General features: G+C 37.6%; 3 protein-coding genes and 1 pseudogene across 3 annotated transcripts; 1 reads left to right on the top strand and 3 right to left on the bottom strand.

The window, feature by feature from the left end:
- Positions 1-24,203: 24,203 nt before the first annotated feature.
- LOC110542806 (olfactory receptor 5T7) lies at positions 24,204-25,141 on the bottom strand. The gene has a single exon (XM_021629307.2). The coding sequence runs from the start codon at positions 25,131-25,133 to the stop codon at positions 24,204-24,206; it is 930 nt and encodes a 309-aa protein (XP_021484982.2). The 5' UTR covers positions 25,134-25,141.
- Positions 25,142-31,698: 6,557 nt separating this feature from the next.
- LOC110542805 (olfactory receptor 8K3) lies at positions 31,699-32,658 on the bottom strand. The gene has a single exon (XM_021629306.1). The coding sequence runs from the start codon at positions 32,656-32,658 to the stop codon at positions 31,699-31,701; it is 960 nt and encodes a 319-aa protein (XP_021484981.1).
- A 19,537-nt stretch (positions 32,659-52,195) lies between these two features.
- LOC110544435 (guanine nucleotide-binding protein G(I)/G(S)/G(O) subunit gamma-5-like) lies at positions 52,196-52,396 on the top strand (annotated as a pseudogene).
- A 13,312-nt stretch (positions 52,397-65,708) lies between these two features.
- On the bottom strand, positions 65,709-66,744 carry LOC110544800 (olfactory receptor 8H1-like). The gene has a single exon (XM_021630635.2). The coding sequence runs from the start codon at positions 66,731-66,733 to the stop codon at positions 65,786-65,788; it is 948 nt and encodes a 315-aa protein (XP_021486310.1). The 5' UTR covers positions 66,734-66,744; the 3' UTR covers positions 65,709-65,785.
- Between the last annotated feature and the right edge of the window lie 5,345 nt (positions 66,745-72,089).

Genomic DNA, 72,089 nt, shown 5'->3' with positions numbered 1-72,089 from the left:
AATTTTAATTCTATTTTTAAATTACTTACATTTGTATAAATTTAGTAGAACTATTACATTGTGGTCAGCTTCCTTGCAACTGATAGATGTACTAGAATATAACAAACTTGATTTAATACATTGTTGAGGTTACCTGGAAGAATGTGTGCATATTGGAGGGAAAGGGGCCATTTGAATTGGTTTTATGCAATTAGGTCTAATGAAATTTCCCTGGATAAGGTAATAAGATACAGTACAAACTATAGGTTGAAATGTTTTATAAAAAGTTTTATGAAATTCTGTGGTGTATAGGCCTAGTACTAAAAATTACAGTACCACGGAGAAGAAATGAAATATATCAATTATATATTTATATGTGTGTTCTGACATGAAAATTCTTTTCAAATAATTTATAGTGTATTATAAAAAAAAGCAAGTGTACAACCAAATACAAACAGCTCAATTATTTTAGTAACAGAGAAACTGGACGGTATGTCACAGTGAAAAAAATATTAAGCTGAGACAGTTGCTTAGAAAAACTTTTTGTGAACAGAAATTGTCAAAAAAAATAAGTGAAAAAAATACAAATTACAAGTGGATTCACTGAGGCACAAAAAAATCATTATTTCTGAGTTTGCTATTTTTTGTTGAAAAATATTTAATGGGACTAGACAAAAAAAACTGCATGATAATATACTGAAACAAATGCAGTACCGAAGGAGGCTGATGGTTGTGATCTTAGACTGCAGAACAAGTCTCATGCTAGCCTTGCTGAGAACCCAGTGTGTACTGCTATTTTTACAACCAAAAAGCATGACTATGATTGGAGCATTTTTCTCAACGTTTTCTTTGTCTTAATCTATTGTCAATGTGAATAAAACTGCCAGACTTAAACTATTTCACTGTTGTGCTAAAACAAATACAATTTAGATTGTACATAATTTTACAGTGTAACTCAGCTATCTTTTTAAGAATTGTATTAGGTATAAGACTGCTTGCAGTCTTTTTTCAGAGCAAATCCTAACAGGTACTTGTGAATTAAAAAAGAAAATCGCAGAAATGTTAACGGGGGGGAGGGAGGTTGTTGCTTAATGGGAGAAAAGCAAAACAGGACCAAAGTTTATGTGCCTTCTTCAGTAGTCTTAATTGATCTTTTCTTCCTATTTGAGACTAAGGTAGCATTGGTTATATAGTGTAAGAGATTGTTGTCCCACAGACTAGACATATAAGCAAATAGTTATAACTGAATAAACAAAATCTCAGTTGCACTTTGCCTTCAGCACATAATGCAGAGCATTATACCTGTTCAAGAGAAGAACTGCTCTCAGGCTTTATGGTAGTCACCTTAGCTTTTGCAGCCTGAGGCACATGTTCCAGAGACCAGAGACTTTGGTGATGATAGCAGTCAGGACTGAAAGCTGCTTATGGCAAACTTCACCTAACACTGTCAACAGAATTATGTTGTTATGTTCTTTGTAGTAGTTGTAAGAACAGGTATTTTAAGTAGTTTTTTTTTTTTATTTTGCTGTCATTAAGACTATCATACTCTAGTCTGTTTTATGTGTTTTGTTTTATTTTTTCCTTACCACTCATTGTTACCCAGATCTTTAAAAACACATCCCATCTCCAGGAAGTACTAATTACAAAGATTGCTGACCACACCAAGTTTTACATTGAAATTTCACCTCATTGCTCTGACCAAAGACTGCATGTTCTATGAAGCGTTTTCCCAGAGCTCTTTTCTGAAAGATCCCATGCAGAGCGGCCTTGACTTTTTCTTTCCTATTGGTGAGTAGACTGCTTAGAGAAAAACGGGAGTTTTAACGTGAACAGAGTGAGACAACAAAGGTCGATGGTCGTTTTCAGTACTGTATTTGAGGGGGGGAATAGCACAGCTAGAGTCTCTAACATTGTCTAGTGTTTTACGTGGTCTGTTCATAAAATTCCCTTTTTCTGTTTTTAAGAATGTTCATCTAACTGAAGAAAATGCTGTAAATATTTGTAACAACATTTTTTTAAACCAGGCCAAAAAGAAAAAAAAAAGGTTTTCGGGAACAAGTTAACATATAAAGTGGTTTTATATAAAACAGCAATTGTCTTGTATATTTTGATAAGCAGCAGTACCAGATTTCATTTGTAATACAGTTTGTGGTATTGGAAGAAAAGGATTCTGTGATTGTCTAAGTGAATTATGTTATAAATGCAAAGAGGAGAAAATATTAAAAACCATATTTTCTAACTGTGTAGTGCATGTAATTCAAGCCTCTGTACACTACAATATTAACCCCGTCTCCCTTCGGGTTATATATTTGATAACTGTTACTTGGAATCTCAGTCTCTTTTCCTAACAAGTATAGCACTGTAGCATGCTTTTTAATAAATGCAATGGCATCTGTACTCTCTTAAAAAAAATACAAATTACAGTAAAACTTTAGTGACCAAAATCTAAATGTGTGTTACATGCAAATAAATGAGATCATACAACCTTTATGTACACACACATATATGATATTCATATATTATATACGCACATATATGTGTATATATGCAGATAAATATATAATATGAACATCATCACTGATGAAGTAAGCTTACCTCATGAAATGTTGTTGCCGAGATTGCGGTGAACTAACACACATTCCTCTTCTCTTTCAAATAAATCTCTAATTCTAATACTTTATAATTATGATAAAATAGATCATGGTATAGCAGTAAATATCTTTAATACATGTGATTCAAAAACAGTTTAAATTTTACAAGTTTGTTGAGGGGAAAGCTCCAATAATGAAATACTACAAATTAAAGTGTACACAAGTACATATAAATAATCTTATATGGTAAATAATAAAAAGGTGTCTCTTCTCTTCATTTTTTTATGCCTAGAAACATGCCGCCTCTTAAAACCTTACTGACATTAAAGAATTGGCTATTATTTATTACTATACTTTGCAAAATTCCCTTTGATTTCACAGCTTAGTCAGGTTGACCGTCACCATAAATGTGATGCTTTAAAGTCAATTGAGATAAAAAAGTTTTTAATATCTCTTTATGAACAGAAATTTCTCTTCATCTTTTAAAAAACGATAATGAATATCTTTCACCTTTTCCTTGACATAACAAAAATAGTCCAAGTCATTTAACCACCTATATATATGGGAGAAAGTCAAATGAAAAAAAAAGTTTCAGTTCTTCTTATAAAGTATTAACTTCCATTTACTCAAATTCATTTTCCACTTACTTTTGAAACCTATAGATAAAATTATAGTTTTGCAAAATATACTTTTTAAGCACTAATGTAGCTTAGTATATCAGACATGTATGTGACTATTTAACCTCTAAACATTGGAGAAAGTATTGAACAGTAAATATGAAGAAAGAATCTGTACTCCTCGGGCACCATAGCACAGTGGGAACCACAGAGAATGAAACAGAAATGAGCTCTTACATTTGATCGCACAGAGACCACACTTGTAGATAAAAGCAATGCAAAGTATCTCATTAATCATTCCACCTTTCTTTAAGTGAATGAAACTTTTCTCTCTAATCTCCCATGCATTTTCTTAAAACTGTATTTTTAAGAGCAATTTATAGTTTCTTTTTTTTTTTTTTATTTAACTTCAGATATTCTCCCTGTGGGGTTGCAAGCAATTTGAAGACTATCCCTAAAGCAATTGAATATTTAATGAATTGCCTGGAGGTTGTGCACTAATTGACTTGTATTTGACTTTAAATTTAATAATAATAATTCATAGGTTTTGTTTTTAAAGTTTTGGAATTGGATGGCCAAGACTGCTCATTGGCTAAATTAACTTGCCGGACACGACTGAAGATGTAAGATGACTACCAAGAACCCATTGAAAGAGATAACTTACTTACACTATGAAAAGAAAAAATCATCTTCTCTCTCTGCAGATCTGATCCCTCCCCCCTTGTTTCCTTCCCCACACTCTCTCTACTTCCTCTTCCACTGTCTATTCTATTTCCCCTTCTGAGTGAGATTCAAGGAGGGCCCCCCTTGGGCCATCCTTGTTACTTAGCTTTTTTGGGTAGGTGATTAGTAGTATAGTTATCCTGTAATATATGACTAATACTCACTTATAAGTGAGTATGTACTTTGTGTGTCTATTTGAGTCTCAAATACCTTCCTCAGAATGATCCATTCTAGTTCCATCTATATGCCTGCAAATTTCATGACTTCCTTGATTTTAATAACTGAATAGTATTCCATTTTGTAACTGTACCAGATTTTCTTTATCCATTTTTCCACTGAGGGACATCTAGCTTCTGAATCAGTTTTTGGCTATTACGAATAGAACTTCTATGAACATAGTTGAGCAAACATCCTTGCAATATGCATAAAAAAAAATCTATACCAATTTAAAATGAAGCTTCTTGTTTTCTTTTTTATAATTAAATTTATTTATTTTTATTAATTACAGTTTATTCCCTTTGTATACCCCCATAAGGCCCTCCCTCCTCCCCTCCCGGTCCCACCCTCCCTCCCCCTTCTTCACGCATGCCCCTCCCCAAGTCCACTGATAGGGGAGGTCCTCCTCTCCTTCCTCCTGATCTTAGTCTTTAAGATCTCATCAGGAATGGCTGCATTGTCATCTTCTGTGGCCTGGTAAGGCTGCTCTCCCCTCAGGGGGATCCAAGAACAGGCCAATCAGATTATGTCAGAGGCAGTCCCTCTTGTTTTCTTATCCTAAATGGAGATAGGATGAGAAACACAATTCATGAAGCCCAAGAAGTTCTATAACCGCCTTATACCACACGGAAATTTCAAGATGATGAGTCACATCACATGGCATGTTGTAGAAAATATGGTCCACATAGTTGCTATTTAAAAGAACATCTGTGTTTCTAGAGATGTTTTAAATACATATGCATGCATATACACACACACACATTCTTTATAACCATATTATTTAATACCATTAGAAATAAACATGTGGTGGCCAGACATACATTTAAAACAGAGGACCTCTGAAAATCTCTGCCCTGCAGACTATCAATGTAGATACTGAGACTTATGGGCAACCTTTGGGAGGAGTACAGGGAATCTTAGGAAAGAAGTGGGAAACAGTAAGATCTGGAGAGGACAGGAACTCCATAAGGAGAGCAACAGAACAAAAAAAAAATCTGAGCACAGGGGTCTTTCCTGAGACTGATACTCCAACCAAGGACTATGCATGGAGATAACCTAAGACCCCTGCACAGATGTAACCCATGGCAGTTCAGTATCCAAATGGGTTCCATTGTAATAGGAACAGGGACTGTCTCTGACATGAACTGATTGGCCTGCTCTTTAATTAGCTCCCCCTGAGAGGGAAGCAGCATTACCAGGCCACAGAAGAAGACAATGCAGTCACTCCTGATGAGACCAAATTGACTAGGATCAGAAGGAAGGAAAAGAAGTCCAAGTCCTCCCCTATCAGTGGACTTGGGGAGGGGCATGCAGGCAGAGGGTGGAGGAAGGGAGGTATTGGGATGGGAGGAGGGAGGGAACCACGGGGGGGATACAAAGTGAGTAAAGTGTAATTAATAAAGAAAAATAAAAAACAGACAGATGAAACTTTCCATACTTCCTCTAACTGTAATTTCAAACACTTTTTTATCTGTTGAATCCAGGCAGGAATTGGAGCTTGCTAGCAGTGTGGCCAGGGGCAACACACACTCCAGCCACCCTTTGGCTTAGCCAGAGCGTCCAGGGGCAGCAGGGGCGGTGGCACCTGACCTCATCTCTGCTGCTGCCGCTGTGCTCACATGGCTCCCTCCTGCCAGCCTGTCTAGGCACCTACAGCAGCTGTTGCCACTACCAATCCGACACTAGAGGCCCCCCTTGTGGAGCTGCCCCACTAGGGACCTGCACAGTGTGCTTGAGCCGAGTGGGCAGCTCTGCTGGCCAAAAAATAAACTCAAGTTTTACCCATGGTTAAATCAATTCAAGAAGACCCACCATAGAACAAAGACAAGGACATTCACGAAAAGACTGGGACATTCCTAGGAAAATCCTGGTGGACCAGAGAGTTGTAGCAATACCCTTTGCTGGAGACAGAACCACTTTGAGAGTTTCCAGGCTCCCCCAACCAAAACCAATGAGAACTCAAGTTCTCCCGAAGAGGTGGTAAGAATGTCTTCCACACCTTGGGCGGAGGATTTACAGCACATCACCTGAGCCCAAGGGACAGGTCCAACTCCTTTTGCAAAAGGAAACCAAAACCAAGAAAGTAGACACCAGAAGCTAGAACATAGACACAAAGAAACAAAAAACATAAAACAATGTCTTTGACGGAGTGCCTCTCCTAACTCATTTACAGATCTGCACGGAAGACAAAGATTCCCCTTACACACTTTACTACTTGAGTAGGGGATTCTGCCTTTTTCCAGCCAATGCTCCGTACGTTAGTGTCTAGAAGATGCTGAAAGAACGACACCAGAAGACCAGCAGACTAGGACCACCGCATTCACAACATGGCAGCTGCCCCTGGAAGAGCTGAAGGTAGCTTTTAAAGCCAGAGACTGGAATTCCTACTGTGGCTACATAACTGAGATCGGGACTGGCCGGTACCCACTGAGGCTACATGATTCTGATCCTACTTAAGGGCTTCTCAAACCAGTAGCTAAGCAACCCTATCTCCATAGGCCAAATGTTTGGCCTGTTTCTGTCTGGTTGCCCTTTTTTCAGTGTTTTTTTTTTTTTTTTTTTTCCTGCAACTTTTAGGCCCGTTCCGTCTAGCAAGCAAATAAATATTTAACCAGGCCCTTTTAATACTGGTCTTTCACTTGCTTGGTTAGAGTTATACCAAGATACTTTATATCATTTTTGGCTATTGTAAACGGTGTTCTTAATCTAATTTCTTTCTCAGTCCATTTGTCATTTGTATGCAGGAAGGCTACTCACTTTTTTTTAAATTAACTTTGTACTCAGCCAACATTGGTGAAGATTTTTACTAGCTGTAGAAGTTCTTAGGTAGAGCTTTTGGGGTCACCTAAGTATACTATCATATTATCTGCAAATAGTGTTACTATAACTTCTTCCTTTCCATTTTTTACCTCCTTTATTAGTCTTATTGCTCCAGCTAGAACTTCAAATACTATGTTGAAGAGATATGGAAAGAGTGGGCAGTCTTGTCTTGTCCCTGATTTTAATGGAACTGCTTTGAGTTTCTCTACACTTAATTTGATACTTGCTATTGACTTGCCATATATAGCCTTTAGTATGTTTAGACATAGGCCTTGTATCCCTGATCTCTGCAAGACTTTTATCATGAAAAGGTGTTAATTTTTTACCAAAGTATTTTTTTCTGCATCTAATGAGATGATCATGTGATCTTTTTAAAATTTATTTGTGTGGTGGATTACATTGATGAATTTTCATATGTTGAATCATCCCTTCATTTCTGGGATAAAGCCTAGAGATCACGGTGAGCAATGTATTTGATGGGTTCTAAGATCTTGTTTGTATTTTATTGATTATTTTTGCATCAATGTTCATGAGGGAGATTGGCATGAAATTTTCTTTCTTTTTTGGGTCTTTGTGTGGTTTAGGTATCAGGGTAACTGTGGCTTCATAGAATGACTTTGGCAACTTTCTTTCTGTTTCTTTGTTGTGAAATAGTTTGATGAGTTTTGGTATTAGCCCTTCTTTAAAGTCTAGTAGAATTCTGCACAAAAACCATGTGGCCCCTGCTTTTTTTTCTTCTGTTGCTTTTGCTGCATTAACTTCATTTATTTCCTGTGTTTTCTTGAGTGTAGTATACTTCCTTTGGTTAGAGTTTTCCTTCCAATAATTTTTGTAAGGATGGGTTTGTGTATAATATTATTTAAATTTGGTTTTATCTTGGAATATCTTGTTTTCTCTATCTATGGTAATTAAAAGTTTTGCTGGGTAGAGTAGTCTGGGCTGACATCTGTGTTCTTTTAGCATCTGCATACCATCTGTCCAGGCCATTCTGGCTTTCATAGTCTCTGTTTTTTAGTCAGGTGTCATTCGGTTATGTCTGTCTTTATTTGTTAGTTGGCCTTTTTCCTTTGCATCTTTTAATATTTTTTCTTTGCTCTGTACATGCAGTATTTTGATTATTATGTGGTGTGGGAATTTTGTTTTCTGGTCCAATCTATTTGGGTTCTATAGGACTCTTGTATGTTTATACATATCTCTTTCTCTAGGTTGAGGCTTGGAACTGGAAATCTTCTTTTTCTTCTATTCCTATTATTCTTAGGTTTTATCTTTTGATAGTTCCCTTGATTTCTTAGATGTTTTGTGTCAGGAATATTTTAAATTTTTGACAGATGTATCAGTCTCTTTGATTGTATCTTCTACACCTGAGATTTTTTTCTGTCTCCTATAGTCTGTTGGTGATGCTTACCTTTGCATTTCATGTTTCCTTACGTAAGTTTTTCATCTATTATTTTCTCATTTTGTGCATTCTTTGTTGTTTCTATTACTGTTTTCAGGTATTGAACTGTTATTCATCTCCTTTCGCCTGCTTGTTTGTATATTCTAGCATTTCTTTAAGTGATTTATTCACTTCTTGTTTAAAGGTCTTTATCTGTTTGATTGTATTTTCAGAGATTTGTTCATTTTGTCTTTAAATGCCTCAATCATCTTCAAAAGAATAGACTTAAGGTCATTTTCTTGTGTTTCAGTTGTGTTAGGGTACCCAAGGCTGTTTTCAGAGGGATAACTGTGTTCTGCAAGTATCATATTGCTCTGGTTTTTGTTGATTGTGTTTTTACACTGGCTTTTAGTCATCTGTCTCTGATGTTGGCTTGTTGTTCCTGGCTCCCTTCTGGATTTCTGGAGTATGTGGAAGAGCACTGGGCAGGAGGTTGGATATTTCTGGAGCAGCCCTCCTTGGAATGGTGGGTGTGGCTGTGGACTGGCTGTGTGATCTTAGGAAATAGTGCATAGTTCTCAGGTGCACTATTTATCCACAGGTTGGAGTGGGGGGTATCTGGCCTTTATGATCCAGAGGGCATATAGGTCTCCTCAGGAACCCAGGAGCCCTCCACTTGCTGTGGGAACTGCTTGAGTCAACAGCCTCACTCACTTGTTTTGCAACATGGTCTCTAAGCTCAAGCTGTCTAGACCCCATGCAGGCTAGATGCCATTTTGTAGTGAGATCCTCTACATTCCTGAGGTCTGACTGGTCTCAGGAGAGAAGGGTAGAGCTGTTAACTGGAGGCTGGGACTGTGCCCTAAGTCTTGGGAGTTGGGTAGCTAGAGGCTGGAGCCATGTGCCCCTGGAAGCAGGGAGCTTTCCTTGGGAAGATGGAAATGCTGGGTGGGTAGAGGCTGGAATAGGGAACCAGGGAGCTTTCCCCAAATGATGTGATTATCCTGGTGGCTAAAGGCTGAAAGCACTTGTTTCCAGTACCTGTGTGCGCTTCCCTCACCTGAGAAACACAGACACTGGCATTTTGTGCTTCAAAGCACAGCCTCTCACTTGCTTTGTAGTCACCAAGGTCCTGTGGCTGAGAAACCATGGGCACTCAGCGCCGCCATCTTGAATTCTCAAAGTAAGAGTTTTCAAAGAAAGCTCACACCTATTATGCCTTTAGTAACCTGTATTGGCAAATGAATATTTTTCAAAAAGTTAGGGAATAGGGTTTGAAAAGATGGATCAAAAGTGGTTTGGATAGACTAGGATCAGAGGGAAGGAGAGGAGGACCTCCCTTATCAGTGGCCTGGGAGAGGGATTTGGGTGGGGAAGAGGGAGAGTGAGACTGGGAGGGGAGGAGGAAGGGAATAAAATGTAATTAATAAAATTTTTTTTAAAAAGTGGTTTGGATGTCATCCACCCAAAGAGCATCGGACCCGTCCGATACCTTTTTCTCAGAGGCGGGACCTGGGGCATCTACCCGCATGCAATCAGACATGCTCTTCTCTGGGTCCAAAGCGGCTGACCCTGAGTGCAGTGCTTAGCCTCGCATCCTGAGCGTATCATTTTAGCTTTTTATGGTATCCAACCATGTTTGGGGAGAATGTCTTGCTTCAATGGCTGTAAAGGCCTGAATGATCATGGCTGCATCACACTGTTGTGAGACTCTAATCTTGCATATATACCACAGGCAAACCAAGGAGACCAACACCAGAGGGCCTGCTAATACTCCCATGCCCGCCCATTCCTTCAGATGATTCATGGCTGCAGCAATCCATGTTGAATGAACATCTGTACAAAGTCCCAATTTATTTCTAATATCAGAGATCAGACCTCTACTCTTGCCTGATGCGTCTAAAACAAAAAGGGGGAACTGTAGAGAGCTGCAGAATGCTATGCCTTAAAGATGGAACTGGTTTCCACCTTCCACCTTCCCGATGGTGAGTGCTCTCTGTCAGGAACAACTCCACATTTGGCTAAGGCCGAGGATCTGGCTTGCTTCCATGTATGTGGACCTATCTGCATTGCCCCCGTGGCACGCCTGGGTTGGCTACCCAGAGGCTATTTAAGCTGTGGGCTGGCTTTCCCCGGGGTCCGAGGATTGTTCAATGTTCCTGAATAAACTGCATTGAAAAAAAAAAAAAAAAAGTGGTTTGGAGCACTGACTTGCTCTTGCAGAACCTTGAAGTCCAGTTTCATGGGATCTGGCGCCCTCTTCTGGCCTCTGTGGTCTCTGCCCCTCATCTAGTACAGATAAACTTCAGTTAGCAAATGTGTATACACATAAAATAAATACATTATAAATCTTAAATGAAAATGTTGAAAATACCTCTGTTTTGAATTGGGAATTCTTTTGTTTGTTTTATTTTTAATTTATAAAGGATGGTTACTCGCTAAGCCATAGAAGCTGTCATTGAAAAGCAGGACTCCACATTCAAACAGATGAAGGAAATGGTACAAGACATGAAAACAAAATTAGAATCAATAAAGAAAACACAAATAGAGAAAAACCTGGAGCTGAAGAACATAGAGAAAAGATTAGGAACTACAAAGGTAAGCATCACCAACAGAATACAAGAGTTGGAAGAAAGAATCTCAGGAGCCGAAGATACACTTGTGGAAATTGATATGTCTCTGAAAGAAAAAATAAAATCAGAAAAGTTCCAAACACAAAACATCCAAGAAATCAAGGACACCATGAAAAGACAAAACCTAAGAATAATAGGAGTAGAAGAAAAAGAAGACATCAGGCTCAAAGGTCCGGAAAATATTTGAAAGAAAATTATAGAAGAAAATTTTCCCAACTTAAAGAAAGAGATCTCCATAAACATACAAGAGGCCTACAGAAAACCAAGTAGACTAGACCAGAAAAGAAATTCTTCATGTCACATCATAGCCAAAACACTGAACCTACAGAACAAAGAAAAAAATTCTAAAAGCAGCAAGGGAAAAAGGCCAAGTAACATATGAAGGTACACCTATCAGAATCACACCAGATTTCTCAACAGAAACTATGAAAGCCAGAAGGGCCTGGACAGAAATCATACAGTCCTTAAGGGACCACAGATTCCAACCCAGACTACTATACCCAGCAAAACTTTCAATCAACATAGACTGAGAATTCAAAATATTCCATGACAAAACCAAATTTAAACAATATCTACATAGTAACCCAGGTCTACAGAAGTTACTAGAAGGGAAACTCCAAAACAAAGAAAACAACTACATCTAAGGAAACAGAGGAAATAGATAACTACACAACAAAAAAAAACCAAAAGAATACAAGCAAAGAAACTCAGTGACACCACCAACACCACATCAAAAGTAAGTAACAATTGTTGGTCACTAGTATCTATCAACATCAATGGACTCAACTCCCCAATAAAAAGACACAGACTACAGAATGGTTGCAGAAACAGGATACAATGTTCTGCTGCATCCAAGAAACACACCTATGCAACAAAGATAAACACTACCTCAGAGTAAAGGGCTGGAAAAATGTTTTTTTAAGCAAATGGTTCCAGAAAGCAAGCTGGAGTAGCCATCTTAATTTCTATAAAATAGACTTTCATCCAAAGTTAATCAAAAAAGATAAGGAGGGCCACTATATTCTCATCAAAGGAAAAATCCACCAAGAGGACATAACAATCTTGAATATCTATGCCCCAAATACAAGAGCACCTACATTCAGAAATGAAACAATATTAAAGCTTAAATCACACATTGATCCTAATACCTTAATAGTGGGAGACTTCAATACCCCACTCTCATCAAGGGACAGATCAACTAGACAGAAAACAAATGGGGAAATAAAAACACTTACAGAGTCCCTAAATCAAATGGATCTAATAGACGTCTACAGATCTTTTCATCCAAACTCAAAAGAGTGTACCTTCTTTTCAGCACCACATGGAACCTTCTCCAAAATAGACCATATAGTTGCTCATAAAGCAAGCCTCAACAGATACAAAAAGATTGAAATAATCCCTTGTATTCTTTCTGACCACCATGAACTAAAGCTGGACCTCAACAACAACAGAAATAACAAACAGCCTACACACACATGGAAACTGAACAACTTGTTACTCAATGACAGCTGGGTTAAGGAAGAAATAAAGAAAGAAATTAAAGACTTTCTAGAATTCAATGAAAATGAAGGCACAACATACCCAAATTTATGGGACACATTGAAAGCAGTGCTCAGAGGAAAATTTATAGCACTAAGTGCCTGCAAGAAGAAATTTGTAACATCACATACAAGCACCTTAATGGCCCAACTGAAAACCCTAGGAAAAAAAAAGAAGCAGATACACCCAAGAGGAGCAAACGGCTGGAAATAATCAAACTCAGGGCTGAAATCAATCAATTAGAAACAAATAAAACTATTCAAAGAATCAATGAAACAAAAAGCTGGTTCTTTGAGAAAATCAACAAGATAGACAAACCCTTAGCCAAACTAACTAAAAAGAAGAGAGAATCTATCCAAATCAGCAAAATCAGAAATGAAAAGGGTGACATAACTAAAGACACTGAGGAAATTCAAACAATCATTAGGTCATACTACGAAAGCCTATATGCCACAAAATTTGAAAACCTAAATGAAAATGTACAATTTTCTTGATAGATTCCATCTTCCAACATTAAGTCAAGATCAGGTAGAAAGAATGAATAGCCCTATATCCCCTAAGGAAATTGAAGCAATCATTAACAGTCTCCCCTCCAAAAAAAGCCCTGGACCAGATGGCTTCAGTGCAGAATTCTACCAGACCTTCAAAGAAGTGCTAACACCAATTCTCCTCAAACTACTCCACAAAATAGAAACAGAAGGTACATTACCAAACTCATTCTATGAAGCTACAGTCACCCTGATACCTAAACCACAGAAAGACCCAACAAAAAAAGAGAACTTCAGAACTATCTCTCTTATGAACATTGACACAAAAATACTCAATAAAATACTTGCAAACCAAATCCAAGAACACATCAAAGATATCATCCACCATGACCAAGTAGGCTTCATCCCACGCATGCAAGGGTAGTTCAACATATGGGAATCCATCAATGTAGTCCACCACATAAACGAACTGAAGGAGAAAAACCACATGATCATCTCCTTAGATGCCAAAAAAGCATTTGACAAAGTCCAACATCCAGTCATGTTTAAAGTCTTGGAGAGATCAGGGATACAAGGCACATATCTAAACATAGTAAAGGCAATATACAGCAAGTCTATAGCCAACATCAAACTCAATGGAGAGAAACTTAAATCAATCCCACTGAAATCGGGGACAAGACAAGGCTGCCCACTCTCTCCATACATCTTCAACATAGTACTTGAAGTCCAAGCCAGAGCAATAAGACAACTAAAGGAGATCAAGGGGATACAAATCGAAAAGGAAGAGGTCAAAGTGTCACTATTTGCAGATGATATGATAGTGTATATGAGCGACCCCAAAAATTCAACCAGAGAACTCCTCCAGCTGATGAACACCTTCAGCAAAGTGGCAGGATACAAAATCATCTCAAAAAAATCGGAAGCCCTCCTCTATACCAAAGACAAAAGGGACAAGAAAGAAATTAGGGAAACAACACCCTTCACAATAGCCACTAATAGCACAAAGTACCTTGGGGTGACTCTAACCAAGCAAGTGAAAGACCTGTTTGAGAAAAACTTCAAGTCTCTGAAGAAAGAAATTGAAGAAGATATCAGAAGATGGAAAGATCTCCCGTGCTCATGGATTGGTAAGATTAACATTGTAAAAATGGCCATCTTATGTGTCTAAAACAAAAAGGGGGAACTGTAGAGAGCTGCAGAATACTGTGCCTTAAAGATGGAGCTGGTTTCCGCCTTCCACCTTCCCGATGGTGAGTGCTCTCTGTCACGAACAATTCCACATTTGGCTAAGGCTCAGGATCTGGCTTGCTTCTATGTATGTGGACCTATCTGCATTGCCCACGTGGCACGCCTGGGTTGGCTACCCAGAGGCTATTTAAGCTGTGGGCTGGCTTTCCCCAGGGTCAGATGATTGTTCAAGGTTCCTGAATAAACTGCATTAAAAAAAAAAAACACCAAATCAATTCTTCATATGAATACAGTATTTTTCACGTGCAAATAGCATACCTACTGCTCTTCATGCTAATGATGTAGAGACCTAAAAACACTCTGTTACAATAGAAATGCCTAAAATTGACACTAGCTAGTCAAGAATATGAGGATATATAGCTTAATTCTCACCAACCAAGTTCTGTACTTTCATTCTTATCAAGAAGTCACATCTTGGGAACTCCTAGCTTGTTGTAGCCAATACGTCAAGCTACAGTCAAAAGAAGAACTTTGACATTATCATTTCAAACTGCAGAATGAAATCCAGCAGCTAATGCTACACAGCTGCACATCATGTTCAGGGAAATTCTCATCTGAGCTGAAAGAATCTCTGTAATCAAATTGAAATGACCAACCTCTGTGCTTCTGTAGTTTTCCAGACGTGGGCAATTAAGGAAATTGTGCTCAGACACATGCCATTCATCAGTTCCCACTTACTGATCTTTCCACCACAGGCAAAATAGGTCACCCTATATATATAATAGAAGCAGGTTCAATCCAAGAGACATTTGTCTTTATATCCACAGATAACTATATCCCCTAATCAGGAAAAATGGTTTTGCAATGGATAGATAACAGTATATTAATCCACAACCAACCAAAATGCAGAGCTTTTGGTCCCAGTCCCAATGAACATACATATAAAACACTCTCATATCCAAGAATCAGGGAGACTGAATGATTTTAAGTTTTGGCAGAACAGTGAGTTGTGTGTTGTATCCTAGTAATGTCCAAAATTTACAACATTCATAAATTCTCAATAAGGATAACTAAATACGGGTTGAACAACTCAACAACAGTAGACATGACAAAGTGGATGTCTTAACTATACACAAAGAACTACAGGAAGCTATACTGAAAGTGGGAGAAAAAGTCTCCCCTATGGAAGACTATACCAATTAGTTATCCAATACCAAAGGTTTGCCCTGAAAACACACATACAAGTAACATTTTAAAAAATGAGCAAGCTATATTTGTGAACATATGTGTATTTACGTATAAATATAAACATGTAATTACAATGAAAGCAGGGCCTTGGATTTGAAAAAGACAGGAGTTATATGGCAAGATTTGGGATGAGGAAAGGAAAAGGACTGTAATTATATTATAATCTCAAAAATTAAAATTTTGGGTACAGAATGATAACATGAATTTACCCAAGTAGGTGAATGAATAATAAGTGTGTTTGTAGATTAGAAAGGCAGGCATAGTCTGAAGATGTTTGACTTTGCAGTGTTGGAGTTATTGAAGAAGTGATGGATTACAGAGTATGCTTTGTATATTTAGATGTATTCACTGTAACCTTGAAAAAAAAAAAGGTAGGAATAAGTCTTAAGATACATGCTAGAATTTAAAGCACTCACTGTATCTGAGAGGAAGAGGATCTGAAACTCCGAAATTGGTGAGTGGAGGGGCAGCTAAAGCCAGAAAATTGACATGGAGGCTTCCTTAAAGAGAGGGAACATCACATGAGGTGAGACCATTTAGATTTAGGTCACCCACGGACTGCTCTGGGGATGGAGAGGGGCAAACACTGGAGCCCCTTTCACTTCCCCTTTTCAGGCCTCCCTCCTCCTCTGTGGAGCTGGCCCACAATGCCAAAGAGTCTCAGCAGAGAATTCACTGTCTAGTGACTGAGACAGCAGAGGCAGGACTCCTAGCTCCTCAGCCTTGGCTGCCAGCTGTACCAGCCTTTGGAGTCCCAGATCTGTGGTACCATCCTTCTGGGTCCTGGGTTTGTATGACTCCACAGGACCTCCCAGCCAGTAACTGTATGTGCTGCCCAGTCCCTCAGTGGAGACAGCCTGCTGTAGAGCTACCAAAGTTGCCAGACCTGCCAAACCATACAGGTACACCAGGCCCTCCAGGCCACCTAGGTCTGTGGACCACTGTTATGGCTCCCCAGGACTTCCCAGCAGGTACCTGGACCTGCCTCCCAGTTCAGAGGCTGCAGCACCACTGAGCTGACAGAGCTCTTCCTTCCGCATTTGACCCACAGGCCCAAAACTGAGAGTAGAGAACAGGGGGAACCCTGTGCTTTCCCATTTGACCTGCTAGACAGTGAATGTGCCTTCAAGTGCCTGTAGAGCCCCAGATCCAGGGTCCTTCTAAGCTAGCAGCCAGACATCAGAGCCCTCCCACCCACACACCCACTGTGGGAAACAGAGGGTCAGGGTTCTCAATATTGATGCCCCTGTTCTGTGGAGTCTACCTGTGGACTTCAGGCAAATAACTCCTGGAGTTCAGATAGAGCTGAATACCAGTGGCCTGGAGGCCAGTGAGGTATCCAGGGAATCTGCACAAGTGAATTGTGCCTGCAAAGACCTCAAGTGCCTGCAATCCCTTTAGTGACTGAAGAGTGCCACTGCCCCACACTTCAGGCATCTACATCTGTTAAAATCCTGTCCTTCAAGGCACACGTACACACACACACACACACACACACATGCATTCTCACACGCTCGCCTGCATTTGTCCTTCTGCTCCTGCAAATCTTTCTCCCGTAGGTACAGATGAATCACCAACACACTCTCTCAAACCACTGGACCTCTCTCATCTTCCTGAAGAATTCTCCAGACACCAGATAAAGACAGTGCCAGTCGGAACTGCAGAAACCAGGAACAAACAGTAAAGGTTACAGATAAGCAAATGCCTGAGGTTGGCGGCATAAGAATACATCCAACAAAAATCAGGTCATCATAACTTCACCAGCAACCCCCAAAATCAATGGAAACTCCAATTCATCAGAAACACAGGAAAGTGATTTTAAAGCTATGCTTATCCAGTTTTAGAGGCACATAAAGAGGAAACAAACAAATCTCTCAAAGAAATAGCCACACAAATGGAAGCAAATAAAGAGGAAATGAACAAAGCTCTCAAAGAAACACAAGCAAATATAGCCAAACAAATAGAGGCACAAGTAGAGGCACAATTAGTGGCATATAGAGAAGAAACCACAACCACCACCAACAACAAAAATAGAGACCATCATAGAGAGACAGGAATCCACATTCAAACAGATGAAGGAAATGGTGCAAGGCATGAAAACAGAATTAGAATCAATAAAGAAAATACAAACAGAGAAAACCCTGGAGCTAGAGAACTTAGAGAAAAGATCAGGAACCACAAAGGTAAGCGTCACAAATAGAATACTAGAGATGGAAGAGAGAATCTCTGGTACTGAAGATACACTTGCAGAAATTGATACTCTCTCAAAGAAAAAGTAAAATCAGAAAAGTCCCAAACACAAAGCTTCCAAGAAATCAAGGACACCATGAAAAGGCCAAATCTAAGAATAATAGAAATTGATGAAAAAAAGACTCCAGTCACCAAGGCCCAGAAAATATCTTCAAGAAAATCATAGAAGAAAATTTTCCCAACTTAAAGAGATGTCCATAAAAATACAAGAAGCCTACAGAACACCAAATAGACTAGACCAGAAAAGAAACTCCTCATGTCACATCATAGTCAAAACACTAAATCTACAGAACAAAGAAAAGATATTAAAAGCAGCAAAGGAAAAAGACCAAGTAACGTATAAAAGTAGACCTATCAGAATCATACCAGACTTCTCATCAGAAACTATAAAAGCCAGACAGGCCTGAACAGATTTCATGCAGACTTAAAGGAACCACAGATGCCAACCCAGACTACTATACCCAGCAAAGCTTTCAATCAACATAGATGGAGAAAACAAAATATTCTATGATAAAACTATATTTAAGCAATATTTACACAGCAAACCAGCCCTACAGAAGATACTAGAAAGAAATCTCCAATCCAACGAAAATAACTACACGCAAGAAAACATAGTATACAGATGATTTCCCAACAAAAATTAAAAGAAAACAAGCAATAAATCACAGTAGGACCACCAACTCCACAATAAAAGGAACTAACATTCATTGCTTACTATATCTATCAACATCAACGAACTCAACTCTCAAAAGAAAATAAAAGACACAGACTAACAGAATGGTTGCAGAAACAGGATCCAACGTTCTACTGCATCCAAGAAACACATCTATGCAGCAAAGATAAACACTACCTCAGAGTAAAGGACTGGGAAAATGTTTTTCAAGTGAATGGACCCAGAGAACAAGCTGGGGTAGTGATCCTAATATCTAATAAAATAGACTTTCAACCAAAATTAATCAAAAAAGATGAGGAGGGGCACTTTAATCTCATCAAAGGAAAATTCCACCAGGAGGATATCACAATTTTGAAAACTTTGCCCCAAATACAAGACCAACTATATTTGTAAATGAAACATAAGTAAAGCTGAAATTACACATTGATCCCAACACCTTAATAGTGGGAGACTTCAACACTCCACTCACACCAAGGGACAGATCATCCAGACAGAAGCTAAATAGGGAAATAAGGGCACTTACAGAGGCCCTTAATCAAATGCTGGCCCTTAATCTGTAGGGCTGGTTTGCTGTGTAGATATTGCTTAAATATAGTTTTATCATAGAATATTTTGTTTTCTCCATCTATGTTGATTGAAAGCTTTGCTGGGTATAGTAGTCTGGGTTGGCATCTGTGGTTCCTTTGGATATCTATAGATACCTATTAGATATCTATAGAACTTTTCACCCAAATTCAAAAGAGTATACCTTCTTTTCAGCACCTCATGGAACATTCTCCAAAATAGACCATATAGTTGGTCACAAAGCAAGCCTCAGCAGATACAAGAAGATTGAAATAATCCATGGTATCCTGTCTGACCACAATGGTCTAAAGCTGGACTTCAACACAACAGAAATAGCAAAAAGCCTTCACATTCATGAAAACTGAACAACTCACTACTCAATGACAGCTAGGTTGGGGAAGATATAAAGAAAGAAATTAAAGACTTCCTACAATTCAATGAAAATGAAGGCACAACATACCCAAACTTCTGGGACACAAAGAAAGCAGTACTAAGAGGAAAGCTCATAGCACTAAGTGCCTTCAAAAGAAATTTGAAACACCCCATACAAGCAACTTAATAGCTCTCCTGAAAACAAACAAACAAACAAAAAAGCAGACACACCCAAGAGGAGGAGACAGCTGGAAATACTCAAGCTCAGGACAGAAATCAATAAAATAGAAACAAAACAATTCAAAGAATCAATGAAACCAGGAGCTGCTTTGAGAAAATGAACAAGCTAGACAAATCCTTAGCCAAACTAACTAAAAGGCAGAGAGAAACCATCCAAATCAGCAAAATCAGAAAGAAAAAAGGGAACATAATAATAGACACTGAGTAAATCCAAACAATTATTAGGTCTTACTACAAAAGCCTATACACCACAAAAATTGAAAATATAAAAGAAATAGACAATTTTCTTGATAGATTCCATCTACCAAAATTAAATCAAGATCAGGTAGTAAGACTGAATACTCCTATATCCCCTAAGGAAATAGAAGCTATCATCAAAATTCTCCTTTCCAAAAAAATTCCAGGCCCAGATGGTTTCAGTGAAGAATTCTACCAGACCTTCAGAGAAGAGCTAATTCCAATCCTCTTCAAACTATTCCACAAAACAGAAGCAAATGGAACATTACCAAACCCATTCTATGAAGCCACAGTCACCTTGATACTTCAACCACACAAAGACCCACCAAAAATAAATAAATAAATAAAGAGAATTTCAGGCCAATCTCCCTTATGAAAGAGATATATGCAAAAATATTAAATAGAATACTTGCAAACTGAATCCAAGAACACATAAAAGATATCATTCACCATGACCACATAGGCTTCATTCAAAACATGCAAGGGTGGTGCAATATATGGAAATCCATCAATGTAATCCACCATATAAACAAACAGAAAGAGAAAAACCTCATTATCATCTTTTTAGATGCTGAAAAGGCATTTGACAAAATCTGACACCCATTCATGTTTAAAATCTTGGATAAATCAGGGATATAAGGCACATACCTAAACATAGTAAAGGCAATATACACCAAGCCTATAGCTAACATCAAACTCAATGGAGATAAACTTACATTAATCCTACTGAAATCAGGGTGAAGGCAAGGCTGCTCACTCTCTCAATATCTCTTTAACATAGTGATTGAAGTCTTAGCTAGGGCAATAAAACAACTAAAGGAGATAAAGGGGATACAAATCAGAAAGAAAGAAGTCAAATTTTCACTATTTGCAGATGATATGATAGTATACATAAGCAACCCTGAACTCAACCAGAGAACTCCTTCAGCTGATAAACACCTTCAGCCAAGTGGCTGGATACAAAATTAACTCAAAAAAAAATAAAAATAAAATAAAACAGAAGCTCTCCTGTATACCAAAGACAAAAGGCTGAGAAAGCAATTAGGGAAACAAAACCCTTCACAATAGCCACTAATAACATAAAGTACCTTAGTTTGACTCTAACCAAGTGAAAGACTTGTTTGAAAAAAACTTCAAGTCTCTGAAGAAAGAAATTGAAGAAGATACCAGAAGATGGAAAGATGTCCCATGCTCATGGCTTGGCAGGATTAACATAGTAAAACTGGCCATCTTACCAATAGTAATCCACAGAGTCAATAAAATTCGTATCAAATTACCAACACAATTCTTTACAGACCTTGAAAGAAAAATTCTCAACTTCATATGGAATAGCAAGAAACCCAGAATTTCCAAAACGTTCCTGTACAACAACAGATCATCTGGAGGTATCTCCATCCCCAATCTCAAGCTGTACTACAGAGCAATAATAATGAAAACTGCATGGTTTTGACATAGAAACAGAATGGTGGATCAATGGAATCGAATAGAAGACCCAGAAATAAACCTACACACCTATGGATAGTTGATTTTTGACAAAGAAGCCAAAACCATTCAATGGAAGAAAGAGAGCATCTTCAACAAATGGTGCTGGTCCAACTGGATGTCTACATGCAGAAAAATGAAAATAAATCCATGTTTATCTCCCTGCACAAAACTAAAGTCCAGATGGATCAAAGACATCAACATAAAACTAGATGCACTAAATTGGTTAGAAGAAAAAGTGGAGAAGAGCCTAGAAATCATTGGCACGGGAGACAACTTCCTGAACAGAACACCAACAGCACAGGCTCTAAGAGCAACAATCAATAAATGGGACCTCATGAAACTGAAAAGCTTCTGTAAAGCAAAGGACACCGTCATCAAAACAAAACAACTGCCTACAGATTGGGAAAGAATCTTCACCAGCCCTTTATCTGACAGAGGACTAATATCCAGAATATATAAAGAATGCAAGATGTTAAAAAGAAACAAAACAAGTAAACCAATTAAAAAATGGGGTACAAAGCTAAACAGATTTCTTTGTAGAGGAATATAGAATGGAAGAGAAACACTTAAAGAAATACTCAATGTACTTAGCCATCAGAGAAATGCATATCAAAACAACCCTGAGATTTCACCTGACACCCATCAGAATGGCTAAGATTAAAAACTCAAGTGACAACACATGCTGGAGAGGTTGTGGAGAAAGGGGAACCCTCCTCCACTGCTGGTGGGAATGTAAACTGGTACAACCACTTTGGAAATCTATCTGGCGCTTTCTCAGACAATTAGGACTAGTGCTTCCTCAAGACCCAGCTATACTACTGCTAGGTATATACCCAAACTTTGCTCAAGTATACAAAAGGGATACTTGCTCAACCATGTTTATAGTAGCTCTATTTGTAATAGCCAGAACCTGGAAACAACCCAGATGTCCATCAACAGAGGAATGGATAGAGAAATTGTGGTATTTTTACACAATGGAAAATTGTTGTTTTATTATTATTGTATATAATATCATCCACAATGATTAATATCTCTAAGATTGTAAAGAAAGCAACAAAGTTGGCAATCCTCATATTTGCAAGTATGACTCACATAAAATAGAGAATATAGTGAATTGAGAGAAAAGGACAAAGGAAAACATTCTTTTGAAACTGTGGACAAAGCTAGAGTGGAGCCCAAATTTGAGGTCCAAGCATTCCTGGAATCACCTGATTTGGGGGAACCCAACATCTCTCATGCAGCACTAGGATTTGTGGTCAGTGTTGTGGGCTGGTCCTAGATCAGCCAAAGATAAAGATCAGAGAAGGGCAAAATGCCTGATTATGGAAGATGGAAGCGTTGGTAAAGTAAGAAGCTCTAGTAGAGTAATTGCCAAGACTCTAACAAGGATAGTGTTCCTAGTTAAAGAAAGTCCAGGTAGAACGAGAGCAGAAGCTTTGGTAATGGATGTGGGATGCAGTAACACCCCTGTTGGGTGATCCATCCTGGCCCATAACTCAGGTACTAAGGATGCAGCACCTCATAGTGGATAATTTGTGAGAAGGAACAATAGAAGAGATTTGAAAGAATGCAATATTAACTGTCCATTTCAGGAATGGTGGGGTCTTTGTTCAACTTACATTTAGTAGGAAAACAACACTATCTTACATGTATAACATGTATATCTTACATGTGTAATCAAAGGAACCTGGGTTCAGTGGGTTTGTTGCACTTACAATGGACTGGAGTTTGCCTTTGCTTTGTCATTCACACTAGCCTGAAATTTCCTTAAATACCAGATCCCACTGATCCAACAATTCTCCCTTTCTCCCCCACCCACGTTCTCACATACCAGTTTTGCTTTCTTTCAAATTCATGGCCTCCTTTTTCATTATTTTTGTTACATGCATATATTTATTTATATATGTGTGTGTATATATATAAATGTATATATATATACAGTGTACAAATATATACACATACATTTTCTTTGAAAATGTATTATACATGTATCTATACATATAATTCCTTTGGTGTATTTATATATACATATTTGGATAATCTTTAACATAGTTTTACATTGTTTCTTTTCTTTTTAAATAACATTTTAAATTCTCTCATAATTAAAATTTTATACAATTTCAATATTATATCACAATGTACACACATATATGTAAATATATATATACCATTACATGTACATGGCCTTATGCATATATATCATATACATGTCTTATATCTATTCTTTAACATAATCTTCTCATTATGTACAATGTTACTTATATCCAGTTTCCAGTGTAGTCCTTACTATTACAGAAAACTACAAGAAATCAATTACATAGCTCTGGTTCCCAGTCCCAATGGGAACAATGATACTTACACATAAGAGTCAGGGAGCATTGCAGAAGAGGAGCAGAAAGCCCTCAGAGGATCAAGAAGTTTGCTGTGAGATTGTGTTTCATAGTAATGTCAGAAGCTACATTCACAAAGTCTAGACAACATGACTGCTTAAACATGAACTAGGACAGCATTTTATTTAGCCATTGTGATATAATATTGAAATTGTATAAAATTTTAATTATGAGAAGATTTAAAATGTTATTTAAAAAGAAAAGAAACAATGTAAAACTATGTTAAAGATTATCCAAATATGTATATATAAATATACTAAAGGAATTACATGTATATATACATGTATAATATATATTCAAAGAAAATATATGTGTATATTTTTGTACAATTCAGGTAGTATCATTACTATTTAAAATATACATGTAAATATATATGATTACAAACATAAAAAGAATATGGATATATAGCTTTTCTGTATTGAAAAGAAGACAGGATTGGCATTAACCAATGCCTTTAATTTAGGATGTATATGAGGATTGAAATATATTGATTAATAAAAGGAATATTTTCAACATAAATATTTATATTATTTAAAGAATGACTTTTTACCTCAGATTTATAGAAAAATATTGTTTTATCTACAAAGATTTTTACCAAACACTTTTTTTATTGCCTCTTTTACATCTTTGTTTCTCAAACTATAAATGAGAGGATTCAGCATGGGAATTACAATGCTGTAAAATATAGACACCACCATGTCATGTTCCAAGGCATAGCTGGAACTTGGTCTCACATACATGAAAAGAACAGTACCGTGAAAAATGGACACTGCAGTTAGATGAGAACCACATGTCGAAAATACTTTTCTTTTACCTTCGGCAGAATGTGTTCTCAGAATGGCTGACAGGATGAAGCCATAGGACATCAGGACAATCAGGATGGTGACTATCTCAATGAACCCGGCACAGTAGAAGAGAAGAAGTTGGTTGATGTGTGTGTTGGAACAAGAAATTGCCAGGAGAGGAGGGATGTCACAGAAAATATGATTGACTTCATTGGATCCACAAAAAGACAGTCTGAATGTGGCCACAGTGTGAATAAGAGCATGTAAAGTTCCACCAGCATAGGAAGCAATGATGAGCGGCACATAAACCCTGGGTGACATGATTACTACATACAGAAGTGGGTTGTGAATGGCTATATAACGGTCATAAGCCATTGCCGCCAAAAGAAAGCATTCTGTTGTGCCAAAAGTAACAGCCAGAAACATCTGCACAGCACAGCCAATGAACGAAATGACCTTCTTCTCTAACATAAAGTTAAGTACCATTTGAGGAGTGATAACAGAGGAATAGCAGGCATCCACTGATGACAACACACTCAGAAAGTAGTACATGGGGTTGTGCAGGTGGGAATCCCCAAGGACCAGAGCAATCAGTCCTAAGTTACCCATGATTGTGAAGAGGTAAATTGCTAGAAATAGTAGGAAGGAAAGAGTCTCCAAGTCAGCATTGTCTGTGAAGCCCTTTAGTACGAATTCAGTGGCTTCAGTGATGTTTTCCATGTTGAAATCTCATAAAAGAAATTGAAAGTAATCAGCAAGTCATAGTTTATATTACTATAAATGAGATGAGATATGGAAACAAACATTTTCAGATCAAGAGAGGCATGGATACACAAACATTTACATAGATATCACGTGATTTTAAGAAGTAGATCACAGGATAATGACACGATGGTGGTTTGATGATCATTTGAGCTTTAATATACCACTTATTTCAGAATGACATGGAGGGTGTGTATACATACCCAGTGTTGGCATAGCCATATCCATGGAAAATGGTGAGAGACATGAAGACAGCACAGCGGAATGACACAGTTCCAGAAAAGCTAAGTGGATTACTGATTACTGCAATCACTGCCATTCTGTCTCTACCTTTTGTGTGTTGCATTCTTGGGACTTTATGTATTATGGTTCATTTTATGTCTTTCCTGAGGAAAATTATCTCTAAATCTTTTAAGGATAATCTTAAAATTAACTTTATCTGCACACTATTTGGAAGTCTTCAATCCTAAAATTAACTTTATCTAGATACTATTTGGAAATCTTTCTTATGTCCTAGAGATCATTAAACATAGATAAGCACATTGATCTATAAGGCTGCTACTCCAGGAACCTTCCTGGAGGATCTGCCTCTGAGCAAATTCAAACATTATAATGGGTTCAGGGTAAACAGACATAATTGACAAACCCTGACTGGCCAGGAAAATAGGTTCCAGATTCAAGGTCTCTTTTTACTATAGGTTTAGAGATCTCTGAAAATGTATTTTAAAGATAAGGGAGCATATAGGGTATACCTCTGGAGGAATGTAACTCAGTTAGTAAGATAGATTGACTAAAATCAACTTTTCTTACTCTATACTGCAGACGATGAAACACATAGTAAAAGAAATTAGGTCTTAGTATTTGCTATTCATAAAGACTGATTCCTTTATTATCTGTTTTTCTGGAATCCTTTAGAACTACAACGTCAGCCTAAAACCAGGCTATAATATAATAAATGTGATCACTTTTGGGAAGACATTCTTTAGATTCTTTAAATTGGAATTATAGGGATAATAATAATAAAATCTGTTGTTTGTATTTTTGATTATAACTGAACTTGTAACCCTGGGTGTGTAATGAAAAAATCAAACACATAATCTCTATCATCTAGATAATCATTAGTCTGTTTTTGTTCTGGGAAACATAAATAGATAGATAGATAGATAGATAGAACACCTGATTGCTAGTCAGAGCTAAGCGATTCGGCTGACCGCGCACCTGACTAACTCTCTCCCTCACTAACTCCTTATCACCTCTGCAGGCGGCCATCAATGATCCTAGGTCAAGGAATATCCCCTGAAAAGCCCCTGGCACAGGGTACGTTTTAATTAAAATTTTATATTCTTCTTTCCTATCTTACACCCTGACCTCAGTTTTTCCTTTTACCACTTCTTACAATTCCTGCCTCCACCCCCAATCTCCCAGATCCATTCTTACTTTGTTTTTCTTCAGAAAAGAGCAAGACTTCCTTCCAGGGGTATCAACAGAACACAGCACAACAAGTTACATCAAGAGCAGGCAGCCCGGGCAGGGAAGTGGCCCAACAAGTTACATCAAGAGCAGGCAGCCGGGGCAGGGAAGTGGTGCACACCTGTAATCCCAGCACTCGGGGAGGCAGAGGCAGGCGGATCTCTGTCATCTGCAGACACGGGCAGCCTAGTCTACAAAGCGAGTCCAGGACAGCCAAGGCTACAAAGAAAAACCCTGTCCCAAACAAAACAAAACAAACAAGAACAACAAAAAGGATTATCCACAGAAAATCATGTCAAGGCTGCATGAGGCAACCCAGTAGAAAGAAACGTGTCCCAAGGGCAGGCAAAGGAGTCAGAGACATGACTTCTTCCACTGTTAGTATCACCACAGGAAGGCCAAGCCTCACATTCACAACATTTGTGAAGAGAACCTAGCCCAGACCCTAACTGTTAAATCAATAGTTTTAATTCATGATATTTCTGTTTTAAAATTGCAATTTTTATGTGATAATATAATTTCACTATTCTCTGCTCCCCTTCCAAGCTGTCCTGTGTATGTTCCTGCTGAACCTTCTTTCAAATTCATAGCCATTTTAATTTTAATCACATCTTTCTCATCTGTCTGTATGCATGTGTGTATAATGAGATATACAATATAGATATATTCCTCCTTAAATCCTACAAATCTACACTGAATATAATTAAGTATTTTTATCTTAAAATACAATAAAGCAAAAAATGGCCTCGGTACAAAAATTACCTATGACACAGAACACGTTGAGTTGCTATATGTGGACACTACATTGTACTAGAATCATACTAAATCTGTGAAAATTATGCAGAATAGTTTATGAAAATCTGTATATATAAAATTGCACAATGACAGTTAAAACTCATTAATAATGTAGGAGAATGTTTTATGAGAAAATTATTCCCAAATCAAAATTTAAAAGGAAATTATGGAATATACTGATATATATTGATTATCCAATGAATTACACATGTATTACATTTTATGAAACATTTTAGGACACAAATTATTTAATTGTTAACAATTTATATCTAAGAATTATGGTTTTTTTCCTATGTAGATGTAAGATTCCATCCCACGGTATAGTTCAGGATAGCCTTGACTGCACAACAATCATCTTTCTTCCACTTCCCAATATCTATGGTTATTGAGAGATTTCACCTGCCCACTTCCCCATATTCTTTAAAGAATATGATGATGCCTAGTGATATTTTGAAAATACACTTGTTTATTCTTTTGATAACTGAGGAAATAGAACTCAGTTTCTCAAAAATTAGGCTTTTGTACTAGATGTGGATACAAAAGATGCAGGTTTGAGGAAGTTAATAATAAAATACACTCCGAGGTCTATAGCCAAAATCATTAGGAACCTTTATCATAGATTACTGAACAGTGGATGCCTAGCTTCTAAATTAATGTAAATGTACTTGTAAGTATTGTTAGAAAGTATAACATTTCATATATTCTAAGAAAAATAAGCAAAACTTATGACTTACTATGTTTGACTATTTTCAAATAATTAAATCTGTTTTTTTAATTTTTTATTTAGTATGATTTTTTTTCATCAATTACACTTTATTCATTCTGCATCCCCCCATAAGCTCCTCCCTCCTCCCCTCCCAATCCCACCCTCCCTCCTCCCTCTGCATGCATGCCACTCCCCAAGTTCACTGATAGGGGAGGTTCTCCTCTCCATTTTAAATTAATAAGTAGTTATTTCAATTGAATACTGGATTATATAGTAAAGATACAAATTTTATTTTTATATGATTGTTTTCACAATCATATAAAAATAAAATACCTTCAATATTAAATGTCAATATTTTATACTCTATTAGCAGACTAATGATTTCTTTTTCTTTGGGGTAACATTTATCAGGAGACTGATAGTGCATAGCACATGACACTCATTCTTGGTATACAAACCTCATTTCAATATTTCCTAGTTTTCTCTCATTTGTCTCAGAAATTTTATTTATTTTTCATAAAGAGACATGTTAGTATATTATATTTTAAAATAACAGTAAATAAGTAAAAGCTAGTGTCTAATATGTGACTTTTAGTAATGAAATTACTTAGTACAAATTAACACTGCTAAATGTGAAATGCTACATTCTAGAATAAAGAATTCCTCAAATTGATACTTATCTTACCCAAAGAACAGCAAGTAAAGGTTTGAATTTTCTGTGAATATTGATAATTTAAAGTGTTTATATCTGCTTACTCAACTGTGATAAAGCCCAGAGGAGACAAACCTAGGGGAACAGGCTTCAATTATGAATTGTATGAAAATAACAAGTTAATGAATTACTTCATTAAAAAAGCATGATAAGAGAATAAATGCTTCTTTAATAAGCAGAAACCTGCTGATATTTTCCATTCTTTCTTCAAGGTATAATTTGTGTTGCACAAACAAGGAGGCTGAATTCTGATATTTCTGTACAAACATATCATGTACTTTATTTTCACCTCCATTAACCTCCATGGTGTCCATCCTCCTGAATATCATATTCCCCTTTTCATATATTCTTCCTTCTATTGTCATATCCCATGTCCATAATCCTGGATATTAACATACATATTTGTAAACTAACTCAACTTCATGTCAATTTAGCTAAACAACAGAATTTTACACACCCTGCATTCATCTTAGTGGTTTTACATTTAAGTACACATATTAACAATGGACTTTTCAAATACAAATACTCAGTTAATTTCCCTAATTATAAATTTTATTTCCTAAAGATTACTTCGTAGTCATAAAACATTTTGAAACGCTATTAATTTAAACATTCCCAGGCTATATGTGGAGGAAGCATATCACTGACAAAAGCTAGAATGTAAAAATAGAACATCACAAAAAATGAAATGTTCTTTTTCTTTTGATATCAAAGGCGGTGATCACCCTGTAGACATAAATAGACATGATATAAAAATAAGTCAATAAGGAAAATCATACCTCTTTTATGAATTTATGGCATAACTCAAGAAGTGTATTATAATAAGTGTATTCATTAATATGTACAAGCACCCTACATGAGACAAAATAAGATACTAAACTAAAGCTATATGTTACCAAAAGCCAGTTGTGTTATGTTAATAAAGTCCCTTGACCTCTATATAAAAACAATGTGCTTACAAAACAAACAAGCAAACAACAAAAATAATTAAATATCCCTACGTAGCATAGGGACATTCATTCCTACTTATATACTAGAGTTTTTCTAATCATTGTGTGATCACATGTCTACTGCAAGCCTACCTGAATGTTATTTTAAAATAATCTATACATCTGAATGTTATTTAAAAGCTATCTGCAGGAACATAAGAAATCTAAGCAGAGCTATTAAGTCCACAGAAAAGGAGAAATATATAAATAGATGCACATAGAGTGTGAAAAATACCTTGTAACAGGAATGGTATAAAAACCAAATCCCTAACCCTAACCCTGCTCAGGCCCTGAACAATCATTTAGCCAATGTAGCTCATGCCTTAGTTGTACATAAAGGAATTAATCCTCAACTAAAAGGAAGCTTGATAGTGTTCAATCAGAGGATTGACCTCGTGCAGGAGCAAATTGATACCCTATGGCAAATCGCTCAACTTGGCTGTCAATGAAAATATGCTGGACTTTGAGTCACTAGCATATAACATGAGAATTTTTCCTGTGCTGCAAATCTGTCTAAGCAATTATCGAGCTATATTTTAGGTAATTGGACTGGAGAATTCGATACTACGATGGAGTAGCTGAGAGTGGCCATCGTCACAGTAAATTCTACCAGAGTGGATGCAGGACTAGCCACAGGATTATCATCATGGATTGCTGCAGCCATGAATCATCTGAAGGAATGGGCGGGCATGGGAGCGTTAGCAGGCCTTCTGGTGGTCTCCTTGGTTTGCCTGTGGTATATATGCAAGATTAGAGTCTCACAACAGTGTGATGCAGCCATGATCATTCAGGCCTTTACAGCCATTGAAGCAGGACATTCTCCCCAAGCATGGTTGGATACCATAAAAAGCTAAAATGTTACGCTCAGGATGCGAGGCTAAGCACTGCACTCAGGGTCAGCCGCTTTGGACCCAGAGAAGAGCATGTCTGATTGCATGCGGGTTGATGCCCCAGGTCCCGCCTCTGAGAAAAAGGTATTGGACGGGTCTGATGCTCTTTGGGTGGATGACACCTAAATGAACATCGGTACAAAGTCCCAATTTATTTCTAATATCAGAGATCAGACCTCTACTCTTGCCTGATGCGTCTAAAACAAAAAGGGGGAACTGTAGAGAGCTGCGGAATGCTATGCCTTAAAGATGGAGCTGGTTTCCGCCTTCCACCTTCCCGATGGTGAGTGCTCTCTGTCACGAACAATTCCACATTTGGCTAAGGCTGAGGATCTGGCTTGCTTCCATGTATGTGGACCTATCTGCATTGCCCACGTGGCACGCCTGGGTTGGCTACCCAGAGGCTATTTAAGCTGTGGGCTGGCTTTCCCCAGGGTCAGATGATTGTTCAAGGTTCCTGAATAAACTGCATTAAAAAAAAAAAACACCAAATCAATTCTTCATATGAATACAGTATTTTTCACGTGCAAATAGCATACCTACTGCTCTTCATGCTAATGATGTAGAGACCTAAAAACACTCTGTTACAATAGAAAATTTATTATTTCTCTACCTTTAATATCATGCTATAATTTGTCCTTCCCATTAAGGGGAGAAAAGGAGATTGCTCAACAAACTGAAGACTTCAATGCTGAGTTTCATCCTCAAGACCCACATGGAAGAAGGATAGAAATAACTCTTGCAAGTTGTTCTCTGATTGTCACCCATGCTGAGACATGCACACGCATATACAAATAAAAATTTAAAATTACAAAGACATTTTTACTAATAAATCCATAGCATTATAAAATGTGTTAGTACAAGATGGGCAATCTTTAATTATTCAGTAAGTTCTTTTGTGCAGGATAAATATTCTGACAAGAGACATAGCAGATATTCATTCAATTCTCATTATAAGAATTCATTTTGTATGTAATATTTGTGACAGTATGCTGTATAACTTTTCTAATGTCCTTTGAATTGCATGTTTTACATCTTTGTTCCTCAAACTGTATATCATTGGATTTAACATGGGGATAATCAGTGTGTAAAAGATGGAAGCCACTTTATCAGTGTCAAAGGAGTGACTGGACTGAGGTTGCACATACATAAATATCAAAGTGCCATAGAAGACAGTGACCACTGTCAGGTGGGACCCACAGGTGGAGAAAGCCTTGCGCTGGCCCTCAGCAGACTTCATCCTGAGAATGGCTGTGAGGATGAGCAGATAAGACACAAGGACCACCAGTAGAGAAGACATCAAATTAAAAGCTGCCAAGACCAGAATAATCATTTCAATTTCACGTGTGTTTGAGCAGATCAAAGATAACAAGGGGAGACTGTCACAGTAGAAATGACTGATGACATTGTAGCCACAGAAAGACAAGGTGAAAACCTTTATGGTGACTAGAAGAGACACAAATGTGCAGTACAAATAGGGAATTGCCACCAGCACATGACACACCCTTTGCGACATGATGACAGTGTAGAACAGGGGCTTACAGATGGCCACATAGCGGTCATAGGACATTGCAGACAGAATAAAGAGTTCACTAATTATAAACACAAGAAAAAAAGCTAGCTGTGTAGCACAAAGATTATAGGAGATTATGTTTAGATCTACAATAAAATTTACCAACATCTTGGGTCCCACAGCTGTAGAATAACCAAGATCTGTGATAGCCAGGTGTCTGATAAAGAAGTACATGGGCGTTTGTAGCCTGGAGTCCACTGTGGTGAGGATGATCATTCCCAAGTTGCCGACCATTGAGCTCATGTAGATTACCAAGAACAATCCGAACAACGGGGCCTGTAGTTCAGGGCGCTCAGTGATGCCCATCAGGATGAACTCAGTCACCACTGTGAGGTTGTGTTTCTCCATAAGTTTTTAATCTATTCTGGACAGAGAGATACAATCATGACATCAGTACATTCCAGTAGTATCACACAGCAAGTTACGAAAGATAAGATTTCCAAGACAGATCTTAACTTTCAGTTTTAGAATATTTGAAAGTAGACAGATCATTATACATCAAAATATCTAGAACTAGAAATAGATAATGTATTGCAAATAATGTGACTTTACTCAAATAAGCAAAGTGTTTGATGCCTACATATGCTCTGATTATAAAAGATGTGACTGTATTGCTAATGTTCTATAATGAATACACAAGAGGAATAAATTAGCATTCTCTGCACCTCATTTCCTGACCAACACTTCTGCCTGCATCCTGGAAGCATAGGAGCACTAGGGACAGCAGGTAAGAGATCCCCACACCATGCCCCTAGCACTTGCCTGTCAACTCCCCAGAAAGCATGCCAAGCTGCAATGAACTCTTCCCCATATCCTGTACTCCATTTCCTCTCCACAACTTTGCCTGCTTTTATGGAGGCCTGTTAGCACCAGGGACAGCAGCCAACTACCCTGAAAGCACATACAACAGCAGGAACTGCACTCTATACTCTACATTCAACTTCTCACCCACAACTCTACCTGCTTTCTTAGAGGTCCTAAAAGCACCAGCAACACAATGGAAAAGATTCTGGTCCCAGCTTTTGCCCTCAAACTTCTCTGAAAGCACATCTAACAGTGGTAAACTGCACCCTATATCATGTGCTCCATTTCTTGCCCCACACCTCTGCCTGCCTTCCCAGAGGTCTGCTGGCCCAATCAACACCAGGTAAGACCCCCTGAAGCTTGTGCCAGCTAATCCCCTGAAAGCACAACCAAAAGCTTTAAACTGTACCTCATATCCTGCACTTGATTTTCCACCCCACAATACTGCACACTTTCTGGGAGGCCTGTTAGCACCAGGAACAACATGTAAGATCCTGCACCAAGGCCTTGACAGCTAACTTCCTTGAGAATACACCAAGCAGCAGTAACTACACTCCATACCTGATTTCCCATCTCCAGCCCCACTACTGCACCTGCATTCCTGGAGGCCCGCTGGCACTAGGAACCCTAGATAAGCTTCCTCCCATAAAGCACTAGCCAGCCAATTGCCCCAGAAGGCACATCCAAAGGAGGAAAACTGTACTCCATACCCTGTGCTCCAATTCCTCCTCCACAACCCTGCCTGCTTTCCACGAGGCCACTCTAACATAAGGGACCCAGGGCATAGTGGTAATAGAGACAAGAGAGGTAACTTTATCACACACACACACACACACACACACACAGAGAGAGAGAGAGAGAGAGAGAGAGAGAGAGAGAGAGAGAGAGAGAGAAACAAAAAACAGAAACAAAACAACAAAATTAGGATCCACAGGCCACAAAACTCCAGGAGAGACACCCTTTTGGAATTGAAGACTTACTGATCACTGGAACATTATCAGGACATAAGACAAAGAGGAAACAGAAACAAAGTGGGGAAACATTAAAACACACTCAGCCAACAAAGATAAACTAAGAAGTCAGTACCCAAATCTATAATGACCACAAAACCCAGGTGGCAAGTATAAAAATTCAATCAACAACAGCCACAGTAACATGACAGCACCAGAGCCCAGATATTCTACTACAGCAAGCTCTGGATATCCTAACATAGTGGAAGCACAAGAAGATGACCTGAAATCCAATCTTATGAGGACGCCAGAGGCCTTTACATATTAAATGAATAAATCCTTTAAAGAAATACAGGAAAATACAATCAAACAGGTGAAGAAAATTATGGATACTGTTCAAGACCTGAAAATCAAAATAGGAGCAATAAAGAAAACACAAACTGAGGAAATCCTGGAGATGGAAAACCTAGGGAAGAGAACAGAAATTACCAATGCAAGCATCGTCAACAGAATACAAGAGATGGAAGAGACAGTCTCAGGCATAGAAAACATGATAGAAGAAATCAGTATATGGACCAAAGAAATGTTAAATCTAAAAAGTTTCTGATACAAAACATTCAGGAAATCTGGGATGCAATGGAAAGGCAAAACCTAAGAATAATAGGAATAGGAAAAGATTTCCTACTCAAAAGCACAGAAAACATTTTCAATAAAATGGTAGAAGAAAATTTCTCCAACTTAAAGGAAAGGATGCCTATAAACACACAAAAGCTAACAAAACACAAAATAGATTGGACCAAAAAAATCTCCAGCCACATAATAATCAAAACACTAAATATAGAATAAAGAAAGAATATTAAAAGCTGAAAGGGAAAAAGGCTGAGTACCATATAAAGGCAAACCTATCAAAATTACACCTGACTTTTCAACAGAGACTCTAACAGGCAGAAAGGCCTGGCAGATGTCTTGTAGTTTCTAAGAGACCACCGATACCAGCCTAGAGTACTGTGCCTAGCAAAAGTTTCAATCACCATAAAAGGAGAAAACAAGATCTTCTGTGACAAAATCAAATTTAAAGAATATCTGTCCATTAGTCCATTCCAACAGAAGATGTTAGAAAGAAAACTCCATCTCCTGTAAACAGGCAAGACTTCCAATGGAGAGATGGGGACACCAACTCAGCCAAAAACCCTTTAATCCGTAATTTGCTTGCCTACCGATGTGTAGGTGTAAAGACGGAAGAGAAAGTGGAGGAATTGCCAACCACTGACTGGCTACACTTGGGACCCATACCTTGAGAGAGAGCCCATCCGTGACACTACTAATGATATTCAGCTCTACTTGTAAGCAGGAGCCTAGAATACTTGTCATCTGAGAGGCTTTTCACAGAAGCTGATGGAAACAGATACAGAGACCAACAGCCAAATACAAGACAGAGCTTGGGGAATTCTGTCAAAGAAGGGGAAGGAAGGATTGAGGGGGGCCAGAGAGGTCAAGATACCACAAGAACCTTATGAATCAACTAGCTTGGGCCCATAGTTGCCCACAGCAACTGAACCAACAATTAGAGAGCATACATGGGAAGTACCTAAGTCCTCCGCATATATGTAACAGATGTGCAGCTTGGTTTTTATGTGAGACTCGTAACAGTGGGAGCAGGAGTTGTCTCTGACTCTGTTTCCTGATTTTGGATCTCTTTCCCCTAACTGGGTGGCCTTGTCTAGCCTTGATAGGAGAAGACATGCCTAGTCTTATTGCAATGTGATGTGGCAAGATGGGTTGATATCTATTTGAGACCTCTCCTTTCTTGAGCAGAAAGAGATGATGGTATGGAGGTGGGGAGGAGTAAAAGAGGGAGGACTCTTGCTAAAATGCTCAATTCCTATCCAGAAAGGCAAAGAGGCTGGACATCAGAAGAAAGAAAAGAGGGAACAAGTCAGGAGCCTGACACAGAGGAACTCTGAAAAGCTCTGCCCTGCAGACTATCAATGTAGATACTGAGACTTATGGGCAACCTTTGGGCAGAGTGCAGGGAATCGTAGGAAAGAAGTGGGAAACAGTAAGATCTGGAGAGGACAGGAACTCCATAAGGAGAGCAACAGAACCAAAAAATCTGAGCACAGGGTTCTTTCCTGAGACTGCTATTCCAACCAAGGACTATGCATGGAGATAACCTAAGACCCCTGCACAGATGTAGCCCATGGCAGTTCAGTATCCAAGTGGGTTCCATTGTAGTAGGAACAGGGACTGTCTCTGACATGAACTGATTGTCCTGCTCTTTAATTACCTCCCCCTGAGGGGGAAGCAGCATTACCAGGCCACAGAAGAGGACAAGGCAGCCACTTCTGATGAGACCTAATTGACTAGGATCAGAAGGAAGGAAAAGAAGTCCTCCCCTATCAGTGGACTTGGGAAGGGGCATGCATGCAGAGGGTGGAGGAAGGGAGGGATTGGGATGGGAGGAGGGAGGGAACCACGGGGGGATACAAAGTGAGTAAAGTGTAATTAATAAAGAAAAATAAAATAAAATAAATAAAAAGAAAGAATAGACTTTGACTCCGAAATTCTGTAGTTCAATTGTTTGTTTCTTTTGGAAACTCTTCAGATAAATGATATCAATCCCTAAGTTTTTATTTCTAAATGTACTTTGTTGCTACCATACACAGTGATGCCTACAGCTCTGCATTATGTTCCACACCCATAACATTCCATTATGAGTATTCTGACTGCGTAAGAGTACAAAATTCTATGTGTCTGCCACTTTCTTTAACATTTCTAGAACTCTCACACATTTTATTGAACCTTCACAGTCATTCAATGTAGGGGAAAAAAAGCAAACAGAAACAAACAAACAAACAAGTCACCTTAGACCAGTGGTTCTCAACCTTCTAATGCTTGAGACCCTTTAATAAAGTTTCTCATGTTGTGGTGACTCCCACATGGCATAACTGTAACTTTGCTACTTTTATGAATATAAATATCTGATATCTGAACCCTGTGTGTCCCCTTCCAAAGAGGTTGTGACCCACAGCTTCACAACCATTGCATTAAATCAAAGTAGGAAGTGAGCAGAGTGATGGTAAAATGTGTCCCCGCACATGTGAGTGGTAGGCTCAGCCAGCACAATTAAGTCTATTTAATTATTTTCCAGACATTAAGCTTTATAACTCCACTTATGTGCTTTTTGGCACTATACATTTTTAAAAGACCAGAGGGGATAAATACAGGGCTTGAAAGTTATCTGAGAAGATATGAAATAGAAATATGCTTTATTATTTTCTCAAGAAAATCCCAAGAAATCCATCAGTGTCCAGCTGATTACTGAAGTGTCTAACTTAGACAAAAGTTCCTGTTAACAAACTCTCTGGGTCATTCTCAGATTTATACAAGTGCTAAGTTACCTTAAGGTAAACTGCAGGCTTGCTATTCTTTCTCTGGTGAAATACTTTATGTAAATAACCAGCGACCAGGGAAAGAGCACGAGATGATGAGAATCAGATGCTAGACAACTGATAAAAGATGAGTCAAAAAAGATTCAAGAATAGCTTCAGGGAAGAGCACCAGCTGCTGGTGGTGGCTCTGGGAGTATTGTTGAGTATTGTTCCATTTTCCCAAGGCCAGGCGGTTAGGCCATCTATGCTCTCCATGTTTTCCAGATTTAAGAAAATTACAGCTTTAAGCCAAAACCTAATGTTCTGGAGAAAGCCCAGCTTGCAATATGAAAAAGTAGCCAGAAAGATGAGAGGGTGGAGACTCACAGGTCCAAGTGTACTCAGAAAAGTCTAGAGAGATTCAGCCCAGCTCTAGGCTCCTATCTAGAACATGGATGCTATAAGCAGAACAATCTCTAGTAGGTGCCTGAGCTCAGCCATCTAAAATCCCAGCAAAAGTAAAAGCCTTCGTCATCCAAGATATACATGATGATGGCCATGTTTTCTTATATTCAGTCTCTCTGGGTAAGACTAATGATGTCTCCTGTAAGTGAATCTTACATGGCTAAAGACTTTCCATCACCTCTTCCACCCAAAATAAAGAAGAAATAAGCACTTCTGCTTCCTGGCTCTGTGAGCAGGCCAAGAGCCTCAAGAATACTGAAGGGATTGTGGTAGGATATCTCCAGTAACCCTGTTATAGCATTGGTTACACTAAATTCAATTTCTATATGTAGTAATGTAGAACATAAATCACATAATCCTAGCATCCCAGAGAACTACCTGCTACTGTCACCACAATTTGTAGACTATGAAGCTGAACTATAAAAAGACTATATTCAGCAGATGAAACCAATCTCATACACAGGGTGTTGGGTTTGGAGGAAGGGAGAGAGGCTAGAACAATACAATTGAAAACAGTCTTTCAATCAAACTTTGCCAAACTTTGGGCAGAGTGCAGGGAGTATTATGAAAGAAGGGGGAGGTAGAAAGACCTGGAGGGGACAGGAGCTCTGCAATGAACTCAACGCTCTTTTCTGAGATATCTGAAAAGCCCACGGGTCTTTACTGAGACTGATACTCCAACCAAGGACCGTGCATGGAGATAAATTAGAACCCCTGCACAGATGTAGCCCATGGCGGCTCAGTCTCCAAGTGGGTTTCCTAGTAAGGGGAACAGGGGCTGTTTCTGGCATGAACTCAGTGGCTGACTCTTGATCACCTACCTGTGAGGGGGGAGCACAGAGGAAAACAATGCAGCCAGTCCTGATGAGAGCTGATAGGCTAGGGTCAGATGGAAAGGGAGATCAATGGACTTGGGGAGGGGCATGGGAGGAGGAGAGGGAGGGAGGCTGGGTTTAGGAGGGGATGAGGAAGGAGGCTACACCTGGGTTACAAAGTGAATAAATTGTAATAAATAAAAAATAAAAGAAAGAAAAAGGTATGCACAAAAATCACCATAGAATAATATGATTTTAAATGAGAGAAAGAGAGATAACTGAAAAAAGCACAGATCAAAAAAGTCTGAGGAGGGGAGATTGACAGATTAGGTCCTCTTCTTATGAGGCTAGTTACTGCTTTAGGGTACGATACCTGAATAAGAAATCAGAAGGAAAAGTGGAAAAGAAAGTCTCGAGCAGGACAAGAAGGGGCCTTTAGAGAAAGAGTGAGAAGTGGAGGAGCGAGTCACGATTACACAGAGCTGTAAAGGCACTGGGTACCGCAGGACACAGTCATCTACAGTAATCACCATGACTGTTTCTCCCTGTGCACATAGAAGTGAGCCAGGGTCACCTGGCTCTGCAGCCACTATTGTGCTCTGGCAGCTGATGTGCAAGTTAACAAAATCCTAGTGGCCTAGAGGCAATCCTTAAGTCATGCATTTGTGGAGACGGATCATGCGGCTCTACTCTCCAACATACATTCTCTCACCACACTCTCACCAACTCACACAGGCGTTATCTCTTCTCTAAATGTAAGTCCCAGTCTCATACACATCTCTGTAACACACTGTTCTGCTGTGGTCTCTCCTCGCACTCTGCCTCCATCCCAGGGGACTAAGCGTGTCTTGGAGGCACCCCTTGCTTTCCTCCCTGCTGTGGACCACCTCAAACCTCCCACCTTCTAGCCCTTCTCCATTGCTAAGTATCATCTCTCAATACCAAGAAACAGGAAACCATGGTGACTATCCCTGGCAGGAAGATAAAAGAATTCCTTACCAAGCAACACACAGCCACCACATTCTCCAAAGAATCAGAAAGAAAAATAGAACCCAAGAAATGAAACACCAGCCCACCCAAAAAGGAAAAGATATTACCATCTACCTCTGAGAGGAATAGAAGAAGGGGTAACTGTAGTCAGAAGATATCTTATGAAAAAACACATTTTCAATATAAAAGAAAAAATAAGCATAAAAACTATAAGCGAGCATGATGAACATAATCCCTTTATATGAAAAGTATTTAAAATGAAAAATGAGGGTGTATGCTCAGAGTTTATGCTGTACCTTTACCTGATGTGCTGAATGACCTTTCTTTGGACAAAGCATAAACGGAATCTCTGTTATCCACTTCTGAAATGGTAGGATTGTGTAGAAGCAGAAAGGCAATTAAGTGATTCAGATACCTGAAGCTCTTAAGCACAGTTCTCAACCATGAAGAACATAATTTTTCTTGGTTTTGCACATTTTCAGGTCAACAGGAACCTATCTGAAGAACCTTTGACAAATGTATGCATGCATGCTTCTGCAGAGGGACATTATTGTCAGGGCTGCAACAAAGCACATGTGAGAGACAGGTAAAATCTGACCAATACATGCAGCTTATGTCCATAGCTAACACTAAACCAAGCTCCCATACTGGATGACCAGGACAGGGTCATCAAAAATAAAATCTTACATCTGTACACACACACACACACACACACACACACACACACACACACACACACGAACTGTGGGAAATATGAAAAACCAGAGCAAATTAAGGGAAATACAAATCATACAACCAACACTCCTAAAAATTCCTTTTGGATAAATGGGTGCTAGATTTCCAAAAAGGGGCGGGGGGGGGGGGGGTAAATTATTTTTATTTTTGTTCTTTCTTTTTGTTGAAAATACAATTTTTTTCTCACAATATATATCATGATTACCATTTTCCCTTCATCTATGTCTCACATTCCTCTCCAACCTCCACTCCTATCTGGATGAACTCCTTTTCTGTCTCTCATTAGAAAACAAGCAGCTTTCTATGGTATAATAATAAAATATAATTTGAGAAGATACAGATAGTCCTGATGGGACCTGATAAGCTAGGGTCAGATAGGAGGGGAGGAAAACTTTCCCTCTCAGTGGACTAGGAGGAAGGGATAAAGGAGGAAGTGAGAGAGAGGGTGGGACTGGGAAGAGATGAGGGAGGGGGCTACAACTGGGATACAAAGTGAATAAACTGTAAAAAAATCTGACAAAACAGAATGGGACAAAACAAATATGGAAAAAAAAGAGCCCAAAATAAACCACAAGAAATAAATACTCATGCATTCACATAATCAGGAATCCCATAAAAACTCTAAACTTTAAAAACTATTTTGAAATGATTGTTAAAGAAGGTAAGTCACCAGACCAATGTTTATAAAATATGAAAATGAATGGTTGAAAATTTACAACTTCAAATTTTGTCTCATATACATCTATATATGTATATGTATAGATGCACAATGATTTTACATATATGAATATATATGAGTGTATATATTTTACATATTTATGCCGAGACACATATACATCAACATACATAAACATTTATGGCATTTATTCATCATCTCTTCCTCTCATTTCTGAATTTCATAAGAAATAAAATAATTTACATTCATAAGCACACACATAAGTGGTTGCATACAAAATTAATTATTCTCTGAGACAATTTACAGCATGTTGCTCACTGTCTCATCCTATTTCAATATGTTCAAATATAATCTTAAAGATAGGTATAAGCAAAGGAAGAGAAGTCCAATTGTTGTCCAGACATTTTGGGGAAATAGAAATTATAGAAGCTGATCAGAAGCAGTCACTTACATATGATGACAACAGCAGAGCAAACTCAGTCATTGTTTTAGATTCTAGACATTTAACCTGTCTATATTTATGACTTGTCCTGAAATCTCTTAATTCTTCGGTGAGTTCTTTAGCAGGGCACTATTGAGGACAATTTAAAGATTTTGTTTTGTTACCTTTGGAGACTCCCCCTCAGGAGATAGTTCACAAATCTCAGATTATCCCTAAAGCATTTGGAACCTTAATGAAATGCCAGAAAGTTAGCCACTAATTGTCAGAAACAAGCTGTATTCTTCTGTGAATTTGTTCATTTAGTAATTGTGTATACCAGCATTCCAATCTTTGGGTTTTGACCAAAAGATTATACTGATATTATAAGATGTTATTATGTTCAAATACATATTAAAAATATTTAAAATATGAGATATGGAAAGCACATTATTTATTAACATATGACTGGGTAAATTAGATGTAAATACAAATAAGGAAATTATATCCTTAAGAGAGTGCAATATGTGATAACAAGGATAAACTTGGAGAATATGTTGCTGGATAAAACAAACTACTACAAAATAATGAATGTTAACTGATTCTACACCATAGAGTGCTAAAAAAGGCACCACACTTGCAGAATCTGAAATTGGAGTTTATATAATGACAATAAAACTTCAATTTAATAAAATAAACCTTGACTCTTTTAAAAATACTTTAAATGAATTAATAGCATTTAGTAAGCTCTGATATCATAATTTTGTATTTAATATGTAACAGAAATTTATATTTAGACATACCCCAAGCTTTTCAAAAATTTATTAAACTCAAGGAATTGTACTAATATTAAAAATCATGGCAAATTTTTAAAATATCTGTCTTTCTTCCTCTCAGCCTCTCCCTCTCTTGCTTGCTCTGTGGGTCTTTGTATGTGTGTGTATGTGTGTCTCTGTGTGTGCATGTGTACTTATGTATGTATTTGTGAGAGTACAGGTTTGCATATGTCATTGCATACATGTGGAGCTCTCTATATTTCACTGTGATTGAAACAGTCTTTTATTATTTCCACATTTTGTATATCAAACTAGGTGGATTACAAGTATCAACGGCTTCTGCTCTCTCTTCCATGCCACTGTCAGAGCAATGGGATAATGTATTATCTAACACACATTCTACTCGTCATGTCAAACTAATTTTGCAAAACGTTTGTGTTGTTTCTCAAAGTACAAAATACTTGGTTTCCTCAATGGATAAGAATAATTTACTTTAGTTTTGTGCAGGGTGATAAATATGGATCTATTTTCATTTTTCTGCATGTAGACATCCAGTTGGTCCAGCACCATTTGTTGAAGATGCTGTCTTTTTTCCATTGAATGGAATTGGCTTCTTTGTCGAATATCGAGTATTCATAGGTGTGTGGATTTATTTCTGGGTCTTCTATGTGGTTCCATTGATCCTCCTTTCTGTTTCTATGCCAATACCATGCAGTTTTTATTACTGTTGCCCTGTAGTACAGCTTGAGATCAGGAATGGAGATACCTCCAGATGATCTGTTGTCGTACAGGATCGTTTTGGAGATTCTGGGTTTTTTGTTTCTCCATATGAAGCTGAGAATCTTTTTTTCAAGGTCTGTAAAGAATTGAGTTGGTATTTTGATGGGAATTGTATTGAATCTGTAGATTGCTTTTGGCAGTATGGCCATTTTCACAATGTTAATCCTACCAATCCATGAGCACGGGAGATCTTTCCATCTTCTGATATCTTCTTCGATTTCTTTCTTCAGAGACTTGAAGTTTTTCTCAAACAGGTCTTTCACTTGCTTGGTTAGAGTCACACCAAGGTACTTTATGTTATTAGTGGCTATTGTGAAGGGTGTTGTTTCCCTAATTTCTTTCTCAGCCTTTTTGTCTTTGGTATATAGGAGGGATTCTGATTTTTTTGAGTTGATTTTGTATCCTGCCACTTTGCTGAAGGTGTTTATCAGCTGAAGGAGTTCTCTGGTTGAATTTTTGGGGTCGCTCATGTATACTATCATATCATCTGCAAATAGTGACACTTTGACCTCTTCCTTTCCGATTTGTATCCCCTTGATCTCCTTTAGTTGTCTTATTGCTCTGGCTAGGACTTCAAGTACTATGTTGAAGAGATATGGGGACAATGGACAGCCTTGTCTTGTCCCTGATTTCAGTGGGATTGATTTAAGTTTCTCTCCATTGAGTTTGATGTTAGCTATAGGCTTGTTATATATTGCCTTTACTATGTTTAGGTATGTGCCTTGTATCCCTGATCTCTCCAAGACTTTAAACATGAATGGGTGTTGGACTTTGTCAAATGCTTTTTCGGCGTCTAAGGAGATGATCATGTGGTTTTTCTCCTTCAGTTTGTTTATGTAGTGGATTACATTGATGGATTTCCGTATGTTGAACCACCCTTGCATGCCTGGGATGAAGCCTACTTGGTCATGGTGGATGATATCTTTGATGTGTTCTTGGATTCGGTTTGCAAGTATTTTATTGAGTATTTTTGCGTCAATGTTCATAAGAGAGATAGGCCTAAAGTTCTATTTTTTTGTTGGGTCTTTGTGTGGTTTAGGTATTAAGGTGACTGTGGCTTCATAGAATGAGTTTGGTAGTGTTCCTTCTGTTTCTATTTTGTGGAATAGCTTGAGGAGAATTGAAGTTAGCACTTCTTTGAAGGTCTTGTAGAATTCTGCGCTGAAGCCTAGAACTCATTGGCACAGGAGACAACTTCCTGAACAGAACACCACCAGCACAGGCTCTAAGAGCAACAATCAATAAATGGGACCTCATGAAACTGAAAAGCTTCTGTAAAGCAAAGGATACAGTCATCAAAACAAAACGACTGCCTACAGATTGGGAAAGAATCTTCACTAACCCTTTATCTGACAGAGGACTAATATCCAGTATATACAAAGAACTAAAGAAGCTGAAAAGCAGCAATCCAAGTAATGCAATTAAAAAATGGGGAACAGAGCTAAACAGAGAATTCTCGACAGAGGAATATCGAATGGCAGAAAAACACTTAAAGAAATGCTCATCCTCATTAGCCATCAGGGAAATGCAAATCAAAACGACCCTGAGATATCACCTTACACCCATCAGAATGGCCAAGATGAAAAACTCAAGCGATAACACATGCTGGAGAGGTTGTGGAGAAAGGGGAACCCTCCTCCACTGCTGGTGGGAATGTAAACTGGTACAACCACTCTGGAAAGCTATCTGGCACTTTCTAAGACAAATAGGAATAGTGCTTCCTCCAGACCCAGCTATACCACTGCTAGGTATATACCCAAAGTTTGTTCAAGTACACAAAAAGGACACTTGCTCAACCATGTTTATAGCAGCTCTATTTGTAATAGCCAGAACCTGGAAACAACCCAGATGTCCATCAACGCTGGAATGGGTACAGAAATTGTGGTATTTTTATACAATGGAATACTACTCAGCAATCAAAAAGGAGGAAATCATGAAATTTGCAGGCAAATGGTGGGATCTAGAAAAGATCATTCTGAGTGAAATATCCCAGAAGGAGAAAGACAAACATGGGATATACTCACTTATATAGACCTATAAGTTATGATAAACATAATGAAATCTATACACCTAAAAAAGATAATCAATTGAGCGGACATGGGGTAAGATGATCAATCCTCATTTAGAAAGACAGATGGGGTTTACATTGAACGTATGACAGGAGTCTACTGAGTGCATCTGAAAGACTCTAACTAGCAGTATTTTCAAAGCAAAGACTCATGACCAAACCTTTGTCAGAGTACAGGGAATCATAAGAAAGAAGGGGAGTTAGTCTGATGGGGAAAGGATAGGAGCTCCACAAGGACCAAATATATCTGGGCACAGGGTCTTTTCTGAGACTGACATTCAACCAAGGACCATGTATGGATATAACCTAGAACCTCCACTCAGATGTAGCCTGTGGTACCAATTGTACCACATGCTACCAGATGTAGCTCAGTAACCAATTGGTTTCCCAAAGTGAGGGGAACAGGGACTATTTCTAACAGGAACTCAATGACTGGCTCTTTGGTCTCCCCATCCCCAAAGGGAGGAGCAGTCCTGTTAGGCCACAGAGGAGGGCTTTGCAGCCAGTCCTGAAGATACCTGATAAAACAGGATCAGGTGAATGGGGAGGAGGTCCCCCCTATCAGTGGACTTGGAAAGGGGCACGGTGGAGATGAGGGAGGGAGGGAGGGACTGGGAGGGAATTAGGGATCGGGACACGGCTGGGATACAGAGCTAATAAAATGTAACTGATAAAAAAATAATAAAAAATAAATTAAAAAAAAGAAAATAATACAATAACTAAAAAAAGAATAATTTACTATATATTTGTATTAGTCAGAACATGATTTTAAATTTTATTTTATTTTTATTCTAAGAAGGTTAGTACATATGAGGATATAAATGTAGGAGACTTCAGGAGCCACAGGCGTCAATCCTCCTGGAGCTAGAGTTATATTTGATCTGCCTACATAGGATCTGGGAACTACACACAAGTCTTCCCTAGATAAACAAGTGTTTCTAGCCACTAATCCATTTCTCAGTCTTTTTAGTCTTAGTTTTTAAAGGACTATTTAAATCACAAATATAGCCATAAACATACAAATTATATTGTGTAAACATAGAAGTATTTATAAACCCTTTCCTTCTCAATTCTGATTTGTTCTCTCTAATTATTTTTTACAGGTACAAGAATTCTGTACTCTTGTACTTAATTAATTATGTGCTTAACAAAAACATACAATAAGTTAACAGAAATTTGAATATTGTTTTGTAATGTACTCCTGAATATTTTACTCTGTGCATGACATTTTATTACCTTTGAAACTATTTCCTACTTTTTGTTTTGTTTTGTTTTCCTTTGAAAACCTACTTATCCATTTTGATAGAGACAGATTTTCTAATTCTAATGAATATATATATTTATTAAAGTATTTGTTATTTGAAAAATGTTGCTGCAAGGCTGAGGATCTGGCTTGCTTCCATGTATGTGGACCTATCTGCATTGCCCACGTGGCACGCCTGGGTTGGCTACCCAGAGGCTATTTAAGCTGTGGGCTGGCTTTCCCCAGGGTCCGAGGATTGTTCAAGGTTCCTGAATAAACTGCATTGAAAAAAAAAAAAGAAAAGTTGAGTGAATTTTTATTTTTGCCATTTTCTCATTATCAGTATGCATTCATCAACTTTTATTTATCTATCTCCCTATTTATTTATTTGAAAAGAGTTGAGATTCATTGAAAGAGATTTAACAGCTATTTGAAGCATGGGAATTAAAGGAAACAGGTATTCAGAAAGAAAGTGAGGCTTACCTAAGAACTTGCACATGGTATCCTCAAAAGAGACTCACTCCGTCATAAATCCGTATTAATTCATGATCAAATAAGAATGCTTATAGAAGTTAACATTTGTGTTTGGGGAATCAATTTGAAAGTTCATATATGATCCAACTGTGAATTCTTTTTTTTTATTTGTGACTCCATGTTTTATAGATTAGCAAAATCTGATTCATTGATTCAATGTAAATATAGGTATTCTCTCTTATCGTCAATCATCATAGTCTTAATTCATTTTCATGTTGCAGCTTGTTAAATTATAAAAATACAAGCATCGTTATTCTTTACAATTTTGAATTGTTTATCAGTCCCTTATGTTTTAAAAGTTTATTCATTATTTTTTATAATTTCAGATAGTATAGTATGAAATATGATCATATGTACATCTCATTTCCCTTCTCCAACTCCTGTCATATCACTCTCAAAACACCTTCTTTCAATGTCAAGATCATCTCACTTTTTTGTTAAACTACTAAGTTCAGCTGCTGTTGTCCATATGTGTATGAGTGTGGTGTCATCAACTAAACCATGGGAAACCTAACACTGGTCAACCCCACAAACAGAATGATTTTTTTTCTTCTCTATTAGCTACCAACTGCTAATAATTTCTCATGAAACCATAGTTTCAACATCATCTACTTCATATTTCTAGGACTTTGCCTGGCTTGATCTTTTGCAGGTAATTATAGCTACTGTGATTTCATTAGTGTCATTTCAGAAGAAAGCATTTGATGTCATTCTACTTAATCCCCCTACTCTTATGTTCCTTCCACATCTTTTTCCTCTGAGCCTGGGGGGGGTGAGGGGTTAATATATATGTTGAATCATTGTTGAGCGCTCAATCTCATGTTCCCCGCACTGACAGAGTACTGGTCTATATCCAGAATTTGAAGGCAACTGTTTTCATCTGTAAGTGTGTGTAGAGAAGATAATGACAAAAATATTGCAGAAAGTCACACTGGGTAGGCATATGTGTTAGAATTTCTTTGTGTGTTGGTCATATCCAGATAAAATAAACTGAGACATTTTAAAACTTAAGTAAAGTTATAGAGATGAAAAGGAATATGTGCAGGAAGATTAATCTTGGGTTTGGCATTTTTCAGAAGGGCTGCTATGAAACAATGTGGAAGAGGATGTGGAAAAACAGTTTTGTTTTGTTTTGTTTTGTTTTGTTTTGTTTTGTTTGAGCAAGTAACCAGAGGATAGATGGTACAAGTGAGTGTTGGATGCAAAAGGGAAAGAGGAATCTGATTTTGGTACAGTTGTGAGGGAGAGAGACTGCTTAAGTTGGATGCAGTGAGTTTTAGTCTATACTGAAGCAGTGTTCAGGAACAAAATTTGAAATATGGTGCAATATTGACAGAAACTGGGACAATTACTGAGATAGAAAATGTAGAAGACTTTTAATCCAGCAACAGGGCTGCTCTGGAAAAAGGATCACATCCAATGACCCTGGTCTATGTGATCTGGCTGCAATACAGACATGCCCCTGTACACACCTTTAATTTCTCTGGGTGGAATACACATGCTTAATCCCTCTAGCTAGCATTTAGTACACACCTTTAATTCCAAAAAACTATGGGCAGAGAAAATGACAAATCACAGAAAGATTTGACAGAATCCATCAGAGATAAGATAAGCCTAACTGTCATGAGAGTAGACAGGAAAAAGAAGCTACTACTTAAGAGCAGGGAGAGAGAGAGAGAAAGAGAAGAAGAAGAAGAAGAAGAAGAAGAAGAAGAAGAAGAAGAAGAAGAAGAAGAAGAAGAAGAAGAAGAGTTCCTGTAGAATTATAGAGTACAGTACTGTTCAGTGCTGTTCAGTTAAGTGGGGGAGAGTTAGTGAAGTTTAGAGGCAGTTTTTTCAAGCAGAGCAATTTAGTGAGAAGTGGAGAGAAGCCAGTTTGAATCAGTCAGCTTGGAGAGAAATTTTGAGCCAGAATGGCTGAGTTGGAGTAGGCATCCAGAGTTCAGAAAGAACTGGAAAGGGTGAGCTTATTCAGCAGTAAGTCTCAGAAGCTGAAAACATTCTAGGCCTCGCTTAGCTGACAGAAACTGGAAGCTGAAGCTGTTAAGGTTTGGGCTTGCAGAGGACTAGATTGTACAGAGGCGAGAAGGCTTAGACTTAGGTATAGTTAGAAATTTGCTGAGCTCAGCCTAAGCCATGTATTAATTAAGTTTGGGTAGAGCCCTCATTTCATCTCCTTTAATTTCTGAGAATATTAAAATATTTACAGAAGATAACTGTGCAGAAGATAAATGTAAGAGATTCCAGGTCACTTACCATATGCTATGCAAAATTTTCCTAAGAATTTTTAAATCACAAATACAGTTTTCAGATCATGTGTTGCTATTCAAGTTGTATTTTACCAAATGGTATTATAAATTAGACTTTTTAATTTTATTATTATTGCAAATAATATCATGTATAAAGGTTGATAATTTTAAGATTACAAGGGAAGCAATAAAGTCTTCAGATTTGCATGACTGAGTCACTTAAAAAAACAGAATCTAGTGAATCATGGAAAAAAAAAGTTCTTTTGAAACTGTGGGCAAAGCCACAGTGAAGACTAAAGTTGAGCTCCTAGCATTCCTTGATTCACCTAATTTTCAGAAATCAAGAATGTCTGATTTAGTACTAAGTTTTGTGATCAGTGTGGTGGGTACTGGCCCTGGATGGGACCGAGTACCAGAACTGTTCAATTTCATTGACTATAGTTTTCTATAATGGTATCCTGTTGCAAAGAGACATTTTCTTGACGAAGGGTAAGAACTACATTGGAAACATAGAGGAAAATAACATACATACTGAGTAGGTTGTGTTTAGGACTATATGTGTATGTATACATATATGCATGTGACAGAAGTAATGAAAAAGAAAGAGGGTGTAAACTGGAAAGAGAGCCAGGACTGGAATGTGGGAAAGTTTAGAGAGGGTAAGAAAGGGGGAAATATTGGCTCACCAGGAGCTGGAGTTACAGAAAATTTCAAGCAGACTGATAAGAATGATGGAAAGCAAACTCCAGGCCTTTGTAAGAGCAACAAGTTGACTTGACGACTGAGTGATCAGTAAGTTCTATTCTTCTTAATGCAAAACTACATGCAAAATTTCATCTTTGTTTACATATGTAAGCAAGTGTTTTAATAAATGTAAATTGAACAAAGCCCCCTGCTGTGCCTGAAATAGACAATATTGCATTCATCCAAATTTTCTCTACTGTTTCTCCTGACAACCACCCACTAAGTGGTGCTGACTTTTGAGTACCTGAAACATAAGCCAGGTTGATCACCCAACAGGTGTGCCGCTGCATCCCACATCTGTTTCCAAAGTTTTTGCTCTCCTTCTATTTGGGCTTTATTTTAACCAGCAATAGTACCCTCGCCAGAGTCTCTGTTCTTCCTCTACCAGAGCTCTGCCTTTACCAGTGCCTCCACTCTTCCATAACGAGGCATTTTGCCCTTCACAGATTTGTCTTTGGCTGATTAATATTCCCGAGTTCCATCCAGGACAAGTACCCACCACATTGATGATAAATCTTAGTGCTAAATCAGAGATTCTGTGCCTCATAGTAATAGTCACAAAGTCTAGCCAACCTGACTGCCTAAACAAACTGAACAAGGACAATATTTTTTTTTATTTAGCCTTTGTTATATAGCAATAAAATTGTTTAAAATTATAAGTATGAAAAATTTAATATAGCTTTTAAAAAATGAAACAAAGTAAAATTGTGTTAAAGATTATCTAATCATGGGTACATAAATACATCAAAGAATATGTATACATATCATAAACTTTAGATATATTACCTAAAATATATCTAAATTTTATGATTATGAACTTTAAAAAAGAAACTGATATTGTATTTGTATATGAAAAGAAATGGGGGGCACTAACCAATGCTTTTGTTGTGCCCAGATCTTAAGGCCCCCAAAGGTTACTAGGAACCAGACCATGTATGCAAGATCAATGAGTTTCATTCAGGCTTAAACTCGGTCTCTCCACCATCATCAAGGCAGTGGATCTCAGAGGAGATCTCTGAGGAGCTACCTGGCAAGGTTTTTATTTGGGGTTTGAGCAAGAACCCAGAATTCCCAGCTAAGCAGTTACATGATGCCAGTCAGCAAAGGCAAGCTTGTTACAGAACGATTGGCTAACTAACATACCTAACATTGAGTGAGCCATCTATAGACCTCAGGATTGCCAGTTTGGTGGGCTGTCCCACACAGATTCCCCACCCTGAGATAAGAAACCTTCTCAATCTTGTAGTTACCTCCAGGATATTCCTTGGGGAGAGAATTTTATAGTTTTCTTATTCCTGGAATTGGTGACCTATGCCAAGTTCCTGGGACGGATGACTTTTGGCGGAGGGGGTCAGGCCTGGTCCTTTCACCTACAATTTAATATGTCTACTGAGAATCAAAATATATTGATGAATCAAAAGGAAAATTTTCAACATAAAGCTTCATATTTACTTACAGAATACAAATTTTTATTTTTCACATAAGATTTATAGAAAATGTTGTTTTATCCATAAATTAGTCTTTTACCAAATACTTTTCTCATTGCTTCTTTTGCATCTGTGTTCCTCAAACTGTAAATGAGAGGATTTAGCATTGGAATTACAATGCTGTAAAATATCAATATGACCATGTCATGCTCCAAGGCATAGCTGGAATTTGGTCTCACATACAGGAAAGGAAGACAGTCCAGTTGAATGACAGCCATTTCTGAAAAAGACTTTTCTTTAAATTCAACAGAATTTGTGAGAAACAAAAGAATTAAAAAATAGTTTTTTCAGTTATTGAATTGAAGTTTAAAGCACAAGCCTGAACAAAGGCCAGACAGATGGAGCCATGAAAAGCCACCTAGGGAAAGGAATTAGCTTTACTCCATTTTTTTTCCTGCCCACTAGAGATACAATTGCTAGGAAACTGGCCCAGATGGCAGGAACCATCTGCCTTCTGGAGATTCCGTCTCCTGGCAACCCACCCAGATAGCCAGGCCAGGACCATTTATTGACTTGGTGCCTAAAGTAAACCAACCATTTCAAAAGTCAATTTCCCTTACTCAATCATGTAACGCCAAGGCCTGTAATCCCCTGCTTGCGTTTTTGTTTGTGTGTTTTTGTTCCTTTAAAAACCTTGTTCCCCTAGACCATCCCACTCCTCCTCTTCAACCAGGGAGAATGCTGCAATCTGGCTCAAGCTTGTAATAAAAGATTTTGGCTCTCCTGCGACCTGCCACCCCTTGCTGGGACTGACGGGTCAGCACGTTTGTCCCGAGTGCCATGTCAGGTTCTTCTAGTGTTGCCGCCATGAAGAAGGTGGTTCAGCAGCTCCAGCTGTAGGCCAACCAAGTGAAGGTGTCCCAGGCAGCTGCAGACTTGAAACAGTTCTGTCTGCAGAATGCTCAGTACAACCCTATGCTGACTGGAGTGTCTTCAAGTACAAATCCCCTCAGACCCCAGAAAGTCTGCTTCTTTTTGTAGTCATACATCTTGAGATTTCTCAAACCACTTTTCATGAACCAGTGAATATTCAAGACAACTAAATTTGAAGTCTGTACAAAAGCTTCTCTAGGGCACATGCCATGATATACTATAATCTTCTACGTGTTGGTTGTTAACATCTACCTCTCTGAGTTTTCGTGGATTTCTGTTTCACAAGGTTTAACTATTTTATATACACTGGCTGTAGCACACAACAAAACAGCATACAAAACAACAAAAAACAAAACAAAATAAAAAGATCCTCAGGTGTTTTGCTGTGGAATCAATACAGTTTGCTAGGAAACTGTCTCAGATTGCCCTCTCTCCTAGGACATCCAAACAAGGGAAGCAAGACCATTAATGGTTTGGGGTCCTTCCTATAACCAATCAATTCAAAATGTAACATTCCCTTTTGTGTTTCAACCAATAGATGCTTGCCAGGCAGGACCAGAATCTTTAAACCAACCACCTAACCTGAGCATGAGGCTCTTACTCTCAACCACTCTGGTAGTAGTGAGGGTACAAGCCCAAGCTATAGCTTGTAATAAAATAACCTAGAACCCCTGCTCATACATAGCCCATGGCAGCTCAGTATCCAAGTGGGTTCCCTAGTAATGTGAAGAGGGAGTGTTTCTGACATGAAATCAATGGTGGGCTCTTTAACCTTCCCAGCCCCATGTGGTAGGAGCAGCCTAGCTAGGCCACAGAGGAGGACATTGCAGTCAGTCCTGATCAGACCTGATAAACTAGGGTCAGATGGAAGGGGTAGAGGACCTTCCCTATCAGTGGACTTAGAGAGGGGCAGGGAGGAGATGAGGGAAGAGGGAAGGTTTGGGAGGGAATGAGGAAGGGGGCTACAAAGTAAATTGTAATTAATATAAAAAATAAATATTTAATTAAAAAAAAGATCCTCTTGTGTTTTCCAATGGACTTGACTCCTGGTAGTCTTTTTGGGGTCTGGCAAATCAGGTATAACATTTGTCCTCAGAATAGCAGACAGAATGGAGCTGTAGGACACAAGGGTAATCATGATAGCGTAAAATTCCACCAGCATAGGAAGCAATGAAGAGTGACATACAGGCTCTGGTTGACTAGATTACTACATGCAGAAGTGGGTTTTGAATAGTCAAATAACAGTCATAAGCCATTGCTGCCAAAAGAAAACATTCTGTTGTACCAAAAGTAACAGCCAGGATCATCTGTACTGCACACCCAATGAACACAGTGACTTTCTTCTTTGATATGAAGTCAACTATCATTTGTAGAGTGGTAACAGAGGAACATCAGACATCCAAAGACAACAACACACTCAGAAAATAGCACATGGGGTTGTGCAGGCTGGAATCATAAATTCCCAGAGAAATCAGTCATGGCGAATCCCATGGGAGTAAAGCAGTATACTGCTAGAAAGAAGGAAGTGATTACCAGGTCAGCATTGCTTGTGAAGCCCTTCAGTTTTGTTTTCCTTGCTGAAATCTCAAAAAAGAAATTCAAAATAATCAGCAAACTATAATTGATACTACTGTAAATAGTCTACAGTCGTTTTGCTATGAATGAGGTGAACTGTGTCTTTGTATGTGCATTTATACAAAATCCCACACACATTCACACTAAGAGAGGAATGGATACACTCACATGTTCATATATTTCACATGACTATATGAAGAAGATCAGAGTACTTTAAATTTTAACATGTCACTCACTACAGAATGACATGAAGAGTGTGGAATTTATGTGATAACTTCTTTATTTTAATTTTTTATTTATTTTTTTATTTTTTTATTTTTTTTTATCAGTTACATTTTATTAACTCTGTATTCCAGCCATGTCCCGATCCCTCATTCCCTCCCAGTCCCTCCCTCCCTCCCTCATCTCCACCGTGCCCCTTTCCAAGTCCACTGATAGGGGGGACCTCCTCCCCATTCATCTGATCCTGTTTTATCAGGTATCTTCAGGACTGGCTGCAAAGCCCTCCTCTGTGGCCTAACAGGACTGCTCCTCCCTTCGGGGGTGGGGAGACCAAAGAGCCAGTCATTGAGTTCCTGTTAGAAATAGTCCCTGTTCCCCTCACTTTGGGAAACCAATTGGTTACTGAGCTACATCTAGTAGCATGTGGTACAATTGGTACCACAGGCTACATCTGAGTGGAGGTTCTAGGTTATATCCATACATGGTCCTTGGTTGAATGTCAGTCTCAGAAAAGACCCTGTGCCCAGATATATTTGGTCCTTGTGGAGCTCCTATCCTTTCCCCATCAGACTAACTCCCCTTCTTTCTTATGATTCCCTGTACTCTGCCAAAGGTTTGGTCATGAGTCTTTGCTTTGAAAACACTACTAGTTAGAGTCTTTCAGATGCGCTCAGTAGACTCCTGTCATACGTTCAATGCACATCCCATCTGTCTTTCTAAATGAGGATTGATCATCTTACCCCATGTCCACTCAATTGATTATCTTTTTTAGGTGTATAGATTTCATTATGTTTATCATATCTTATAGGTCTATATAAGTGAGTATATCCCATGTTTGTCTTTCTCCTTCTGGGATATTTCACTCAGAATGATCTTTTCTAGATCCCACCATTTGCCTGCAAATTTCATGATTTCCTCCTTTTTGATTGCTGAGTAGTATTCCATTGTATAAAAATACCACAATTTCTGTACCCATTCCAGCGTTGATGGACATCTGGGTTGTTTCCAGGTTCTGGCTATTACAAATAGAGCTGCTATAAACATGGTTGAGCAAGTGTCCTTTTTGTGTACTTGAACAAACTTTGGGTATATACCTAGCAGTGGTATAGCTGGGTCTGGAGGAAGCACTATTCCTATTTGTCTTAGAAAGTGCCAGATAGCTTTCCAGAGTGGTTGTACCAGTTTACATTCCCACCAGCAGTGGAGGAGGGTTCCCCTTTCTCCACAACCTCTCCAGCATGTGTTATCGCTTGAGTTTTTCATCTTGGCCATTCTGATGGGTGTAAGGTGATATCTCAGGGTCGTTTTGATTTGCATTTCCCTGATGGCTAATGAGGATGAGCATTTCTTTAAGTGTTTTTCTGCCATTCGATATTCCTCTGTCGAGAATTCTCTGTTTAGCTCTGTTCCCCATTTTTTAATTGCATTACTTGGATTGCTGCTTTTCAGCTTCTTTAGTTCTTTGTATATACTGGATATTAGTCCTCTGTCAGATAAAGGGTTAGTGAAGAAATTCTTTTCTCATATATTACATCCTGACACCAGTTTTTCCTCCATCCATTCTTCTCAATTCCTTTCCCCTCTACTTCCCCTCTTCCCCAAGTCTACTTTGTTTCCCTTTGGGCAAGAGAAGTCCTCCCTGAACTATCAACTAAAGATGTCACAAGTTACAGTAAGACTAGGCACATCCTCATGTCAAGGCTGCATGAAGCAATCTAGTAAGGGGAAAGCGGTACCAAAAGCAGCGAAAGAGTCAAAGACAATCCCCACCCCACTATCAGGAGACGCACAAGAATACCAAAACTCAGAACCATAACATACAGGTACAGAACCTCCCTCAGAAGCATACAGGCTTCTTCTTTTACCCAGTGTCTTAACTCATGGTATCCCTTTTTAATTTTTTGTGCTATAATATAATTACATCATATGATACTCCCCTTTCTTTTTCTATGCTGCCGTATGTACCTTCCCCTTAAACCCTCTTTCAAATTCATGGCCTTTTTAATTATAATTGTATCTCTCTCTCTCTTGATCTCAATATATATACATAAATACATATATATCACAATATCTATATTACATGTAGATACAAGTAAAATACAATGTTATATATAATATAGTAATATTCTTACTTTTTATGGGGAGAGGGCAATGTTGGATAGCTGAAGGTACATCTGGGATCAGCTTCAGCAAGGCAGTTCAGTTTTGTTGGGGTGAACAAGAGCTATGTAGAACTCTGAGGACTGGGCATAGGTTCTTGGGGGGAGCATGCATCACTGGTTGAGAGCTCAAGGTGCTGGGATGCTTCGTTTGCATGGAGAGGCATTCCAGGAATTGAAGGTGCTTGCTGAGCAGATTCTACCTTGGAGAAAGGAAGCTGAACCTATTAGTTTGCTAAGGCCCATATGACATTGCTCAGGCAGAAGGTATGGATTTGGGCTCCCCAGGAAGAGAAACTGGAGCCCTGCTGACAAAGAGAGTTCTCTATTTTGCACTGAGCTCAGAGCTTTCCAGTCATGAATGACTGTGACCTTACCAGCAGGGTTCCCCCAACATAATGTGCTGATTTCTTAGACAAAGTGTTTATTCTGCTTGATGGTTGTTAATCATTCAGGTCTATGGTGAAAAAGAGCAACAAGTGGGTAAAGACTGTGGTTTGAAAAGAAGAACAGCACTAGGTAGTTTTCAGATGGCAGTCAAATGCTAAAACAGAAGCAGGAAGCTTCAAGATTATTTCTGATAATCTCCTTCTATCAGAGAAGGCCCTTACTCTGGATTGGAAGCCAAGAAGGTGCCCTAAGGGTAACACTCCATTTTCTTAAGCCTTGAAATAATGGAAGGAGAAGGCAAAGTCAATATATTCTATCTTAAAGCCTATGTCAACTACATAATCTACAGCTGAATTCTATTAAGCATTTTTTATTTTAAACTGCACTAAAATAAAAATGGTATAGGTACAAAATCACCTATGATAGAATCTGTTGTGTTCTTTTGTATATATAAGTGAATTTTACTAGACTTAATTCTAAATCTATCAGAAATTTTGTTGAATAATTTGTTAAAAAGTATATAAAGTGGCCAAATAATATTAGTACTCATTAATAAAGTGAGAGAATGCTTTATGAGAAAAATTAGACACAAAAAAGAAATCTTTAAAACATAAATTATAGAATGTACTGATATAAATTGATTATCTAATATATTATACACAGATTATATTCTTTGAAATATTTTAGAATGCAAATTATTTAATTGTGAACAATTTATACCTAGAATTGTACTTCTGGCAGTGTAGACATGAGATTCCATCTCAGTGTAGAGCCCAGAAAGCCTTGACCACTGGTGTATGCCACCCTGTCTACCTCTCCAAGTGTCGTTCTTGAAAGAATATGATGGTGGTTGATGGGTTATCTCTACCAACAAAATAAGCTAATACAAGCCAGTATAAAAAGGGCAGGTTTATTAGTGAACTGAAGCTCCTGAGCAAGTTCAGAAGCACATTCAGAGCAAGTTCAGGGCACGAGGTCAGAGGAAGTCGTACCCCAACTATGGTAGGCAGGATTTTTTTCCATTTTGAATATTTTAATTTTCTAAGTTACATGGCTGATTCAAACTAACCAACAGATATCTAGGAATAACACTCATAATGCCTTCACTACACAGTACTCACATGAGCATAGTTTGCCTGTGTTACCTAGAGACACATCAGTTGAGGCAACTCTCTAGTGATGCTACTTACATTTTCTTTTCTTTTTTAAAAAATTTTTATTATTAGTTACATTTTATTAACTCTGTATCCCAGCTGTACCCTGCTCCCTCATTCCCTCCCACTCATTCCTTCCCAATCCCACCTTCACTCCCTCATCTCCTTGCTGCCTCTTTCCAAGTCCACTGATTGGGGAGGACCTCCTCTACTTTCATCTGACCCTGTTTTATCAGGTATCTTCAGGACTGGCTGCAAAGCCCTCCTCTGTGGCCTAGCAGGACTGCTCCTCCCTTGGGGAGTGGGGAGGTCAAAGAGCCTGCCATTGAGTTCCTGTCAGAAATAGTCCCTGTTCCACTTACTAGGGAAAAAACAATTGGTTACTGAGCTACCACAGGCTACATCCTAGCAGAGGTTCCAGGATATAGCCAGACATGGTCCTTGGTTGGAGAATCAGTCTCAGAAAAGACCCCTGTGCCCAGATATATTAGGTCCTTGTGGAGCTCCTATCCTCTCCATGTCATACTAACTCCCCCTTCTTTCATAGATCCCCTGCACTCTGGTGAAGGTTTGGTTATGAATCTTAATATCTGCTTTGATACACTGCTAGGTAGAGTCTTTCAGAGGCCCTCTGAGGTAGGCTCCTGTCCTGTTACTTGTTTTCTCCTATGTCCAACGCACATCCCATTTGTCTTTATAAGTAAAGATTGATCATCTTACCTCTTTCTTGTTTATCTTCTTTAGGTGTATAGATTTCATTATGTTTATCATATCTTATAGGTATATACGTGAGTATATACCATGTGTGTCTTTCTCCTTCTGGGATACCTCACTCAGAATGATTTTTTCTAGATCCCACCATTTGCCTGCAAATTTCATTATTTCTTTGTTTTTGATTGATGAGTAGTATTCCATTGTGTAAAAATACCACAATTTCTGTATCCATTCCTTCGTTGATGGACATCTGGGTGTTTCCAGATTCTGGCTATTACAAATAAAGCTGTTACAAACATGGTTGAGCAAACGTCCTTGTTGTGTACTTGAGCAAATTTTGGGTATATGCCTAGGAGTGGTATAGCTGGGTCTTGAGGAAGCACTATTCCAAATTGTCTGAGAAAGTACCAGATTGATTTCCAACGTGGTTGTACAAGTTTACATTCCCACCAGCAATAGAGGAGGGTTCCCATTTCTCCACATCCTCTCCAGCATGTGTGATCTCTTGAGACTATGATCTTAGCCATTCTGATGGGTGTAAGTTGAAATCTCAGGGTTGTTTTGATTTGCATCTCCCTGATGACAAGGACATTGAGCATTTCTTTAAGTGTTTCTCTGCCAGTTGATGTTCTTCTATTGAGAATTCTCTGTTTAGCTCTGTACCCCATTTTTTAATTGGTTTACTTGATTTGTTGCTTTTTAATTTCTTTAAAGTTAAGTTCTTCACTATTCTGGATATTACCCCTCTGTCAGATATTAGGTTGGTAAAGATCCTTTCCCAGTCTGTAGGCAGTTTTTTGTTCTGACGACAGTGTCCTTTGCTTTACAGAACTTTTCAGTTTCATGAGGTCCCATTTATTGATTGTTGCTCTTAGAGCCTGTGCTGTAGGTGTTCTGTTCAGGAAGTTGTCTCCTGTGCCAATAAGTTCTAGGCTCCTCCTCATTTTTTCTTCTAACCAATTTAGTGTGTCTGGTTTTATGTTGAGGTCTTTGATCCACTTGGACTTTAGTGCAACATGATAAATATGGATCTATTTACATTTTTCTACATCTAGACATCCAGTTAGACCAGCACCATTTGTTGAAGATACTCTCTTTTTTCCATTGAATGGTTTTGGCTTCATTGTCAAAAATCAATACCCATAGGTGTGTGGGTTTATTTCTGGGTCTTCGATTCAATTCCATTGATCCACCATTCTGTTTCTAAGCCAGTACCATGCAGTTTTTGTTACTATTGCTCTGTAGTATAGCTTAAAATCAGAAATGGAGGTGCCTCCAGACCATCAGTTGTTATAGAGGATTGTTTTGGCAATTCTGGGTTTTTTGTTTTTCCATATGAAGTTGAGAATTTTTCTTTCAAGTTCTGCAAAGAATTGTGTTGGAATTTTGATGGGAATTGCATTGAATCTCTAGATTGCTTTTGGCAGAATGGCCATTTTCACTATTTTAATCCTAACGATCCATGAGCACGGGAGATCTTTCCATCTTCTAATATCTTTTTTTTTTTTGAACAGGTCTTTTGCTTGTATGGTTAGAGTCACACCAAGTTACTTCATGTTATTAGTGGCTATTGTGAAGGGTTTTGTTTCCCTAATTTCTTTCTCGGCCCTTTGGTCTTCTGTGCACCAGAGGGCTTCTGATTTTTTTTTTTTTTTTTTTTTTTAGTTAATTTTGTATCCATCCACTTTGCTGAAGGTGTTTATCAGCTGAAGGAGTTCTCCTGATGAATTTTTGGGTTTGCTCATGTATACTATCATATCATCTGCAAATAGTGATACCTTTACTTCTTCCTTTCTGATTTGTAGCCCCTTGATCTCCTTTTGGTGTCTTATTGCTCTAGCTAGGACTTCAAGTACTATGTTGAAGAGATATGGAGAGAGTGGGAACCCTTGGAGGGAGAGATTTTTAAGGATTGTAGGTGCAAAGAAAGATGACTTCTCTACACCTGCTGGATTGAGCGGCTGGTAGTTCCAGGTGAGGGGTTGGAGCAGTCCTCATGTAGGACAGTAATGTGGAGGCTTTCCTAGAAGGGAGCTGGGTTGCAGAGAAAGTAGGGTTTATAGAATGATGTGGGATTGGAGAGCAACTGCAAATGCCAACAGAACAGTGGTTAGTGAACTTTTTAAAATATACATGTTAGATAACCACTTATGAGTGAGTATATAGCATGTGTGTCTTTCTGTTTCTGGGTTACCCCACTCAAGGTGATCTTTGTTCCCACCATTTCCCTGCAAATTTCATGATTCCTTGTTTTTAATGGCTGGGTATAATTTCATTGTATAAGTGTACCACAATTTCTTTACCCATTTATCGGTTAAGGGACACCTAGGTTTGTTGATGTGACCTAATTGGCTAGGGTCAGATAGAAGGGGAGGAGGGACTCCTCTGTCAGTGGACTAGGGAAGGGGTAAAGGGAGAGAAGAGGGAGGGAAGGTAGGATTGGGATGATAGGAGGGAGGGGACCACAGCTGGTATACAAAGTGAATAAATTGTAATAAATAATAGTAATAAAGTAAAAAAAAAAGTATGTGTTTATTCTTTTGGTAATTGAAGAATTAGAGCTCTTGAATTAGACTTTTGTACTAGATGTGAATGGAAAAGATTCAGGCTTGAGGAAGTCAATGATAAAACACAATCCAAGGTCTCTGGCCAAAATAGTTAGGAGCCTTTGTATGAGATTACTGAGCAGTGGGTGCCTAGCTCCTAAATTAATGTAAATGCACTTGTATGTATTGTTACAAAATACAGAATTACATATATCCTAAGCAAAATAATACACTTGTAAGAGGGCAATAACTGTAATTTGCGTTTATTGAACAGTTGCTAGAAGATCAAACTTCTGCACACTTTTCATTGGCTACCTTATGGGAAGTTGTGTATTTCACCATGACAAGAGCCATGACCCAGTACAGAGTCTCCACTACAGTGTATGAGCTTTCAAGTTTGTTATGAAACATGACCTCCTGCTGCAATACTTCATTGTATATCTGGATTCCCCAATCTTTGTCCCAAGGAATTCAAGCAAAACTTAATTTCAATATTTCCTAGTTTTCTCTCATTTGTCTAAGAATGTTCATTTACTATTCTTTTTTTTTTAATTTTATTTTTCTTTTTAGTTACATTTTGTTAACTCTGTGTCCCAGCTATATCCCGCTCCCTCATTCCCTCCCCAACCCCACACTTCCTCCCTGGTCTCCTCCCTGCCCCTTTCCAAGTCCACTGACAGGGGAGGACCTCCTCCCCTTTCATTTGACCCTGTTTAATCAGGTATCTTCAGGACTGGCTGCAAAGGCCTCCTCTGTGGCCTAACAGGACTGCTCCTCCCCTGGGGGGGGGAAGGGGAGGTCAAAGAGCCTGCCCTTGAGATCCTGTTAGGAATAGTCCTTGTTCCCCTCACTTTGGAAAACTACTTGGTTACTGAGCTACCACAGGCCACATCCAAGCAGAAGTTCTAGGTTATATCCATAGATGGTCCTTGGTTGAGTGTCAGTCTCAGAAAAGACGCTGTGCCTGGATATATTTGGTCCTTGTAGAGCTCCTATCCTTTCCATATCATACTAACTCCCCTTCTTTCATATGATTCCCTGCACTCTGCCGAGGGTTTGGTTATGAGTCTTAGTGTCTGCTTTGAAACACTGCTAGGTAGAGTATTTCAGATGCCTTTTGCGGTAGACTCCTGTCATACCTTAAATGCACATCCCATTTGTCTTTCTAAATGAGGATTGATCATCTTCACCCATGTCTGCTTTCTTGATTATCTTCTTTAGGTGTGTAGATTTCATTATGTTTAGCATATCTTGTAGGTCTATATAAGCAAGTATATACCATGTTTGTCTTTCTCCTTCTGGGATACTTCACTCAGAATGATCTTTTCTAGATCCCACCATTTGCCTGCAAATCTCATGATTTCCTCATTTTTGATTAATGAGTAGTATTCCATTGTGTAAAAATACCACAATTTCTCTATCAGCCTTTTGCTTACATATTATGGATTCTGATTTTCTGAGTGTATAAATGTGTGGGTTTCTGTGGTTTGTATGTGTTTCTTGTGCTTTTTCTTTACTCCATTTTATATTTGTTTTGCCCTATTCTATTTTTCTTGTTGTGGTTTTAGTTCCCTGTTTCTTTTTCAAATAAGAGAGAGAAAGAAAGGGTTGTATGAGAAGGGAGGATGATATGAAAGAAATTTGGAATTTAGAAAAAGTGATAAGAATACATTTTATGAAAAAATATACTTTCAATATAAAGAATGGGGGAAAAAAGCATTTGAGCCACAGGCAAAAAATAAATAAATAAAAATAAAAATTTTTAGTTTTCCAATTTCTTGGATTGAACATTTTTAAAACACGTCCTTATGATTCAAGACAGGTTGTGTAGTTTCATATGTTAATTTATTTTGGATGAACAATATTATTTTTCATAGCACATTGCAGTCCTTAAAACTTGTGTTTATGCATGGGAAAACAGACAACCGTAATCAGAATATACTGTATAAAATTATTTTCAATAAAAACTCAGTTTGTGTTAATACCCAAACACATGTAGGTATGACACAATTATCTAAAATATTTTAGTTTAAACTAGCTCACAAATCAACTTATATGCAATATAGTATATACAATATATGATTAAAGTCAATAGAAAAGGCAAATATCACATGTTGATTGAAAGTTATAGCTATATAATCACAGAGAACATTTTGCGACCTGTACTGTGAAGAAGACAGGTGGTTTGTGAGTTAAAATGTTAAATTCTGTCACTGAGTTCATGGAGTTTTCTCTAAAATCCCTACTCCACTTATGAGGGAACCCAGTTGGATACTGAGTCTATGGGGGTGCAGAGTTGCCAGGCCACAGAGGAAGACAATGCAGCCAGTCCTGATGAGACCTGATGGGCTAGGGTCAGACAGAAGGGGAGGAGGAGCTCCCCAATCAGTGGACTGGGAAATAGGGATGGGAAGAGATGAGGGAGGAGGAGACAGTTGGATACAAATTTAATAAATTGCAGTAAATTATAATAAATATTTTTTAAACATACAATTTTATAAAATTTATTTTTTAGCCCTTATTTCTACAATTGCTGTTAAATACATATGTTCCTAAATATATAATCACCTCCTGCTCAAGCCACTATTGTTATGTGCTTATATGTCATTTCAATGCACATAACGTATTAGCTGTTACAGTATTTGGATTATAATAAAGCTGAAATAATGTTAAAAGTGTTAAATTCTTTTCAATTCATAAGTTCACTACAATGTTACATGTAGTGTTGATTCTTGTCATCAACACAAACAGACGGTGGAAGTTTTCTAAATTATAGACACAAACATAATTGAAAAACAGCAAAAACACATGTTAAATAAATGGAAAAGAGAAGACTCCATAAAACCTGAAATAATAGATGGCCTATTCAGGGTCAGAAATGACAAAAGCCAATGAATATATAAAATAAAACTGTGCTAAATTACTATTCTAATAATAAAAATTAACTAATAGGAATATAAAAAACTGATTCAAAAAAACAGATAGCAAAAGAAAAATAAATCATAAATTTTTTCTATAGTATTGATGTGTAATGTAGCCAGCATATGAAACGGCTTATGAAAATAGGGTGATTACATACATATGAGAAGATTTTAAGTAAAGAAAATGCTAATCTTTTATCTGACAAAGTTCGTCTTTCAAGAAAGCATGAATTTACTGTTAACTGTTTGCCATCTTGTCTCCTTTTTACAATGTGAAAATGGAGGCCTGCTCAGGTGATAAACGCCTGCCACCTTAGCAGAGGGGTGGGAGGTCAGCTCCCAGACCAACATGAGGATCCTGGCAAGAAGGCACATAACAGACACCCTAGTGTGGGGTGACAGAGATAGCTGCCTCCCCAGAATCCCTGACCAGCCAGCCCATACCATCAGTGACCACAAGGTGCAAAACGACAACCTGTCTCACAAACTAATGTGGAGAACAATCCATATGGACACCTGACATCAGTTACTGGTCTTTCTCTCCCCACGTGCTCTCAAGCATACATGCATCCAAACAAACACAAATACATACATAGAACATGGACACTTACAAAGAACACATACACATATGCATGTGAAAAAACATAATAACATGAGTGCTGAGTAATTAAAGAACTTGCATTAAAGCAATTTTACATTCATAAGTTTACAGTATAAATGAAAATTAACTCTAGTATTGTAATAATTAAGAATTATAAAACTGAGAGTACTGTATACAAATATAGAACTTGATAGTTTTATTGTATATCGTGATCAAAGCAACATAAGCCGGAAGTACTGATCGTCCCCAACGACTGAGAAGACATACTTCTCACAGTTGTACATGATAAAGAGATGATCCAACAGTACACTCTCAAGGGAATGAATAATGCTACAAGTGAGTATAGAGAAAAAATTATTTTTATGTGAACTATACTGACTAACACTCAATTATTCACTGAGAAGAATATGATCCTGAGTATCAATAACTTTTAGTGTTTCTCTTTTTTTCTGGATATTAAACATTTTCATAACTGTCACCAACATGTTATGATTAGAGCAAAATATTTATTTCCTATAACTTAATGCTACTTCAAACATTTCTGTAAAATTCAAATTTGGAAACAATTGAATGCATTCTTTTTAAGGTTATTATATGTTTTTGCATTAAATTATCTGAAAGTTATTTAAAAAACACTCATGAAGACTCTTCAAGAAATGACATTACGTATTTAAAGTATTTCAGGAATAGAATTTATTAATTGTAATAAACAATATTTTTATTAATATATAAGTATATTACTTCCATCATCTTATCACATGTATATTGAATTATTATTCCTCTTGCACTGCTGAGGAAACTGAATACTAAATTTGGTTTCTTGTCAAGAATTACTTAACTAATAGCAGACTGCAAATTATATAGTGAGCAATTTCTGAAAGTATAGTCACTGCTTAAATTATCTTTCTGTTATATTTTAAATTGTTTATTAAGTATGAAATTTTATATGATATAGCTCTAAGAATTTTAAACACGTTTCTTATGTTGCAAATTAGTATTCCTTAAAACAGAACAAAACAAAAGACAAGTGTATAGCACATGTTCAATGAAATTCATACGGAAAAACTGACATGTAAAACTGCATTTCTGCAAATTCCCAACTGATGTTTGTGTGAGAAAAAACCCAGAAAGGAAATCTAATTGTAATCGTTTTTTAGACCCTCATCAAGGGAACATGCAAATGGAAGCAATGTGACTGAATGATTGATGTAACTCTTATCTTAACTTCCTGGGTTCTTGTCTCTTCTTCATTAATCTAACAACAGCACTTTTGACTTCTTTGTTCCTGAGACTATAAATAAGTGGATTCAGCATAGGGATCACAATAGTGTAGAAAATAGAGGCTACTTGATCCTTTCCCAAAGAATAGGACTGACTTGGCTTTAAATAAGTAAAAATTCCAGTACTGTAAAAAACAGTAACTCCAAGAAGATGAGAGGCACAAGTAGAGAAAGCTTTTTGCTTCCCTGAAGTAGAATTTATTTTCAAAATAGTTGAAAGAATAGACACATAGGATGCAGATATTGTGATGAGGGACCCCAAAATAGTGGAACCTGCAAAAATGAATATAATGATTTCAACTATCTGTGTGTCACTGCAGGATAGAGACAGAAGTGGAGATGTGTCACAATAAAAATGATGGATCACATTGGACTTGCAGAAATGTAGTGTAATCATGTCAAGGACAGTACCAGAGGCATCTACAGTTCCAATTATGTAGGACCCAGTGAGGAGAGCAAGGCAGCATTGTGGAGACATAACAACTGGGTAATGTAAAGGGTTGCAGATAGCTACATAGCGGTCATAGGCCATTGAGGAAAGTAGAAAACATTCAGTAGCTGCCAAGAGGATGAACATGTACATCTGTGTGAAACAACCTGTGAAGGAAATGCTCTTGTCTGAAGTCAGCAAGTTCTTTAAGGTTTTAGGTGTGATGACGGTGGAGTAACTGAGATCGAGGAATGACAGGTGGGTAAGGAAGAAATACATTGGAGTGTGAAGCTGGGCATCTAGACGAATGATCAGTATCATGCCCGTGTTCCCCAGCACAGTGACCAGGTATATCAGGAGAAACAGCACAGAGAGGACCAGCTGGATCTCCCTGGAGTCTGTCAGCCCCACAAGAATGAAGTCAGGGATATTTGTGTGATTCCAGGGATTCATAGTGAATGACCCTAAATGATGAGAAATTAAGGGCAATGCTTAGGTTGTGTAATGGTACAGCATTTCCTGTGTATGTTTGTCATTGTACTTTCACAATTACAGTATAAAAGTACAAAGTGGCATTCGATTATGCTATCATAGTGATAATATGTGATATAATACCAAAAAATTCTGTTCGTCAAATAATTTTTATGAATTTAATCTGCAAGAATGTTATCATGTATGTGCTCATATTATCCCCTCATTTTACACAAGACAAAAGATGCAGAAAATTCAGTTAATTTATGTGAACTCAACACAAGTTCACATTAAGTCTATGGTCATGGAAGACCCCAAAGACTTGGTAACACAGTCCAAATAAAATGCCACTCATTCAATTAAAATTAACAATGACAGAAAACAACTTTAATGTGTTTCCTGCTTTTTTCAATATCAATTAATTCTAACTACATTTTACTGAAATTTAATAGGTTACATCAAGAAAATAACAATTGACAATGATGAATTATTTCCAAGAAATTTGAACTAAAATTATTCTATCAAAATACAAATTATCACTAATGTAACCTCTCTCTACCAACCCTAAGCTTGACACAACCTGAAGTTACTTTTGTAAGTGCCAAGTGATAAATAATAAAATATAATCTTTATTTTAATTCATTCAATCTTTACATTCTTAAAAATACTTACTTTTAGTGCCAAAGCTGGTAGAAAAAAAATGAAGAGAAAATATTTCCAATATCATGTGTTCAAAAATAGTAAACTCCCAAATAGTCTCACAATTGAAATAGAAAATTTACTTAAGGATTTGTATACCTCAGTCACAGATCTTTGTTTTCCTTTGGATAATTTTTTCAATCTTTTTGTTTACCCCTTTTAAAAAGAGTCAGAAGTTAATCAAATTATTCTTGGAATTTCCTCTGGTTTTTGTAAAAATTAATTTTAAAAGAAATTAAGGTTCAAATTTATCCCACAGTAAGTGTGAATATCAGAAGAAGAGTCTAGTCTGTTGTCTCTATTTATTTCTCTGGACTTATGTAAATTCATGAGCATCACATAACATGGTCATTTTCAAGGAGAAATTTCTAATTTCTTGGCAAGTTTTCAAAGACTGAAGTCAAAGTACTAATTCAGCAAAAGTTTTACATATTCCTGAAAGCCCTATAAAGAAAAAAAATCTAATAGCTGTGTTATTTTTCGGATGCACTACATTTATTCATATACTCATTAATTTAATAAATTTATGAAGTATAATATTTATATACCATTCTACCCACATTAGGGTATTTTTAAATAGAGGGAAATTTATTTTTAATTTGAAAGTGCTTATTTTGTTAATGAGACCATCATTGTAAAACAGTAATGTTTTCAGGAAAAAATAATAATTTAAAGAAACCTTTCTGCTACAGTTAAAAAATATATTAAGTAAAAGCAATAAAATGTGTGGCCCCATACTCTGTGGTAAGTGTGTCTCTCACCTCTCATCAAAGAACTTCCCTTCTCAGAAAAAAGTTATCATTACAGGAAATTACAACCAATCAAAATGCATAGTTCAGGAGCACTGTCCCAACTGATACATTAAAAAAGAAGAGCAGCTAAGGCTCAAGGACCATTTTAGAAGAAAGGGCAGTAATTTTGGGAGAGGATTTGCTGTGAGGTAGTATCTCCTTGAGGTCAGAAACTACACATTCAGCTCATGTTTAAGCAGCGCTGAATGGGACAACAGCAACAGACATTCTATATTGGAGAGGGAAAGCCATACCACTCCTTGGCATGTCCATAAGGACTGAAAAGGATACATTACAGACTTTTGATCAGCTCAGTCTCCAAGTGGGTTTCCTAGTAAGGGGAACAGGGACAGTTTCTGACATGAACTCAGTGGCTGGCTCTTTGATCACCTCCCCCTGATGGAGGAGCAGCCTTTCCAGGCCACAGAGAATGACAATGCAGCCAGTCTTGATGAGACATGATAGACTAGGGTCAGATGGAAGGGGAGGAGGACCTCCCCTATCAGTGGACTTGGAGAGGGACATGGGAAGAAAATTGGGACAGTGGGTGGGATTGAGAGGGAACAAGGGAGGGGTGCTACAGCCTGGATACAAAGTGAATTAGTTGTAATGAATTTTAAAAATGCAAAAAAAAAATTGTGCGTGTGTGTGTGTGTGTGTGTGCGCGCGCATGCGCATGTACACACACACATGTGGGCACCTAGAAACCATTAAGGAAGATAATTGAGATAATGAAAAAGTAGAATGAATAAGTGATGAAATTTATAGAACCTGGGAAAATTACAACTTGGTTTACAAGTAAACTTAAATAATAAATGAAGCATAGGTGCTAAATGATTTCCTAATAAGAATTATACAACCTTGATTTCTATAATGGAAATATATCTGCATATAAATGTGTTCATTTATTTTTATGCATGGCTGTATGTACATTTTTGTGTGATGGCTTCACCAAGAATTTTTAATTAAATAAGCTTGCACATATGAGTCACAGACACATTTTGAAGAGAAATCACAGAAAAATATTATGAAATCTAGTTTTTAGTGTGACCAGTAATTACAAGAAACAATAAGGTTCAGCTCTTTTCAACCGAGCCTTCATATTCTCAATATGTTTATATAGGACATGGGAACTGAAAGTTTGTCTTCTTTTCCTACCTCATGAATACAAGCTCTGTGTCATGTTAAATAAGAGACTTTCTCTTACAATTTGCTCTTCTTAAAAAAAAAAAAAAAAACAATTAATTTGAATAAGTAAGTTATGTGATACTGGACAGCCAAGTAAAATGAATAAATGAGAGAGTACATTTGCAAAAAAAAAAAAGATCTTATAATATACCAGAAATGGCAATAAATAACATACACTAATTTAGAAGGTATCCCATATTAGATCACAAAAATAAGTATTAAAATTATATTAGCAAAAAATATGTGATCATATATCAAAGCCAAATAGTTTATCTTCAGCAATACATAACATTTTGATTATTAATATGTATTCCAATATTATTTTATTATGATTGAATCCAAAATATTTTTAATATATTTTAATCATTATTTCTAGATGGGCAATACATGACCTTTTGATATAACTCACTGCCACACCCACACACAATAACCACAATTCAGTTTTCTACATTATAGTGAGTTCAATTTGAATTCAATTAAAATATTATAAGAAACTGTGCTGGTTGGACATTGAAGTACATTTGTCCTAAGACAGAACTAAGCCAGAATAAATAAAAAAGGGAGCAATTGAGAGTTTTAAAAACAAAAATCAACAATTTTTTGAGGAGTTTAATGATGTTCAATGTGAGTTGTGGTATCCTGTGGCTGTTATTCTAGCACCGTGAAGGCTGAAGCAGGAGAATTATTGTGAATTTGAGGTCATCATAGGCAACAAAGTGAGCTGCACATTACCTACCCTGTTGTACAAATACATGACCAGTCTTTTAAACTATTACAGAGTCAAATGGTCAGCCATGAAAACATACATCCAGACTCAGGGCTTGTGCTGATGTATTTAGAAACATATATGCACATACACAGAGGATAATAATGAATAAGAAATGTCATCAATTTTAAAGGGAGCAAGAAGTGTTATGTGGGAGGGCTTCAGGGAAGTAAAACAAAGGAAAGGAATTAATAATTATATTATAATTTCAAAAAGTAAAAAATTTTCAAAAATGTTACAATCTATATCTGTAAAAGACAATTTTAACAGGGAACAGAAAACACATCATTGTTTCATTCTACACATTACATTAAAATTCCCATCATTCACAGAGAACTTAAAGAAAAAATACTCTTGTTATAATTGTAATTCTTAAGATTCTTGACACCAGAGAAACATCAGTATTAATTAGTAAACCAAAGTGGCTTCTAGATTAGAAGACTATTAAAACTTTATTTTATCAAAGTATAAGTCCCACTAGACTGCAGATGGATGGACTGTATCCCTGTCATACATTGCTACTATTATTGTTCGTTCTTTGAAATGGTCTGTTGTCTTTAGGAGAATAAAAATACATACTATTAAAATTGGAACATTCTTATACATACTAAAATGCATAGTCAATATTTGTTTTGTATATTTCCAAGAAAGTGTTGTTTTTCAACATGTAGATGAAATTTGATAGCAATTAAATATGGATACACACATTTTATTAATCCATGCAGTAATCAGTAATTAAAAGGTTTCACACTATGTACAATAGCCAAAAATGTGGTAAAAATTCTGACCCTATGTTGTATTCTCAAAAAATGTTCTGCAAGTGACCTAAAATTTCTCTTACCTGTGGAGCCAGCAAATTCATGTTTATTTTGATAACAACATGGTTAATTTAGAATGTTTATATCTACTTAAACAAATCTTGATAAAACCCCAAGAGATGACCCAAGGGGAATTTGCACCAATTAATTGCTGGTTAAAAATAGCAACATGAATGAGGGATCGGGACATGGCTGGGATACAGAGTTAATAAAATGTAACTGATAAGAAAAAAATAAAATTAAAAAAATAGCAACATGATGAAGTATTTCATAATAAAAGAGTTAATATACTAGAAAAACCACTACAGGTTGATATTCATAAAATAATTGAAGTTATCTAAAGTCTCATTTTGAATGATAACACAGACACACTCTTTAAAATGTTTCATTACTAGCAAGAAAATCTTCAGAGGTATGAAATTCTATGACATGGCTTTGAAATTTTATTGTAATTTTTACTTCCTATAACTTGATTTCCTGACTGGTATTACAAGGTATTTAATGTTGTAATTTATTGGTAAATATGGTAAGCTATAATAATGTAAAATATCACTATTCTTGAGTATCTGTTAATGTTCATGAGTTTTAAAAACATCATATTTTACTCAGTTAAACTTACAACCTAAACTACTGGATTTAAGTCAAGCAGAAATATTAAGTTTAATAATAGATTATTATATTAAGTAATTACCTCTGAATGAGTTAACCCAGCCCCCAAAAAACACAAATGATATGTACTCATTTATAAGTGGATTTTAGCTATAAAGTACAGGATAACCATGATGCAATCCACAGACCCAAAGAAGCTAAGTCACAAATGAGGCCCAAGGGAAGATCTTGAATCTCACTCAGAAGAGGAAACAAAATAGACATTGGAGGTGGATGGAGCAAGGGACAGGGGATGGTATAGAAACAGGAAGAATCAAGTATGGGGAGAACTGAGGAAAAGATAACTTGGAGAGAGAATTGAAATTGGTGGGGATGGAGGCACCCAGAAATCTAGAAGAGAAACATAAAGAAATCTATGAGGGTGACTATATCTAAGACTCCTAGCAACAGAGAAAATGGAACCTGAA

This window comes from Meriones unguiculatus, chromosome 8 (assembly GCF_030254825.1).
Source record: "Meriones unguiculatus strain TT.TT164.6M chromosome 8, Bangor_MerUng_6.1, whole genome shotgun sequence".
Classification (NCBI taxonomy): Eukaryota; Metazoa; Chordata; class Mammalia; order Rodentia; family Muridae; genus Meriones; species Meriones unguiculatus.
Note: the sequence above shows the minus strand (reverse complement) of the source record. Positions and strands in the feature narration are given on the sequence as shown.

Bases quoted from the DNA above. Each gene is read 5' to 3' on its own strand.
- LOC110542805 (XM_021629306.1), bottom strand. From the start codon at position 32,658: ATGGAGAAACACAACCTCACAGTGGTGACTGAGTTCATCCTGATGGGC.
- LOC110544800 (XM_021630635.2), bottom strand. From the start codon at position 66,733: ATGAATCCCTGGAATCACACAAATATCCCTGACTTCATTCTTGTGGGG.
- LOC110542806 (XM_021629307.2), bottom strand. From the start codon at position 25,133: ATGGAAAACATCACTGAAGCCACTGAATTCGTACTAAAGGGCTTCACA.